The sequence below is a fragment of the Rhinolophus sinicus genome, chromosome 1 (genome assembly GCF_057876585.1).
Source record: "Rhinolophus sinicus isolate RSI-liver-muscle chromosome 1, RSI-T2T, whole genome shotgun sequence".
NCBI lineage: Eukaryota > Metazoa > Chordata > Mammalia > Chiroptera > Rhinolophidae > Rhinolophus > Rhinolophus sinicus.
In genome coordinates, this window is record NC_142501.1 from 128,940,406 (window position 1) to 129,012,435 (window position 72,030).

The window sequence follows — 72,030 nt, forward strand, 5'->3', positions numbered from 1 at the left end:
GCCTTGATTGCTATGTATACTAAATAAATAGTAAACGCCTCAGGAGAAGACTGTTTAATGATAACGACTGCTAACTCAATAGGGCATCAGAAAATCACAGAACAGTGGTTTTGACCACATAGCCCCGGTTTGTAGGGTCATCTGCTGGAATAAAAGGAAATGCTTACTTCTTTTATTTTTCCTGTCTCAAAACAACGTATGTGAAGCAGTGTTTTAGAAACAAGTAACTTAAAGAAACATGTATTTTTCTCTTCTCATTTATTTATTTCCTCATTTGCATCCATATATTTTGGTTGCTTGAAAATTGAGGCTAAGGGGATGGGTGAATTATCAACCAAAGTTCAGACCCTCAGGAAAATCTGTGTATTTTGTTAGAATTTTGGGTAGGAAACAATACAAGCTGACTCCAGCCAATTTATGCAAATAAGAAATTTGTTGGAAACCTACTGAATGGCTCATAGCATCAGAAATTAGGTAGCAGACAAAGAGGCCAGACAGCTGAGCACAACACAGGTTCATGCTAGTTAGAATGCTGCCACTGACCTTCACTACCAAGTACTGGTCACTTTCTACTTTTGGTCATCCTTCTGCCACTCAACCATATCCTGCCACCAGACTAATCTCTAACTGCCCTGACGCTCTGCTTTACCCCCTCAAGATGCAAAGTTTTAGGTGAGAACACCCAATCGGTCCAGTCTTGCTAATGAGCTCATACTCTGTACTACAGGAAGAGGGCAAACAGAATACTTTTTCCACTTTAGGTTCTGTAGAGGAAGACAGGACTCCACCCCCATCACGATTCACACATTTGTGTGTTCCCCAATACCAGAAAGGGAGTTCCAATGTTGGGCAACCAAAAAATAACATATGACCACCATAATAGGTTTCAAACTTTTTTGACTGTGACTCCTTATAAGAATTATATTTTACAGCATACATGAACACACATACATACACTCACGCATGTACATATGGATGAAAGTTTTACATAATACTATTTATGATTACTAATCAAATCCACCACCTATTGCCCTGTGGGTGGTGCATGAAAAACACCAGGGGTGTGTGCCATCCACATAGACTACAATGCAAATGACATTTCTAGAGTGTGCAGTGCACAACATGCACAAACATACTTAGCAGCCCTGTGTGCACTTTGTTCTATATTCTTCTATTTAATTTTTTGTAAATGTTCATTGCTAACAACTAAATTGACTTCATGATTCATGCTATGGATTGAATTGTGTCCCCCCCAACCAAAATTCAGATGTTGAAACCCTAACCCTCAGTGTGACTATATTTAGAGGTAGGTGTTTAAGAGGTAATGTAGGTTAAATGAGGTCATAAGGGTGGGGCTCTAATCCAGTAGAACTGGTGGACTTATAATAATAAGAAGAAAGCTCCTCCCCAGTACTTCACTCCACTTGCCCCACGCACACACACCTAGGAAAGCCATGTCACCACACAGCTAGAAGGTGAGAAGGCAGCTGTCTGCAAGCCAGAAAGAAAGCTCTCACCAGAGCCCAAACGTGTTGGCCCCCCTTATCTCAGACTTCCAGCCTCCTGAAATGTGAGAAAATAAATTTCTGCTGTTTGAGCCACCTAGTCTATGGTATTTTGTTACCGTATTTCCCCGAAAATAAGATCTACCCCGAAAATAAGCCCCAGTTAAGATCTCAGCCAGACGGATGCATTTAGTACATTGTGACGGTGTTCCAGAAGAAGATGACATGACTATAATTGAATAAATGTAGATTGTTGCACATGAAAAAATAAGACATCCCCTGAAAATAAGCCATAATGGAGCAAAAATTAAGATAAGACCTGGTCTTATTTTCAGGGAAACATGGTATGACTGCCCAGGCAGCCTAAGACAACCCACTAATTTGTTTTGACCCCAAAGTCTGAAAAACACTACGTAGAAATACAAATTAGAAATCTGTTTCTAGCACCAGAGGTTCCCTGATGATTCTAGGCTGCAACTGTTCCAGAGGAAAGCCTACCTATTCAGAACGTTCACCTTCCATTTCTTTCCCTGGGGCTTTGTCCCCCATTTGTTTCTCATTTGACTACTTCCTTAGCTTGACACGGGGAATTAAATAAATCACCTTAATTGCTTGCTTGCTTTTCCCTTCCTACCTTCTTTCCTTTCCTCCTTCTTCCTTCTTTATTCCTTTAATAAATGAACTATTTCAGACATCAACACTTTATTAAACTACAATATCTGTGGAAAGCATTTTCATTAACTCAAAATGGATTTCAAGTGCATAAGGTTCAACATTGAAAATTTGGCTTTGAGATCTAAGATGGCAGAGTAGACAAACACTGTGCCTGCTTCCTTCAGTGAACAAATTAAAATTACAACTGAATTATAAAACAATCAACCTGGAGAACCATCTGAAGTCTGGCTGAACAGAAGTTTTATAACTAAGGATATAAAGAAGGAGCCATGTCTCGTAGGAGGGCGGAGATGCAAAACTGGATAGCCCCAAACTTCCGTGTGCTGACTGAGAACTGAGAGGGATATCTCAGCCGCAGAGATTCCCCCAGAGGAGCGAGGGTCCCCAGCCCTACACCAACCTCCCCAGCCCAGAGTACTGGTGCTGGGAAGAGGAGCCCCTACATCTGGCTGTGAAAGACAGTAAGGATTCTGACCATCCAGTTGGGATTAAGTGCAGCGGGAAACCCAGACGTCTTCTTAAAGTGTTCGCACACAGACTCTCTCACTCCCAGGCACTCACCTCGGGCTCCAGCGGAGGGACAGTAACTCTGGTGTTGTCAGAGATGTGCGGGGGGCAGACTGAGTTGTGTTGCTTCGGGTTGAGGGCTGGAGAACAGTTGCCATTTCCCTGTGAGATGGTCTTTCTCCCATGCAGCCAGCAGGTAGACACCATCTTTCCTGTGTTGAGCCCCCGCCCCCCAGGCTAAATCTATATCTGATTGGTCTGGTGAGCGCCTCACCTCCATCCTGCTGACTCACTGGGACCCTACCACACCCCACTCCTCCAACACTGAAGGCACTTTCTCCTGAAGGTTCAACATTGAAAATTTGAATGTTGAAAAACTATCTTGGAAAAATTTTCTTGGAAAACTATCAGGGTCTGACAGACCGCAGGTGGGCAGTGACTTGTTTCTGTGTGCTCTGAGACTTTTGCTGAGTAATTTCAGTCTCAGCACTGGCACCAAACCAGAATTTACATTAACCTGGTGACCACAGCTCTTCCCACTCTAGTGACTCCCTGAGACCCTGCCTCATCCAACTTGTATACTGCACAAGGCTTTATCAGTGGCTGAACTTTAATGGTGCTGGCAGATGGCAGCAAGTTGCAGGGTGTCTCCTGGCCTTTTGTGGGGCTACTGTAGGCCCGGTATTGGTGGCAGACATCCTTGCTTCACAGTGTGGCCTATTCCACATGCTTCCAGGGTTAGCAGAAGCAGCAAACAACTGTGGATCACTTTGCAGCTCTTACCAACTAGTCTCCAGCCAGTCACAGACAGTGGCTGACCTGAGCCTGCACTGGGGCCCCTCACAAGAGGTCTTAGGACAACATACTTGGAGGTTGGCTTCAGACCATAGCAGAGCACTGCTCAATTAGCCCCACAAGTGGCATACACAAAGGACAGTCTCAATAGGCACCAGATCCTGCTGGGGTGAATCCCACTAAGTGGGGTTAAGCCCCCTGCACAGCAGCCTGTAAGCTGTGGACATGGCCAAACCCCACAGCCATCAGCCTCAGGGTCACTTCCACCAATTGATGTGCCAATAGCAATCAGGAGGGCACACAAAGCCCACACAAGGGACACTCCTAGAGCACCCGGTGCAGGTGACCAGGGAGACTGTGCCACTGGGCCCCACAGGGCACCTACTACATAAGGCCACCAGGCCAAAACTGGAAGACACAGCAGATCTACTTAATACATAGAAACAAATAGAGAGGCAGCCAAAATGAGGAAACAAAGAAATATGTCCTAAATGAAAGAACAGGAGGAAACTTCAGAAAAAGAACTAAACAAAATGGAGGCAAGCAACCTACCAGATACAGAGTTCAAAACAATGGTTATAATGGTGCTCAAGGAACTTAGTGAGAACTTCAACGAAGACATAGGAAGCATAAAAAGGACATAGAAACCATAAAAAGGAACCAGTCAGAAGTGAAAAATGCAATAACAGAAATGAAGAACGCACTAGAAGGAATCACCAGCAGACTAGATGAAGCAGAGGGTTGAATATGTGATTTAGAAGACAAGTTAGCAGAAAACATTCAATGGGAACAGAAAAAAGATTCCAAAAGAATGAGGATAGTATAAGAGAGAGACTTTTGGGACAACATCATGTGTAATAACATCATAGTGATACCAAAAGAAAACAGAAAGCAAGGGGCTGAGAACTTATTTGAAAAAAAAAAAAAAATGACCAAAAACTTTCCTAACCTGGCAAAGGAAACAGACATACAAGTCCAGGAAGTGCAGAGAGTCACAAGCAAGATGGACCCAAATAGTCCCACACCAAGACACATTATAATTAGAATGGCAAATATTAAAGACAAAGAGAGAATCCTATAAGCAGCAAGAGAAATGCAACTTGTAACTTATAAGGGAGCCCCCATAAGATTGTCAGCTGATTTTTGAACTGAAACTTTGCAGGCCAGAAGGCATTGATACAAAATATTCAGCATGATGAAATCAATGACCTACAACCAAGATTACTCTACCCAGCAAAGCTATTATATCATTTAGAATCAAAGGACATATAAAGAGCTTCCCAGACAAGAAAAAACTAAAGGAGTTCATTATCACCAAACCAGTATGATGAAAAAAAAAAAAACAAGATTGAAAATATACATAATAAAATGGCAATAGCTACAAATATGAGTATGTTAACAATTACTTTCCATGTAAATGGATTAAATGCTCCACTCAACAGACGTAGGAGAGCTGAATGGATAAGAAAACAAGACCCTTATATATGCTGCCTACAAGAGACTCACTTCAGATTGAAAGACACACACAGATGGAAAGTAACGGGATTGGAGAAAAAAAATTCATGAAAATGGAAATGAAAAAACAACAACAAAAAAAATCTGGGGTAGCAATACTTATGCTGGACAAAATAGATTTTTAAATAAGAGGTATAAGAAGAGACAAAGAAGGACCCAGTAATCCCATTTCTGGGTATTTATTTGAAGAAACCCAAATACTACTTTGAGGGGATGTGTGTATCCGTATGTTCACTGCAGCATTGTTTACAATGGCCAAGATGTGGAGGCAGCCTGGGTGTCTGCCCATGAGAGAATGGATAAAGAGGAGATGGTACACATATATATACAATGGAATATTGCTTGGCCAGGGAAGAGAATGTGTTCTTGCTATTTTCAGTGGCATGGATGGATGTGGTGGGTATTGTGCTGAGTGGAGTGTCAGACAAAGTCAGATGCAATGTGATTTTGCTTATACTGTTCAGACAATTAAGTTCACGAATTCATCCTAGAAAAAGTGCTACATACCTCATTGCTGAATATCACTATAGTCACCTTCAAAGTACTCCCCTTGGGAAACTGTGAACCAACACCAGCGCCTAGTCCACCCTTCAAAGCAATTTTGGAACTCTTTTTCTGGAATGACCTTCAGAGCTATCGTCGTATTACCCTTGATGTCCTGAATGTCATCAAAATGTCTTCCTTTCAATATTTCCTTTATCTTTGGGTAAAGACAGAAGTCATTGGAGGCCAGGAGAGTCGGGAGGGTGTTCCAATACAGTTATATGTGTACTGGCTAAAAACTCCCTCACAGAGAGTGCCGTGTAAGCTGGTGCATAGTCGTGATGTAAGAGCCATGAGTTGTTGGTGAAAAGTTCAGGTCGTCTAACTTTTTCACACAACCCTTTCAGAACTGCCAAATAATAAACTTGGTTAACTATTTGCCCAGTTGGTACAAATTCATAGTGAATAATCCCTCTGATATCAAAAAAAGGTTAGCAACATTGTTGCAACAAGTTTGTGAACTTAATTGTCAGACCTTCATATGTGGACTCTAAAGAATAAAATAAACAAACAAAACAGAAACAAACTCATAGATATAGAGAACATTTTGATGGTTGCTAGATGGGAGGGGCATGTGAGAATGAGTGAAAAAGGGGAAGAGATTAAGAAGTACAAATTGGTTGTTACACAGTAATCATGGGGATGTAAGGTACAGCATAAGGAATATAGTCAATAATATTGTAATAACTATGTATGGCGCAGATGGATACTAGATTTGTTGGGGTGATAGATGGAAGGGGTTTGGGCGGCAGGGTGAAAAAGGTGAAGGGATTAAGAAATACAAATTGGTAGTTAAAAACAGTCACGGGGATGTAGAGCATAGGGAATATAGTGAATAATATGATAATAACTCTGCATAGCACCAGGTGGGTACTAGGCTAGTCAGGGGGATCACTTCTTAAATTATACAAGTGTCTAACCACTATGCTCTACACCTGAAATTATTATAAAATAATATTGAATGGCAACTATAATTGAAAAATGTTAAAGGCGGGGGGATTTGTTAAATTTCCAAGTATAAAATGAGTAAGTCATGGGGATGTCATGTACAGCATGGGGATATAGTCAATAATATTGTGGTAGCGTGGTATGGTGTCAGATGGTTGCTGGACTTGTCATGGTGATCACTTCTTTAGGTCTATAAATGTTGAATAAATATGATATGTACCTGAAACTAATATAATATTTTATGTTAGCTATATTTTCGTAAAAATCTTTTTTAAAAATTTGGCTTTGAAACTCTGTCAAGCCTTATTCTCTTATCATTATGAACAAAAGTATAGCTTTTACAAGTAAAGAAATAAAAAGACTAATTTTTTAAAATGTGAAGACAAGCCCACCCCCAGACACTGTACAAAATTTCACCTAATGTGGTCTGGATTAGGACATAGCCAAGACTGGTCTCCATGAAAGGTAATAAATTAAGGAAAATTACCTTAAAAGTTGTGTTATCTCCCCTGTACCCTGTTCCTGCTTGTCTAACTTTACCTCCTCCTAGCACTTAGCATTGGCTTGTACAGCACAGCGAATACAGTCAATAATCTGGTAATAACTATGTATAGTGCCAGTTGGGTACTAAGCTAATCAGGGGGAATCACAGCATAAATTATATAAATGTCTAACCTCTATGCTGTCCACCTGAAAATAACATAAAATAATATTGAATGTCAACTGTAACTGAAAAAAAATGAATAACTTACAGCTTAAAAAAAAAGAAAGCTTCACAGTTTTCCTCTTACCAAATTAAATTATGTCTTGCTTTTGAAATTATCTATAATTTGAATCCATCCATCCTCATCCTCCCTTTCTAACTTATGATATGATAGGCTTTTGTGCAGTGTCTTTTGAACCTTGTTGTAGAAATAGGACGGGGCCTGTAATCAGAAAAACATAGGCTCTTGTTCTGGTTGGGACTGTTGACAGCACTGGGTCTTTGAGACCATCCACGTACCTTCTCGGAATATCATCTCTATAGCTCTGAATTAACAGAATTCTCCTAAATCTTCTTTAAAGTCTCCTTCTGCTTTGAAATTCAAGTGATCCTTATAATATATTCTCAATGCGTTGTTCAGGGTTTTGTAACCACAAGACTAAAAAAATGGGGCTCAGTTGTTGTATTTCGCTCTATACTGCTATTAGTTGTAAACAGCTAATTCTAAATGTAGCCCTTTAGAATTAACACTGCTTTTTAGATTAGAAAAAGTCATTTCTCCAACACTTGTGTGTTAATACTGTAAGGTTTTTAGATTGGCAAGGAAAGCGTGGGAAGGAAGTGGTGAAGGCAAGCCTCCTGGAGCACACTCAGAGAAGTAAACAGTGGTCAGTGTAGGTCTGGGGAAATTTCTCTCTGGCCCTGCAAACAGGACTGCACGCTAGAGTGACTCCCCCGACACCCCTCCCGGAAGTGCCCTGAAGTACCCTGTGCCGGGAAGGGATAGTGGACCCTAACTGACCAGCTGGTTTGCAACAGGCAGCCAGGGGGCTGCTCTCGCTCTCTCTCTTCCTCTCTCCTTTCGAAATAGAATGGCAGCTTTTCAAGCAATAAAACTTTGAACAAAATTTGGCACAAATCCTGAAACTCATCTACATATAAACTTTCAATATTTTAAAAACTAATTAAAATAAAATAAAAAAGCAAACAAATCCGATTTCCAGAGCAACCGTGCATGGATGTGCTTGCATTTCTTGGTACAGCAGGACCACTTGGAGTTGAACTGTTTCAGGGACCTTTTTTTGTCCTTTGGCTAATCAAGCAAAACTATTGTCAAAGTACACCCAAGTTCAATATTTTATTCTTTGGGGAAATTTGAGGACATAGGCCAGAGAAGAAGATGAAAAAAATGTTAATCCATGGAACTTTAGACAATGGTATCAAGGCAGCCAAGTACGAGATGCCAACAGGAGCCTACCAGTGCCTGGATGTCCTCTAGGCATCTGGAAGCTGCTTTTAACTGACATGTGTTATGCCTGGCAAAGGTCTGAGATGCAAAAAGACCACAGCAACACCTCCTTCACCCTGGACCAAACTTATTGATGAGCGGGGACCTCGTTGCTTGCACAGTGTGCTTTGAGGGACTTGAGAAGGATAACCATTCCTCCATTCTTCCTACACAACAACCTTTCCTGCAGTGCCTGAAAGTTAACCATCCATAATTTACTCCCTTTCGTTAAGCATTGCCCTCTCTAGAATTTTCATTCAAATTATAAATACTCCTGGGAAATATATCACACTCCCTGGCACTTTACTACGAATAACTCTGCTAAGTGGTGCCCATAAGCAGGACAAGCCAGTGATGACAGAGATCAGATAGGAGAGGGACATGTCTCAGTTAGGGAAAAACTTTCTCCTACAGCACAAATTTGCCTAGGACCAGCCCCATCCTTATGACACACGCTTTTCTCACACCACGTGGAAAAATCTGAGATCATTGTGTGTTTTCTTGAATCATTAAAACATCTTCCCAAGGTGGCCTAGATTTGAAAATACTATGGCAAAGGAAAGACACCCAAAGAGGAAAACAATGTAAGGTATCTCTCCTGGCACCTGTCACTTCATGTGTGTTTAATACATAAATGTTCCCTTTCCTAATGCTGCAGTGTCTTTATTAGATTAATTCTTCCGCATGGAGTTACATGCCCTAGAAGTGTAGATTTTGTGTCTAAAATGACCAGAAATTCCAAACAAACTTCATAAGAAATTGATATTTAAGAAGGAACTGTTACCATTGATATCAGCAGGGTCTCATACCTGTTGAACATAGCCTTGGCTGATTCCAGGGGACAGTTTAATTGGAGGTGGGAATTAAAGAAAGCCAGCAAACAAAAGAGGTTAAAAAATATAGTTGCACATAGAACAACACAGGAGGGTCGGGGCACCAACTCCCCTTCCACCTCTCTCCAGTCAAAAATCCTCCAGTAACTTTTGACTCCTGAAAACTTAATTATACCAGTTGTCTCTTGGTATCTGCAGAGGATTGGTTCCAGGAAATCCCCACCCCATACCCAAATGCACAAATGCTCAAGACTCCCATATATAGAAAAGCTTAGATCAAGGCATAGATTGGCCTCTGAATCTGTGGATTCCCAATCATGAATAGAAAACAATACAGGCATTTATTGAAAAAAACTCCGCATAGAAGTAGACCCCTGCAGTTCAAACCCACATTATTCAAGGTTCAACTTTACTCGCATACAAAGCACACACTAGAATAATGCTCACTTCCCTGTATATTATTTACTATTGCAAACATTTCTGTGCCGTTTCATGTACAAGTGCTCTAACTGCACAAAGCTGATTACCTAATACAGTGTGACAATAGCTCCTCGATTTTACATGGTACTTTGTACTTTTAAAGGAAATAGACTTCTCCTGTTTCTCTTTTATACATGCGGAATGAAGATGCTGTCTTCAGCATTCCCACCAAACAATAAAGTCCTCACCGCCTGATTCATTCAAATTCCTACTACTCAGTAAACTACAGTTTTCATTTTCCCCCCCATACTGTTTCTCAGGTTCTCTATCCCGCAGCCTATGCCTCCATGTTTTATAGTCCTGTTTTCAGTTTCCTTCTTCTTTCACCACATCTTTGGGGTCTCTATTTTTATTCCCCCCACCCCTTTTTGTTGTGTTTTGTTTTGTTTTTAGGTTTTTGCTTCATTTTTCTGCTTCAGTGCTACTGCCCATATTTCTACTTCTTACTGTTGCTTTTCTCCCATAATTTTGAGATATGTATTTCTTTATCAATTCACTGAACCCACACGACATAATTGGCATAGTAATGAACACAAGGGAGCCAGAAATGAGAGACAGAGGCTTTCCTTAAGCAACTGACAGGTAAGTAAACCAATCTTTGTCACACAGCAGGAGAATATATGCCACAGAGGACAGACTGAAGGTGGCTGGGACGCTTCCTAGAGAAGCTGATACTTGAGCTGATTCCTTAAGGACCAGAATTCACAGAGGTTAACCAGACACAGAAGGGGGCTAGAAGGTGGGAAGGACACATTCTAAGTGAGAAAATAGTCTTTGTCAAGGTGGGAGATGAGAAAGCATGCACTAGGATGTGTACACTAAATGTTGCTGGAATGAATAGGATATGAAGGGAGAATATTAGGAAACGGGCCTGGAAAAGTGCCGAGGTGAGGTCACTGTACACTGTATACAGGGCTCATTTCATGTTAAAAGGATGTAGAGCCATCACGCTTAAGTAGTGGAGTACTGAGAAAGACCACCCTGGCAAGGCATGCTAGAGCTCACCTGGCGGGAGAAGGGAAGCAGGAGGATACAGGGGACGCTGATGCAGTTTAGAAAGGCTGCACCATGGGAGTGAGGTGAAGCGTTTCAGACATAGAATACACAGGATTTGGTGAGCGAGTGGGAGGTGCAGAAGAGAGGAGAGTTGAGAATGGTTCTTGACATTTGGGCAGCAGAGTGCAAAACGATGAGGTTCCTTAAGGTGTGGGAGGAGGAGGAGGCTTGGGAGAAAAAAGAAAAGTTTCCTTTTCACCGGCCCCCGATTTGCACGTGGCGCATCCGGGTAGAGTGAATGGAGCTCAGGAGGGACAGATTCTGGGGGGTCTCCAGGATGCGTGGTGGTAGGTGGGTACAGATGTGCAAGCCAAGGGCTCTTCTGTCTGGAGCTGGCAGCCCTGTAGTCCTGGCCCCTACCCACCTCTAACTGCTCCTGGCATATCACCACAGTGGCTGCTGTCACTTCTCATCAGCAAGGGCACCCAGCAACACTGGGCCTTGATTGTGCCCAAGATCCCCCAGCAGATGTTCAATGCCAAGAGCATGATGGCAGCCTGTGACCTCCACCACAGCTACTCTCTGACCGTGGCTTCTGTGTTCAGGGGCTGCACGTCCACGAAGGAGGTGGACAAGCAAATGTTTAACATCCGCCACAAGAACAGCAGCTATTTTGTTGAGTGGATCACCAACAACATGAAGACAGCTATCTGTGACATCCCACCCCGGGGGCTAAAAGTGCCTCCTCCCCTTATTGGCAACACCATGGGTCCTCAGGAACTGTTACAGCACATCTCCAAGCAGTTGATGGCCATGTTTCGGCAAGGCCTTTCTGCGCCGGTGCCAGGGCCACAGCATAGAGGAGATAGATTTCCCTGAGGCTGAAAGCAACATGAACAATCTGGTATCTGAGGACCACCAGTCCCAGGACACCATGGCCTAGGAGAAGGTGGGTTTGAAGAGGGGCAGAGAAGGAGGCTGTGGCCTAGAGCTGTGTGGTACCCGGTAAAGTATGGCTGCGTGTGGACTCTTTCTTCACTCACAACCTGTTCTCTGACAGCCATGTGTCACCAGGTGCGCACTTGCCCTTCTTCCTGTCTTGAAATCACATCCTGTACAGACACCGTGACGAAAGCATTTCTACAGTGAAAACCATAAAACACAGCAAAACAACATGCCAACATGCCAAGCTCTATCCCGCCTAAAGATCAGGTGCTTGATATTTCCTCTGCCTGGAAAATTCTCTTTTGGTTTTCTACCTTCTCATCCTTTAGACCTCTTCAGAGAGGCTTCCCTGACCTCCCTGCCTAGGTAGGCATTATATATCTGTCGTTATCTCAGTAATAGCATGGGACTTATTTTCTTCCTAAAACTTAGGGCTGTCTGTGGTTTAGTCACTTACTTAGTTCTTCATTTTTTGTCTCCCTCACTAAGCTGCATGCAGGTGAGGGCCTGGTCCGTCTTATTCACCATTGTATCCCTGAGCCTAGTGCAATGCCTGACACAAAACATTGCTAAATAAATGAATAAATAATGCATCCAAAATCTTCTCCACAAATAGGACTGTATCAGGTAGGCCCCAGCAGGAAACCATGGCAAATCTCAACTGAGGAGAGCTTAATAAAGGGGCTGCTTACCAAGGTGCAGAAGAGTGTAGACAAACCACAAGGCACAGTGCAATACCTCAGGCTGGGAGCAGTTTGTGCTCCATTACCACCCCAAGGCCCAAGGGACCTGGAAGGAGTGATCACCAAAGCCTGAAGAGAGAACAAGCTAGGTGACAAGGGCCATGTGGCATTACCTGGGATCTGGAAACTAACTGACTGACAGTATGCTTCTCTCTCCTGTCCTACTAGCCCCCTTTGCCTAAATACAACTAGAAGCTTGATGGAGAGAAGGAGGTAGAGTGGTGAATGGAGACTACATATCACAAGGGTCAAAGGGCCCAATAACCCTACCCCACCCCCAAAACATGCAATTTTCTGCTTGAGACTCTCACCAACCCAAAGGGCATGCCTGTATGTTCGGACCATATTGCAAAGGCTCCTGGTAGACAAGGAAGCACCCTCAACCGCAGGAAAATTGTGTCTGATCTAAGCAGCCAAGGACCACATGGAACACGTTTCCAAAGTATGTTCTTAGATGTGTCTCTCGAAAAGAAATTCAGTGTTACATGAAAAAAAAAAAAAAAAGGGCACTAGAGTCAAATAAGTTTAGAAAATCCTGGGTTAAATTAATTGTTCACTCTAGGGTTTCTCAAGCCCTTTATTGTTCTAGTGTATGTAGTTAATTTCCAAAAGAAAGAGCTTCCTGGTAGCATCTCATGGACCAATGTGTTCCTTGCAATACACCTGAGTGCTGCCCTGATAACCACACTACTGCAGTTCTAGCTGTCGAATTCAGTTCCACCATGGCCTGATTGTGTGGACAATGCAAGTCACACAACTCCCTTGGACACCATTTTTCTTGTTTGGCCGAGTTAAGGAGTTGATTTTAAATGTTCATATGAGATAGGATTCTATCTCAGAGTCAGGGTTGACCAGGAACCTTGAATTTCTTGAAATTACAAGGTTACTTGAAAAAGCCTTCAGAGAAGCTCAGAGCACCAGCTTCTTCAGAGTGCTCCCTGGTGCCATCCTTCCCTCTTTACCCAGATCTTAGTCCTAAACTTGTTTGTCATCAGCTCTGCACAGCTCTGGTCCCTGGCAGTGACACATGCTGACCCAACTGCCTGCAGCAAATTACGCAAGCCCCGGATTCTGCCCAGTCTGGTTCTACCTCCGTAAATTAGTCATCTCCATCTGTGGCACTTCAGTATTCTCCAAGGTCATCCCGCTCTGCCTAGGATCACATGTCCTTGAGGTTCTGAGCTCACAGAATTCACCAGCAGCTCCACCCATTCTGTTTTCAGCAGTTTTCTTCTGGCTGCTGATTTTTTTTTTTCATACCATTTTGTTTATGTCTTACATCTTCATTTTTCCTGCCGACACTGGACAACAGTTTCATTGTCTCCCCCTTCTTTCCCAAACTGCCACATCCCTCCTTCCCTTCTTCTCACTGGCTCCCGTGGCTTCCCTGTATTCCTCTGGGCAGAAATTACCCTTCCCCTTCTATGCTGGAACCTGAAAACCCAACCCTCCTTTCAATGGAGACACAGTAGCAAGTTAGCTGTTCACGAGGGCCACCATAAAATTTATCCTTCAAACCGGTTACTCTTGAGTGTGAAACATGAGGTTAACAATTATGCCAAAACAATAGGTGTAAACCAGGACTGTCCCAAACAGGGTTTTATGATCACCTTTTGGTTTGCACACATATAGCAACCTTCAGTACCATTGAAATTTCGTATCATTTTCTTTTATGAGATGTGTTTATGTCCTCATCTTGCATCTTCAAAGCACTATTCCTGACTGTATGGTTTCTTGAGTCACATGCATGGCTGACAGTCCCCTGAATCAGCCAAAGTCCTTCTCTATATGACAAGATCCCTAAGTGGGTGATTAAACTTGCCATCGTGTTCATGGTCATAGTCCTGAAGTTGCAGTTCAGATAACAGCACCAGCTGCATCCTTGCCTTTTCTCCCCCCCCCCCCATTTCTTTCTTACCTCCCTTATCCACCCTGTCCCAACTTTCCAGCTTAATCTAATGGTCTTGCAGTGCTCCCATTGTCAACCACAGCAACATTCACAACAGTCCCAAAGTCGACAGCTACAAGTCTGTGTTGTAAATACCCAGACCCTTGCTAGCCTCCTTCTGCGGTGAGGTTTGTGCTCCTCTTCCTCCGCAGCGAGGTCCTTGTTGGCAATGGTTTCCCTAGCCTCTGCGTATTGTTTTGCTGGTAAGAGACGGAACCCCAACTCAAGCTGGTTTAGTGGAAAAGGGCAATTCACTGACTCGAGGATCTAAGAACATTTTTGACAGTGGCAGGGACAGGGATGCAGAGGAAAGACTGGAACCAGACATCTGAGTGCAACCCAGACTCTGTATCTCTTGTCAAGTTGGAAATGTCAGCTTGAGTCTCTCTCCTGGATGACATCACCATATGCTAGGAAATGTGGTTTCTGAGCTCCCAAGTTTTGTACCTCAGTTGTGTGTGTGTGTGTGTGTGTGTGTGTGTGTGTGTGTGTGTGTATCTGTTTAGCCACAGGTATATTTCCATCAATTCCTAGGTATGAACTTGGGGCATGACAACCAGGGGCCCCTGAGGTCACACTGAGTAGGGAGGGGACAGCAGGTCCAGGCATATTATTCTCTGCCTGGAGTATTGATGGATACAGGGGAGAGATATCCTAACTGCTTGTTATTGAGGCCTTGGCAGGATACAGGTTTCTTGGTGGTCTGCGTATAATGGTGGTTTCTGTTGCATTCTCAGCTCAGATTCTTCTGCCAGTTTTAGTTGATGACCGGGTAAGGAAGAACTTCTTATTTTGTTTAACAAACGTGCTTGGCGAAAGTCGGCACACCTTAGTGCTTTTGGCACAGACGTAAGTAACTTCATGACCCTGAGTCTCCAGCCCAAAAAAGTCCAGGCAGAAACCAGCTTGATTCTGACTCCCAAAACCTAAGTGAATCAGCCAGAACCGGAGCGAGAAGGGCAGGGATAGTTTCCAGAAGGATGGACTCGCTGGATTGGGAGATCCAGAGGTTCCTCAATACTCATCTCTCGGATCCCCAGGACTGCCCACCTAAGTTAAGGAAGCCCATCCGGTAGCACTCACCTTTCATCCTCCTGACTCCTGGGGATGCACTGTCTCCTGCTAAGCATGAAACACTCTATCAGCACAACTCACTCTAGCTTTCTTTCATGTTGTTTTATCTTATTTGTTATTATCAGCTTCTGGTGAGGCTATTTTATTTTAGGAAGCTCCTTGCAAGCTGTCATTACATAATTGCCCCAGCCTACGACCAAACAAGACAGAAATCGTCCATGACACTCACCTCCACCCAGTTTCTTCTAGCACAACAAACAATTTCTCATTTCCACCCCCTCTCGTGTCTCTCTGGTCCCTCCCTTGCTCAGGCTATGTCCCTCGATTAATGGGTTAGTCATATGCGTGTCAACTTTCAGTGGAGTTTCACCATGTGGGCCGATTTATGTGTCTTAGTTGAACTCTCCCAACTTGCCTTCACCTTTGGCACCTTTCTTTCTGGCACCTTGATGGTTTTTTGTTTGCTTGTTTGTTTGTTTTTCCCAAATAGCATCTGATGCTCCCTTTTGTCAAGCTGCATGGACCCTTCTTTGAATTTCCCTTGGGGTCTTTTTCAAGGACCACGTGGCCTATATGCCCTTTGACTTACGACTTCACACACACATCCTTCCGCACCCCACCACCATCATCACTACCACATGACGTCCGCAGAATCCCCTGTCCCTTTCCTTCTTTCACTTTATGGATCCAAACCAAGCAAGGCCAACCTTGTCGCAGTGGGAACTACCTGCTCCTGGCGGTCCTTTCCTGCTCCTCGAGTTGTCCCCAGGTCCTTCTTCAGCATTCCTTCCCGTGTCCTCAGTAACCACTGAGCCATCTTCTCTCTCCCCACCCCCATTCTTGCCTAAAACCTCTCTTGCTCTCTTTCATCCAGGAGATGGTCCCCTGTCCTCCCACTGTGCAGGTGCTACCAGCCCTGTGTTTCATTTCCTTCTCATTCTGGGCCCACCTCGGCTGTGGCCTGCATATGGGTCGCTTACAGAAATGTAACTTCCCTTCACCCAAAGACTACCTCAGCCTTTGTTTCTTTTGTTTTTTAATTCAAATTGCAGCTATAGGCACTATGCTTGAATACTATTCTCAACTGTACAGTTGAAGTCAGATAGTTTCCTCTTTTTTTATTGTTGCATTTTTAAGCAAGAAAGTCACTTTTTGTTATTGTAAAAATAAGTCATGGTTGCAATCGAAATTTGGCAATTAAAATATTAACATTTTGTTATATGGTATTTCCTTTCTGTTGCTTAAAAGGTACTTTAGAACATACCTAGATATACACATTTGTAATTATATCACACATATAGTTATCAAGCCTTCTACTTTCACTTACCGTTAAAACTCATTCATCAGATAATCATTAAGTGTTTTTGTGTGAAGGATTGTATCAGGCCCTGAAGATACAGTGCCCCCCACCCTCACTGAGTTTATGGTCTTTTGTCTGAAGTAATGGGGCATTTACAATACTGTACAGGAAACACAAAATCCCATGCCCCCTCCCCCCCATCTGGTCTTGGAGGAGGTGGTCAGGGAAGGTTTCTCCTACTGAGGTGAGGGCCAAGAAGACAAGATCTGAAGACTTAGTAAGAGTTACTTGGGCAAAATGGAAGGGCTTTGCTAAGCAAAGAGAACGGCATGTGTGCAGCATAGAGGGGAAGGGGACAGGAGAAGTTTTGAAGGTTTATTGTAGAGCTAAGAGATCGTGTAAGCTAGGTTACTGCGCTTGTATTTTATTGTAAGAGCAACAGAAACTTCCTTTTGACCGTAATCAGGTTCGCTGATCAGACACCTCTAGCTATAGTACTGGGGTATGTAGATCAATGTCTTTGTATAATTATTAACTCTTTATAATATACATTTTTATTGATAATATAAGATTTATAAGTGAATGTACCCTAACTCACTTATTTCCCTACTATTACTGGTATTTTATAATTAAATAATGTTGCAGTAAACATATTTCTCTGGAAAACACAGAACAAACTGGTCTAGTGGGAAACTGTAATTATTTTCACTTTAATTTATAATTCTATCTGCCTTCTGAAATAGCTCTCACATACACACGAAATGTGGCATATTTAAAATGAAACTATATGGCTCTTTGATGACTTCAGTTTTTATGATCCTTCTCAAGTTTTGTTTCATTTAGGAAACATGGCTTTAGGAAAACAGGACTTTAAATTACTCAAAGAAATACCAAAGAAGGCAAATCAAGATTTGTGAGACAGAAAAGTTTTCAGCAAATTGAAAAGTTGAAGGATAATAGGCATCAAACTTAGGAGTGTGATTATCTCCGCGGGAGAAGAAAGGGAGAGGGACTCCAACTACCGGTACACAGGGAACTTCTCACCCTGCGTGGAACTGCAAGGTTTTATGATCACCTTTTGGTTTGGTAACTTGAGTGTTCTGTTCACCTTTATACTTTTTTCTATGTCTAAAATATTTTATTTTCAAAATCCGAAGCAAATATTCTATATGTATTTTTAATAGCTGAGTGATAGGTGCACAGGTGCCCAACCTTTTTTAATCAGCTTAAACTATTTTATTGTAAATTATGTCTTTAAACATCAGGGGACATCCTGAAATGGGGGAAGGGGAATGGGGAGAAAACACAGATGGAAAAAATCTCTGCGGTATTTAACTTTTCTTCTCCCCAACCAAAGTTAGGTAAGTCCTCTATACAAACAAAAACCCTTTTTGGATGTTAATTGCATAGCCTCTTCTGTGTAATGAACCCTATCTTTTTCTTGTTCCATTTCTAGTTCATATTTCATGCCTCCAATCCAAGCTCCAAACTGGCCTACAAATTTGGCAGGGCCTGTTAGAGCAGCTAAATAGGAGGTCACACCTGGACGTGGCCATATTTACCTACCCACAGTCACGACCAAACTTCCACTGGAACACTCATATGGCAGCAGAGAGCGCATTTCACAAAAGAAAGCCCTATGGACGGAATGGCAAGTGTTGCTGAAAGAAGTTGGAAGTCCTAGTGGGAGGAAAACATACTGATAAATTGACTATGTGCACACTGACCAAAAATATACTGAAAACTCACATCAACCATTTTTGCACACTTCCTCTTTTTTTCAGAGCTTTTTTTAGTTATCCCAGCTTCGTTCGTAGTCACCATCAGTGACTATAGAAGAGGAAGGAAGCAAACAACACTCTTCTTGTGTAGTTGGATTATTTTAGGTCAGATGTGATGGATCCACAATTTAAGCTTTGAACTAAAAGTTCTATCAAGCTTTATATCAGTATCATAAATTACTGAACCTTATTTCTCTGGTTTGGGTGTCAAAAAGCCAAAATGTGTTGGCTGTAACTATTTAGGTAAGGTGGTATCCTTCCTTTCCCGCGTTATTTTCTATACATTGTAACTTCTCTTGTTATTTTGTCATCTTGACCGCTTAGCTTCCTCTCAAATTAAATTGTATTCATTAAGGAAACACCCTGTTTTCACGGTTCATAATTTCTCACTAACTAGGCTATGTACAACCAAGATATTAAAAGCCACACCAAAGTTTATAAATCTTCCAGAAACCTCAGACTAATAAACTATCACACATCTTCAGTACCTTTTTAGTGTATTTTTATTAATAAATCCCTTCTAAGTCCTATTAAGATTCCACATGCTCCTTTGTGCACAAGGGAGATTGCCAGATAGAAGAGTCCTCATTCATTTACTCATTCACTCATTTGTTCAAGAAATGTTTAATAAAGCACCCAGTATGCATGGGCTTTATGATACTCGAACAGGATCTCGCTAAAGTGAAGTAAGACCCGGGTTCCAGTCCTAGTCTCAAATTTTGATCAAGACGTAAGAAGTTATTCAATACTCTGAATATCTTAACAAAAAAGGACATCTTTGTACAACTGGCAAAGGTGTCTCTATCACAGTGGCACACCTAACATAACCCCCAGAACAGACCGTTTTTGACACTCTTTTTCTCTCTATGACAAAATTGTTTTCAATTATAATTATGAAATGAAATGAATTATAGTTATGACCAGCAAAGAAGCACAAGAAATGAAAATGTTCTTTTATTGAAATTCACCTATATAATCATGTCAGTAAGAAAATTAGAATTTTAATGTTATGGTGCGAAAACAAAAATGTAAAGGATTAATATTTTAATAGTATTAATGTATTTTTTGAAAGAGGAAAGATTATGTATTTTTCTGTTGCAGTAAAGAATAATAAATTATAGTTTCTGCCTAGTAGCTGTAACTCATGCAAATCTGTCAATGACAGATTGGTCTTTAATTGATCTTCTTTGCATATTCATGTGCAATACACTCTTTCTTCACTCATAGTTGACTGAAGAATAATGTTTATTAATTTTCATTTCAAAAAAATTATTATATATGAGCGAACAGACATACAAATAGTGAGGAAAAGAATATAGTTTAGCAGAGATTCACATGAATCCCATTTCACAATAAATTTCAGAAATTACAATACTGTCAATGGTTTTCTTTCTTAGGGATTGATCCCAGTGGTTTTCAAAAGCCATCATATTCCCAAAATCTGCATTATCTTCCAAATATCTTCTCCAGAAAATTCACCGTAAATTTCTTCTATATTTGCTAAAAATTCCAAAGTTTTTCTCCTACAAACATCAGAGAGTAAACAGTGACATTATTTGATCTATTCCTTTAGCACAAATAGGACAAGTGTCTAGTTCTTGGGGAAATTGACTGAGGCATTCAAATACTGCCCTTTGGGTTTCTTCTGGCAATGTAAGGCCAGTATCTTTTGTTATTCTTCTGCGTTCTTCTTCAACATTTAATTCCATTTTCTATATCAGCGTCACTGGTTCAAATTTCGTTGTTGCAGAGTTAAAGGCCTTCTTCATAAAATCCAAGTTGAGCCTCCCAACTTCAAAGTTCGTATTCATTTTTCAAAATTAGCCTTTGTGGTATGCAGGACTTCATACTGAGCCCTCCATCTTCTCTGGGAAAGGATTTTGCTTTGTTACCTACATACAGTCTGCAGCATTTTTCACTGATGAGGTGAGATTACTAAGAATGCATAAAATTTATCCATAATTCCAAAAATGTCACATGAAGAAAAACATCCGAAAGAATAAATTCTGCAAAGGTGCAGAGAACGATTTGCAGATTCTGCAAAGGGACAGAGAATGATTTGCAGAAATCACAATTAAGGACTAGATCAATTTCTTAGATCTTTGCTGTACACCACCGTGAACAGTCGTCAGAGTTGCAGTGTTGTCATTCCTTGGACTATGGCAGAGGTTTATGTTCAGTTCATTCCTATCTAATTGTTCCAAGATTTCTTTGTAGCATTCAGCAGCAATCTTCCCAGACACAAAAACAGAGGCCCAAACTGATTATTTTAACTTAACCATCTTCAATATAGATACATCTGATTACTTCAAATACTTAATAACTGTAAAAAAATACCAGGGGTACTATAAGAAGAAAGCCGATGTATTTAGCTTTTTAAGAGATCAACACCAATTTTCAGTTTGATGTCATTTCCCAGAAGATGAATGAATTAACTTTGAATTTTGGATAAGTGTGAAATAAAACTCTCTTCTAAAAGAATAATATGTTTAATTTTTACAAAATGTTCCTTCAAAACTAGATTGCAATGTGAGGCTCTATCTACCAGTGCCAACAAATTTTGATTCCTAATGATACTATCTGCTCTTTAACCACAGAAAGGTTTTGTTTGGCTACAAACATAATTAGGTCCAAATGATGACATAAAATTTCTCACATTTTTTCTTTCTTAATCTATTTTCACTTGATGGATTTTAGTAGTTTCCCATTTCATTGCCAGGATTTTCTGTTTATCTAAAGCAAGAGAGATGTGATTCAGTTAGGTCACATTCAGGGACTTCAAGATTAAATTTCTTCAGGTTTTAAAGCCGGTTATGAAGTTGGATGCTCCATTTTTAAAATCTCATCGGCAAGCAATCTCCAACAAAAACAAAACAAGCAAATTTTAAAATTTTGAATAAACTATTTGTGTTCTCTGCACTTTTGGTGCTTTAAACATTTATGAAACCATGATGCTGTCGTCAAGCGTCAACTTCCTGTTTCATTCTTTTTCTCTCTGATGAACAGCAGATAAAGAACCATCTTTACTGTGAGAGGCTCATTTTCCCTCTTAACCAGGTTACTCCTCAAGTCATATGCAACTCCCCCCACTCCAAAGTTTTATTTTCTTGATCCATTTTTCAGTTTTAAAACCAACAATTGGTAATTACATAGAAAAGTTAACTTTAATTTTAAAGAATGTAATTCCAACTTAAGTGGTGTTTTTTTTTATGTATTGCCAAATAAAAATATTTTACCTCACAGTTTACACTCTATTTTGCTGTCTTAAATTTTAAAAACAAATAGGAACTCCAAGTGGTCACATAGAATGACAGAATTGAAGTGACTCAAATTCTCTTTCTTATCTAAAACCACTGGGTTCAATCATGGTCTGTTTTGAATCTGTTCGAACATAGGAATGTGTAAGAACAGAGGGGCTATAGACACCAGGAATGCCTGAGAGAACTTCAGTAATTATGTGCCAGTAAAAACTTACTCTTAGCATAATACTCTCAAGACCCATCCATGTTGTTGCAAATAGCAATATTTCATCTTTTTTATGGCTGAGTAGTATTCCATTGTGTATATATATATATATATATATATATATATATATATATATATATAGCACATTATCCAATCACCTGCCAGTGGACACTTTGTTTGTTTCCATGACTTGGCTATTATAAATTATGGTAAGTGAAATAAGTCAGACGGAAAAGGACAAAAAAAATGTATAATTTTATCCATATGTGGAATATAAAACAAAAAGTTACAAGCAAAATAACAAAACAAACAAAAACAAACTGATAGATACCGACAATAGAATGGTGGTTACCAGAGGGAAGAAAGGGTGAAGGGAGGACAAAGCGAGTAAAGGTGGTCCAATATATGGTAATGGAAGGAGACTAGACCTTGGGTGGTGAACACACAACAGAGTATACAGATGTCAAATTATTATGTTGTACACTTGAAATTTATATAATGTTATTAATCAATGTGACCTCAATAAATCCAATTTTTAAAAAACTTACTCTTGAATCAAATATATGTATCGAAGCTCTCCAAGTGGATATCTTTATAGGATATCTTTATTGTAATTAGTTCTGCAAACTTGCTACCTATTAATAAACTAGCTGTTTATTAAAGGATAAGAAATGATTCCACTTTTATGAGATACTTAGAGTAATCAAATTCATAGACACAGAAAGTAGAATGACAGTCATCAGGGGCTGGGAGAGAGGAATAGAAAATTAATGTTTAATGTGTACAGAGTTTCAAGTTTGCAAGATGAAGACAGTTCTGTGGATGGATTGTGGTGATGGATGCTGTCAGGCAAGGTGTCATGCGGGGTCTCTTCTGGGGTCCCTAGTCCCGCTCCCCACATAAGAACGCAGAATATGGTGAGGTTAAAAAGGAACACCACAGAACTATATAGATAGTGGAGTCATATCATATTCTCGCTGGCAGCTGGGCTAGAGACACAGGAAGCAGGAGCCACATGATCTGCAACCTACTGTCCATTTCTCTGCCAACCAACCAACCCTACCCACTAGCCACAATCCGCTGTACTAACTGCAATCTGCCGCTTGCTAGCTCAGCCACCGTCTTCTTGCTAGCCCCCATTTTCTGCTAGTGTAGCCACAGCAGTTATATTAGTGGATTAGTAGCCAATGGCTCACTGGTTACAGCTGACGGCCAAGTAGCCACAGCTGATGGCCATCCAATCACAGCTGAGGGTCATTTATTACCTGAGCCAGCACCTTTCCACGTGAGACCGAGAGCCTGGAAACTGCACTCCTGGCTCTGTTCCCACAGTTGTACACTTAAAAATGGTTAAAACGATAAATTTTATATTTTATGTGGTATACTTTAGCACAAAAAAACAAAACTAAAAAAAAAAGATAAGTAATTAAAATGTGCTAACTTTAAGCTTATATGTTATAAAAATCAACAGTAACCACAGTAATTCTTTAGAATGTAGACCAGCAAAATATTTCTCTCAGTAAGGAGAAAATAAATTTATCACAGACCAGTGCACAACAATAACAAAAAAAATTGTTTGGTTGATTTCATTATTGTTTCTGAGTTCTCTATAAACAATACCACCCCTTACCCACTGCACTCTGGAGAGCATCTCGGTATGCCACCACTGCCCTTTCATCAGTAATAAACCTGGTCACCTGTGCCAAGATTACGGCCATGATTAAGCAGTGGGTTTGCCCAATCGCAGCTGGTCTCAGCTAAAGCTCATCAGCACCTCAGTCCCCATCTTGCCCTCGATGATCACCCATCTCACCTTCCTCTCTGTCAAACTCATTGCCATTCATTCCTAGTCACCCAGTCTTAAAAAATGATGCTTATCGTCAGCTTGTTCCTCCCTGTCACCTCAACATCCCCCAATACGCAACTCCTACCAGTTTTCCATTTGACGCACATCCTGACTATACCCTCTACCATATTCAAATCCAGACTTGCATCACTCCTTTTCTGTATTTATTTAACAGTTTCCCAGTTGAACTCCCTAAATCCAATTTCCCTTTTTTCTCAAGTGGATTTATTGTTCTGCCTAGGTTGAATTACTTAGTGCTGCTTTCATCTCAAAACCTTCAATAGCAACCTCTTTCCTGCCACACCAAGGGGAAATTGACCTGCCTGCTTTCAAGGCTCTTCAAAGTATGAGACTCCACCCATTTACCAGAATTCCTCACAATCCTTCAACTTCTTATGGGTCAGGACAATTCCCTCAATGTTTCACAAACTCTCCTTGCTCTTCCTGCCCCAGGACAATTGCTTACCCCCTTTCCTTTACCCAGCCACATTCTACTCACCCTGCAAAGTTTCTTCTGCGGCTAGAACCTTGAGCAAGCTACATATCTCTAATGAAATTTTAAAAAGCGGCAGTAGAAAGACCTAGACCAGGTGTTCCCTGTGCCAGAGGTCTTCTAATGCCCTCCCAGATCTGCTCTCCTCTCTTCTCCACCCGGCTCTTAGCCCAGGGAGGGGCTGACCAGTAGGGATTACCTCAGTAGACTCTTATTCTATGGCTTCTGATTGGAGCTCTTACCTTCTAACTCTTTCTCTGAGGTCATTGTTCCTTTTAAGGTGACCTCTTCATGAAGAAGTCCCTCTGAATTCAGTAATAGCCCTCCCCCTTAAATCCCTCCAGCCTGGAATTGGTTGTGATGCTACTAGCCCAGAGCTATCGAATTATGCCCCACAGTTCCCCTTCACTGCTATCTCTGGAAAGAGTGCCACCATGAATAAATTTTTCTCAGATTACCTTATCTCTTGAACAGGATACTCTAGAATATCCCAGCTCTTGAAAGCCCCATCTCTTTTCTCTTGAAACTCTGTATCAGATACAATTTGCACACCTCCTCAGATTCACTTGACCCCACTTGTCTCCTGTGACCTTGGTTGCTTACTCATAGAGACCACTCCGCCCCCACCCAAACACTGCACATTGCCACAACTGTCACAACCACATCTGCCAGCACTGACCATCTCCAAGCCTCCACCAAGGAGAGTGCAAGCTCCAACATGGTCTCCATTGCTCCTGCTCCAGTGGGCAACTCTGATGCCCAGGCCTGATGGGACCCCAGCAGGTCTGGTCCCTCCCCTCACTTACCGATTTGGATGAAGTGGAAAGCTATAACTCATGGGAACTGGCTTCCTCAGCAAAGGTGTCTCTTGCCCAAAGGTGTCTGGAGACACAACCCAGAAGGGCAGGGAAGCTAATACTCATGGGAAAACCTTGACCAATGAGGCAGGAGATAGGAGGGAGAAAGAAAATGGGACACTGTTCTATACAGCCTCTCTGAAGATATCCCATGGGACTAAGCAACCTGATGACTGTCTTTTCCTGAAGCTGTGGCCACTTCAGTAATACATCTCCTTTTCTTTGTTTTCTATCCTTTCCTGTTTCACGTCCTTCCTCCCTCTCTTCCCTCTTCCCTCACTGTCACTGCCCTGGGAGATACCTCCCATAAAACACTAGCACTTAAGCTTTGTCTCATACTCCATTTTCTAGGAAGTCCAGTCTCAGAAAGATCCGAAATGATGGAATCCCTTTCAGCTCTTATTCCAGCTCTATTCCTTCAACTTTATATTCTTTATGTCCTTATACAGCACTCTGTGACACACAATGATGTCCTTAGTTGCATTGAATGACCTGGTTTCTATGTTTATGTGCCCTGATCTTATTGTACAACCAGACTATAAACTCTTCATGAGCTAAGACCACATTCTATACAGTTCTGTTTGTATTGAAGAAGAGGATATGCCCCAGTAATTAACATTTTAGTAATTCAACTAACTTCATTTGTAGAGGTAGAAATAATGTAGGAGTCATAGGATTTGGATTTTAACAGCAACAAGCTTTGGAAGGAAATTTCTTTCTTCTCTCCTCTCCAGTGACATGGGGAAGCAGCAGAGATTAGTGAGAAGGGTGTGGACTTTGGAATCAGATGGACCTAGTTTCAATCTCAGCTCTGCCGTGAGCTAGTGGTGTGCCTTCACATTACTCATCCTACCTCTCAGAGTTTCAGTTCCCTAGTTAAATGTTAGTCTCCATTACCTCTGAGGTTCCCTTGCTTGACAATATGACACTTCATATGATAATGGTTCAGTGACACTTTGGCCACTTCTCAGTGAACAGACTTTGTAACTCCTGAGCACAGCCCTCCCCTGCCCACACTCTGGCTCTGGCTAACAGAAGACAGATCTGATCCACTCTGACCTTTGCTTTCTGGGCCTCAGCCACTAAAGCAAATGACGAAAGAGACTAACACTGCCCAACACACCTGCCAACTCTAAGGTAAAGGTTAGTTGGGAAGATATTTACTTTTAGAACATTTGGTATCACTTTGCTGAATTCAAAATTTACTGTGATTCTATTCATCCCAAACAGAAATAATAATGCCAAAACTACAATACAGTTTACATGAAAAGGAGTTTGATGCCTACAGAGTTAGCTCATTGGAATGTGACTACCTACCCACCACTGCACTCCACCATTCTTGAGCACATGGCTGGAACCTAGCAACATTCTTCGTCATTGTCAGCATTAATGAGCAGCTCATGACTTTATTTCCTTGTATGAAGCACCATTAATTCTCTTTGATTTCGCCTCCACGTGGAGAATCTCTTCGCCCTCCATTCTTTACCCCAGAGCCGATTCTCACCCACAAAGATCACGTCTCATGACATCAATGGGAGACAGGATCCAGCCTGTCAGTATCAATAGAAGAGAAACTTGATCAGCCTAGCCAGAGAGTTCCTATCGATTCCCCACACCCTGAAACTAATAGGAATATAAGAACCTGTCTTGTTCCTGCTCTGGAATTTCCTGGGCCCCGGATAGCTGAAAAGGAAACAGTAAGCAGCAAACAACAGTGTGGTCTGGTGGCAAGAATCTGACGTTAGAAGTCAAAGGCTTTGGTTTCCATCCCTGCTCTGCACACAATTAGATTTGGACCTTAGGCAGATTCATAAACTTGCCGTCATTCCATTTCCTTTCCTATGAAATGATTCTTAAAGATTTCAGTGGCTGGAAGGAAACTGAGAGGTTATCTGGTTCTACCCCTCAATTTCCAGAGGAGAAAAGAAAAATAGGAGTGCCCCCCCCCCCACACACTCCCACTGGCAGGAATGGTTAGGGAACAAGGCTTTGTCCAAGACCAAAGCAAAACTCAGTTTAAATAAGATTGCTGTTATTAAAACATGTCCTTCCGTAATCACTGGGAAATATTCTGTTAAAAAAACAAGATGTAAAACTATGTGTAAATTATGCTACCATGTGTGCACTTTGTTGTTGTTTTATAAAGAAGGGTGTTATATAATCACATATGCTTTCCTATGCATAGGATATCTTTGCTAGCAGCAGTTACTTCCGGAGAGCAGCAGAACTAGTGGGGGGTGGGGAGCAGTCAGGAATGGGAGTGAGAGGCTGAAGAGAATGAGGAAGCACTTGCCAAATCTTTCTGTTTGCTCTTGCCTGATGGTCAGACCGAAAAAGGAACTTTGGGTTTCAGTGAGAAAATCTGAATTAATTACCTTGTTCTTTCTCTTTCTGTCCTATGGAACTTAATTAAGATAGAAACAATTAGGTCTTTCTTACTCGGTGGCCTGGGCAAGGATTCACAAATAAGTCCACACAGGGAAGTTGTGAGAGGTTCGGGGAGTCTCCTAGGCCTGAGTCACCACTTAGCCCTCTGTCCTATCTGGGAGCAGATCTTTGGCAAGACCCAAATTTCTGAGCAGAAGAAATACCTAGGCAGAAAGAGGGAAGGTGTGTAAATGTGAGGGTATGCCATTTTCTTTTCATACAAGCTCAAGTTGACAGAAGACCTTGTTGGCATCAGGTGTTGCCATCCTGTATCCTCCACTACCATCAGTGCCTGGTGGCTCAGTCTCCACAGTCTGGACTAAACTGGAAGTCAACTCCACGCCTAACTCCAAGCCTTCAGTACTGCCCATTAACCCTCTTTTTCCTGAAAATATTATTCTTCTTTTTCATCTCCTTGATGTCTTGGAAGAATATGAATTAGGGTCAGGACAGTCAAGTCTATCAGAATTTATAAAAGGATTACTATAGTGGACCAAGGAAATACAAGACAATCTCCACTTTCTGAAATTCTACATTCATGTGGGATAGAGCTTCATAGAGAGAAAATTTAGTATGAATTAATTAAAGAAAATAATAATAGCCAACGTTTGTAGAGCAATTCCATATCTTTTCTCATCTTTAGTGTTATTCGTATAATGACACTATTACTAGGCCAGCTCAGGGCACTTCTGTAGACTTAGAGTTGAAACGTGAGACTGTCGTGCTCTCTAGCTGATTCCAGTGTTTGCATTTCCAGTTGGTTTCCCTTGTACAGTACCAGAATTAGCAGGATCTCATTAAATCAGCAGCCAGAAAGCCAGTTTTCACCACTTCTATCTCTGTAATTTCTGATTAAATAGGTGTCTCTGATTTGGTGAAGAATCAGAACTTAACCCAGCAGGGAAATGAATGAAGCACATGCTTTGTTTTCATGTGTGATAGCTCTAAGTGATGTAGCTCACTCTGATTTTGAAGCGAGACGAAAGAGATTTCCCATATCTAGATTAAATACAGATAACATGGGGAGAAATTGTCCTTCTTACAGAGGGATGAGTCGAGCTCCAAATGTGGAGGGGATAGCTGCTGCTCCCAGGACTGAGGGACTTTGTGCCCTGAGTCAGTAACATGATTGCTTGATGCCCTCTTCACACCCACTCCCTCCCCTGAGAGAGCTGAGCAGAAATCCCGGTGAGGGTGCATACAGATTATTACTAAACTGCTCTCTATACAGCTGCTTTGCATCTCTCCTCTCTTTGGGCCAAAGTGAACTTTTGAAACCTGATGTGGGTGCCCAAACCATGCTATTGTAATCATCATTTTCTCATGCATTTGAGATTAAATCGACATTTAAAAGTCTAGCTCAGCTCTTTCCCATCTTGCAAGATGGTGGACACTAAGAAGAAGAAACCTGAAGCCAAGCAGGCTGATGCTGATTCAAGAAGGGTAACCTCACGGCCAAAACGCATAAGAAGGGGAAGCCCCGCTGCAGCTGAAACTCTGTCCTGGTCAGAGGGATTGGCAGATGCTCCTGATCGGCTGTGTTCCCTAAAGGAAGTTTTCAGCAGCTAAATCCAGGATTGACAGAAAAAGGAGAAGATTCTTGTTACTGCCACAAAACCAGCTAGAGACAAGCATGGTGGCCCTTAAGTGGTTAAACTTTGTAAAATGCCTGGATACGATCCTATGGAAGATGTGCCTCGAAAGCTGCTGAGCCACGGCAAGAAACCCTTCAGGCAGCAGGTGAGAAAACCTGGGGCCCACATCACTCCAGGGACTATTCTGATCGCCCCCCTGGGCGTCACAGAGGCAAGAGGCTGCTTTTCTGAAAGCAGCTGAGCACTTCTGGAAGTGGCTTGGGACTTGTGACTGGACCTCTGTGCCTTAATCGAGTTCCTCTGCATAGAACACACCAGAAATTTGTCATCGCCACCTCCACCAAAATTGGTATCAGTGGTGTGAAAATCCCCAAACGTGTCACTGATGTTTACTTCCAAAAGAAGCCATGCAAGCTCAGACACCAGGAGGGGGAGATGTTCGACACAGAGAAAGAGAAATACGGGATAACAGAGCAGCACAAAGTTGGTCAGAAAGCCGTGGACTCTCAAATTTTGCCAAAAATCAAAGCTGTTCCTCAGGTCCAGGGCTACCTGCGCTCCGTGTTTGCTCTCACAAATGGGCTTTATCCTCAAAAACTGGTGTTGTAAATTTATTACGAAAGACCTAATTAAATGCCTGATCTGTTTAAAAAAAAAAAAAAAAGTCTAGCTCACAGGCAAAAGGTAATTTCTTGGCCAATAGGTCTTTTTGGAAACAGAGACATATATTAAAACAAAGAACCTTCAAATAATTCCGAAATGGAATGTGCTTTCCTTTTAGCAGGGGATGAGTAAGGAAGAGGGGCTAGGACCCTCTCCTACTTGTTTCCCCTGCAGGGACCAGCACAGTTCTTCGCCCAGAGTAGGTCCCCAAAAGGCTTCAACCTTTCACTAAATACCCTGCTCCCACTGGGTGCTTTCCCTCCTCATGGCCCACAGGGCTTGGCCCTGGACCCATGGCATCAAGCTACCTTTATTCCCAATCACGTTGCAAACCACGAAAAAGAATTCCCTGGGCCCTCTAGAAAACACTGGCTTTCCTATTGAGTTACACCACAGAAAAATTTGCTACCAACAAAAGATCAGTTGGCTTCAGTCAGTGACAATGGGCATGTACCAGAGGGGAACACAAGGGGCCGACAGAAATCGGTCCCTCTGATGTCACTGCAGTGCTCAGTGACATGGCAGACAGCTGGTGGAAACAATGTGAGGGACAAAGATGCAATGGCTGATGCCCAGATGGGAACCATCTCTCCAATGCTGTGCAAATACCCACTGGCTCCAGCAAATTGCTGGTATATGGTCTTCATCATGTTTCAGACTATTTTGCAGATCTCCAGGCAAACACAAGGGGAGTTGTGACAATAAGAAGACATTCTAGATTGGTGTTGAGACCTTCAATAAGCAAGCAGGTCTCCATACGTATTTAACAAGGTCTGAGACCAAATGTTCTCTGAGGTTCAGTTTGGAAAGGTCCCACCTGTCTTCCATATGCATCCCAACGCCACCACGTGATCAGAAACCTTGTTGCCCGAAGTAAAATAAGGTTCAGGATGTGATTATTGTGTCCTAGATACACTCAAGCCTGGCAGCCCTACTGCTCATCTTCTCAGCAGGAGGTGAATGATGGAGGTGAGAAGCAGGTGAGCTTTATCCACATTCAGAACCCACTCAGGGCCTCATTGCTTGTCTTAAGCTAGTTCTCTAGCAGGTGACCCCTTGCAAGCTGCAACTCTTGGCCTCTCAGGTCAGCAAGTGCTCAGGGCACAGGACCAGCCCTAAACATACCCTCAGAGCTCATGGCCACTTTCTCAGCCACTACCACTGTGAATAACCACTTGGAAAACAAACATCCCTAATTCTCTCCACAAGAGCTCCAATTTATTTCAAAGAAATTGTGGGGACAGAGCCTGAGAGAGCAGTTTCCAGGCTCGGCCTCAGGAGAAGGGTGCTGGCTCGGATAGTAGATGGCCGTCAGCTGTAACCCTTGAGCCATTGGCCACTAATATAACTGCCAAGGCTGCGCTGAGGAGTTGAGTCGAGAGTCGGTCAGTTGGCAAAAAAGCGGACCGCAGGTTGCATGTCATGTGAATCCAGCCTCCAGTGAGACCATAGTGGTATGACTCCCCTACCTATGGCTCCGTGGGTGTTCCTTTTGGGCCTCACCATATCCTGAGTTCTTATGTGGGGAGCGGGAGCAGAGACCCCACAGGCTGCCCCACGTGACAGAAATGTTTTTCTCTAAGTAGAATTTGTTAACTAGAACTCAGTTCATATTGACTGTTTACACTTTTTGTGAAAATCATCAAGTTTTATACCTTGACTCAGATCCAGGTTTTATTAGGCCTGACCAGAGAGAAATAATACAAAAGTGGGCACCGGGCCTCATGCAAGTGAGGAGCCCTGAGGAAGAAGCTTCATTAGCTTCACGATAAATCCACCTCTGCCCTTATCTAGTGACCTGAATCCCAGCGGGAGCACTATGCAGTGAGATGATCTATCATGTATGATGGTCTATCGCTTACGTCGGCATAGTACGAGAAAGAACACGAGCAATGGCGTCAGAAAGGCCTGGTTTCAAATACCAGCTCTGCTTCTTTACTTGCTTTGTGATCTTGAACATAAAGTTACCATGCTTCAGTTCGTCCCTCTGAAACAAACCGGAGGTAGCAATGCATCTTTCAAGTGTGTGTTGTGAAGATCACAGGGCTGTAGTGTTTTCCATAACACATGTGAAACTGTGGAATACTATTCACTCAGTCAATGACATCAGACTCCCATTCAACAGTTTTCATTAGAATTTGGTGGATGTAATTGAAATTCACCTTACACAAAGGTAACTTAGTTATTAATTTGCCAATACTAATAGGACCAGAGCATGCAAACATAGATTCCAAGGAAGTATAAATGTAGAAAAACAAGATAGCAAATAGAACCACACTTAGCCCAAACAAGTAGCTCACAATGATTTTTCTATCGCACTGTACAGAAGGGACACAACCCAACCCAGATTACAATTGTTTGATACAACAGCAATAGAACAGGAATACACATATTGCAAAGCTCTCAGGTTTTTCTGCCTCCTCATGATACGTGTTACCCTCTAACCTATATTCCAACCCGAGAGCCTACCCCTAATTGGGGCTGAGAATCATACTCTTCACAATAATTAAGGCAAAATATTGAATTTATTCTGTTGATTTGACCAGTCACACTGGATAAAAGTGTTGGTTTCATTTGCATGATGTAAAAACATACTTTAAGTAGGAATATTCACATACTTTACAATGTTAAAAATATAAATATATATGTGTGTGTAAGAAAGATTCATGAAGGCATTTGATATAAAACATACATAGTATGCTATTTTATTATACAAATGCTTAAAAGAAAATAGAGTCACAGGAATTACAAAAGTGGCATTATTAAGAATTGACAAAAGTTTCTATTTTTCATTAAGGTCACATTCTCATCCTTTGGGATGTACAGAAAATATGTGGTTTACACAGTTTTATCCACATTCAAAACATCATGTTTTAAATGTTTTAAGCATAGCATGTACAGTACAAAATGTTTCCATAGGAACATAACAGAACCTGTCACTAGTGGCCTACTGTCAGATGGCTCCTAACTAAGCAGTTAGCCATTTTTAAGACACTAGTTCAGCTTATTGCTACAATATTCAAGTTGTTCTATTCACCCAAACTATAATGACTTTAATTTATATTAGAATCTCCCTACAAAGGCTCAAAGAGTTATCATAAAATATACACCAATATACACAAAACAACTATTCTGAGTTAAATGCAGTTCCCATACGTAAAGTAGAACCAAGAATAGTAATTTTAGGCTAATATATTATCCTCGTGATTGGTATTTTTTTTAACATTTTGAGCAAAGTGCACAGTGAATGAAATCAGTCACCAGAAATGGTCCATCAAGGAAGACTTAACTTCCTTCGAGTCACACCACCTGAGAAATGAGAACCTTTAGACCTTGTGGGTACCAGGGCAGCTCCACAAATTAAACATACAGGAGCCATGTGTGCAGTCACATTCATGAGTCATGGGAGCCCACACTGCCAGCTAAAAAATGGCACAATTCACTAGACAGAGGCCCTGTGCAGAGTCAGCAAAAACAGCTTCCAGGAAATAAATGCTGAGTCTTCATGTAGAGCAAACAATGTCATCAATCAGCCATATTCTAGTGTTGGTGGACCCCGAACAAGGTTGAAGTAGCCGGCCAGGGCTCCAAGGTCTATGTAGAGAGAACGTTGTCTCTTTAGCATCTCAGATTCCTCAGTGCTTCCTGTGCATGAAGAATCTGAAAAGAGAAACATTGAAAAAAATAAAATAAGTGACTACAGAATGTGTTAAAAATAAATACCTGTTTCTTCTGAGGGAAAAAAAAAGTACATTGGGCCTAATGAAACAGCATTCAAGCTCCGGTTTTATTAAACAGATATAGAGTTAAATGCTATGGGCTAGTTTATGTAATATGCCATACACAAACGAGTTCAAAAAAGAGTCAATGATGGCAGGAAATAGCTAGAAATCCTGGCATATTTTCCAATATTCCAGATGGTTCTCTTTCAATACGGAACTGTCAGATAAGAAGCACAGAAATACAAACAAGCATTCCAGGCTTCAAATCTGGGTTTGGACCTAAATGGATAAGAATGTCACAGATTTTAATAATAAAAATAGAAACCCCTCTTTAAGCATCTTCAATGCTCCTGGAATGCATACTAATTCTCCTAAACAGAAAAGAGTCATAGCTGACCAAGAGATTTTAAGCAGAGGAAGACAGAAATGCAAATTGACTTCAAACTCAATATTTTATTTGGGTAGAGCAAGCAGTGCCATGATGTTTTTGACCAAGGACTGGTGTGGCTTACTGTAACTGAATTAAATAGAACCCCGGTCTTTACCAACAGCAAAACTGTCATGCTTGATTTGTTTTTAAAGGCAAATAATATTCTCTTGCAAAAAAGCAAGTCAGAGACAATTCTCAATGACTGTGTTACCTACATCTGCACTGAAAACCTGTTATGATTTGCTGGTATATATGCTAATTTATTTATTTTTTTTGTAATGCTTTTGCTAACATTCTTGCTGAAAATTCTCAAACAACTTATGGCACTGAAGAAGTCACTTCATTTTTTTCTTTCCCCCAAATGCATTCATGAACTCCATCAGAAGTTTGATGTAGGAAAAAAAAAAAAAAGAAAAAAGAAGGGAAGCGAGGGGAGGTGCACACAGTAGGGTGTCAGTACCTGTAATGTTCTCAGGAAGTTCCAATTCTTTTCTACTCAGCAGCCTCTTCCGCTCAAAGAGGGCAGAGTCCAGACTCTGACAGCGGGGCTGGTCCTCTCTGGGAGGGTTCAGGGCCTCATGTTTTAGTAGGTCTGCTGCCGTGGGGCGGTGATTAGGGTTCCTCTCCAAGGCCGCCTCTATCAGCTCTCTGATGCCGGGACTGCAGTCGTCCGCAATATCTTCTAATGGAGGCGCTTGCTTATGGATCTGTCAACAAACCAGCCCTCTTAGCATCAATGAGATAAAAACATACCCTCAACAACAAAAGTATTCTAGGAACGAGATCTGGAAAGTCATTTATTTCCCACCATGTCCTGCAGCAAATCCACTTCATACATTCACACCCTGAAACAAGCTTCCCTTTAATTTCCTAAGAACACGGAGTCAAACCCATCTTTTGGTTCAGTGCAGTCAAGGATACATACTAGGTTTCAATAAAGAGTGACAGCTTTATATCTGAACAGTGGCCCATGGGTTACTGTGCCATGACAGGGAAGCATCTGCTCCTAAATCTCTCAATGGTAAGATGAGAGTGGCATGTCTCACTATGTGCCAGGCTGGCGTGGGGACCTGTAATCTAATATCTTTTTCTCTAAAGTGTTCAAAGAAATATACAACTGCCTTGGCTCAAAAATGTATGCTACTCTGATGCTACTAAGTGGCATTTTATTATTATACATCTAACAGAATAGCATATAATATATGCCCAACACATATTTCAGTAAGTTCCCACTAAAATAGCAATGCCTTCTTTGTGAGAATGGGGCTCCTTCCATGTAGGAAGAACCTTCGGCTGCCTCTCATGGGTCACTAGTTCACCATCATCCCCCTCAGGTATGAGTGTTACAGGAAGGAGAATAGCTCTCCTGAGCAGCTGGAACTCCCCTCCCCCCCTCAGCCTTGGTGGACCCCCACTTACTATGTACAGGTAGGAGGGATAGGCTGAACGAGGGTAGCGCTTCACCCAGGGCGGGGTACCCGTCTGCATGTGGATGAGCGTGGCCCCCAGGCTGTAGATGTCTGCTTTGGTTGAATGGCCCCTGCACAGGATCACCTCTGGGCTCATGTAAATCTGAAAAAGAAGCAGGAAACATTTGTCTGCATTTCCATTTCCCTAATTCAGTTATGGAAGCTGACTCATCCACCAGTACCATATTTACTGCACACTTCATCCCTTCAGAAGAGCATGTCACCGCTGTGTTCCCTGAAGCTGAGGAGAGTAATAGCCTCAGGAGCCAGGCAGCTCTGGCCCAAGGTGTCCCTGCAGCCTGACAAAGAATGCTTTTTCCACAGACTGACCACATAGTAGGCCTGGCAGGAAAGGGCCTGCAGCCAAGACCCCACCTGGGAGCCCCACTCATCAAAGGTCTGCAAAGCTCTGATAGATGTTTATGTTTAATGTTTCTACTAAAACACCAGTTCCTTTCATAGTTAAATGGACAGTACAAATATTCTTCAACTGTTTGTCACTAAATTGCTAAACTTCTAATTATCTGCAGTGATAAAAGGTGGCAGAAGTCTACAGGGTATGAATACCCAAAACTTAGAAGAAGCTCAAAAAGTACAGTATTGTAAAAGTGATCCTAATTAGTCATTTCTACGAACTATTTCTTATTTCTACCTCCCATGTAGCTCACTGATTAAATATTCAAGGCCATATTAGCATTGTGTAAGTTCTATTTGGTTTCATGAGGCAATGCTGGAAAAGTAGGGCCAGTTTTAGAAACAGCTTCTCTAAAAAGTGTTTGTTTCTAAAAATAAAAAAGAAAGAGAAAAACAGAGTAAACACTGGTATTTATGGCTGGTTCTGACATATAGTAGTTAATGTCCCAATTAGCAATGTTTCATTTAAAAAAAATTTTATACTGTCTATTATTTGAATGTGGAGGAGAGGGTAAGTGTTCCCAGAATACATTTCAGAGTAAATAAGTAAGAACTGGCTTACAAAAACTGGGGAAATTGCCCAGTTTCCCCATCCAAACCCTGCTCAGCTTCTTCCTACCACATACTTCTGTTTCTGGGCCGGCGTTCTCTCTCTCTCTCTCTCTCTCTCTCTCTCTCTCTCTCTCTCTCTCTCAGCAAACAGGCTAAAGTGAGCTCCTTGAGCTCCTTGTTCTCAAACTTCCCCTGAAGAACACAGATCCTGAAGGACTTTCGTACTAAATCTCATCACAAAGTTACACAATAAAAGCAGTGGGTGGGATTTCCTGCCAGGAGAAGAGGCCCACCACTATAAGATTAGGCAAAGTATTTACTCTTGGTGGAACCAACAGCAGCCGTGCACACGGCTCTGCAGGCTCTATGCGACTGCACATTTGGGGACAGCAGAATCCTGTCCCCCTGTGACCTGGCTGCTGACCTCAGACAGATCGCCCAGAGCTGCCTGGCTCAGAGATCCTGCTTCCTCAAGCTCCCTAAGAGCCAGGGCAGCAGGGCGTGGTGTTCAAGGACTCTGCGGGCTGGCTAGCTCACTGCAGGCCTGAAACAGGCCTGGTGGGTCCGAGGTGAGGCTCTCTGCGTGCTGCATGACCTCAGGCATGGGTACTGGAGCATGGCAACCTCGGCGTCATGTCAGGGTCAAGGCCCTCTCCTCGCAACACATTTATTAGAAAGGGAAAGAGACTCGGTGTGTGTGTGTGTGTGTGTGTGTGTGTGTGTGTGTGTGTGTGTGTGTGCGCACGCGCGTGTGATGATTACATGTTCACTTACATAAAGTAAGACCAAACACAGCCTCAGAAGAAAATAAAAACTTTTTGAAAACACCCACACTATATAAGTGATTCTGATTAGCCATTTAAATTCATTATTTATTCCTTCTCTGCACCATGTAATTCCAAAACAATAGATTAAACATATGCCAGATTAACCCCGTATATGTGTTATATGGTTACAGTCTAATGCTCTGAGCGTGAATGCTGAGAGAGACCAAATACAGGTAACCATTGTCTGCAGTGGTGAGCTATACGGCAGAGATCAAAAAATCACCTATGGCTATGAAGTAGCCAAGTGAGCAAGTTCTAATGGAAAGCAAGTCTGCATGGTTGACTTTGACTCATTCTATCTTATTGGCTCTTTTAGTATTAGGAGTAAACACAGGCTTGCTGAAAGCTTTCGCTGGTCACCTCACACCCTGGCTCATTATCAAACTTCAGCTCCTGAGCACCACACAGACAGTAAATGCAGGTTGACTAGAAGAGTTTATAACTATAAACACCAAAGCCAGTTTAGCACTTCATAAAAAGCAATTTACATTTGGTAAAATAACTCCATCTAAATACTTTTCAGGAGTAAACACTATGCTATTATCTCTTACTCAAGCATACTTTTTTTTTTTTCTGCTAGAGAATCCCAGAAAAGGCATGTCTTTCTCCAACCATTGCAAAATGTTCAATTTGATCACACTGCCAGGAAGAAAAAGGTATTTTCCATCTTTGATACCATAAATAGTCTGTTTCTCAAACTGGCTCCAGGAAAAAGGGTAACGTGCCACATATCTGAACTTCTGACTAAGGCCAAAAGACGCTGAACGTTTTCCAAAGAAAACATGACATAAGCATTAAGTCTTACTAGATTTTGGGCTTTGGTGAAGTGTTCTTAAGATCTGGGGACTAAAGCATTCTTAAAAAAAAAAAGTCTACAGTTTTCTCTTCTGAATATTATTGTGCTGAAAGATGACTATCAAGAATTCTCTCTCAAGTATTTTCCAGAATAACTGCAATAATATCAGAAAAAAAACAAGGATTTATTCTGCTGCCCAGGAGAGTCTTTGCTTTGAGAGAGTTAAGAAAAGGCTCACAGAATCTTGGTTTGAAATGAAGATACTTGTTTTTAGCTGTGATTGAGTTCAGTACAATACATCGACCAGTGAGACTGTTTGGTTGAACACCAACACTGATCTGGTACGCTTGTGCCGAAGATGCAGCCATAAAGGCACTGATCTGCCTTTTCTCCATTTGCTAGGGGCACCTCCAGTGCTGGGGCTGGGAGGCTGAGGTTTAGAACCCACCATCGTGAACATGGGTCAGGGAGGCAGCGTCTACACCCATTTACCTTCCCAGTTGTATCCAACCACATTGCCCATGATAACCAACTGGGAACTAAACTATTGGCCTTTTAATAATTCAGGTACATTTGACCTAGGTCCTTTCACCAGAGAGTGGGGACTGCTGAAGTACCACTGAGGGCAGGATCCTTGGAGGTCTTATCCAGTTTCCATCCCTCATACCCACAACAGCCGGCCATATAGTAGATGCTCAACAGATACTCACAACATGAATCAACTATTCAGCCTAATAATGGGAATGTTAAATTAAATATATATTATTTGAAAGCCCATGAATGCATTTCTCTGAATCTCATTGAGAGTCAGGAAAGTTTTGTTTTGATTTGGCTTTTTTTGCTTCACAAATGAGTTAAATATTACAACAAGTTTCTATCTTCAAGTAACATTCATTTATGCTATCACAAACTTGAGGTTTATTATAAGATCCCTAGGATTAAAGATAGGCCTAAAATGTTGTCAGTTCTCAATAAATAGTATTAATGATCATGCAAATTATGTCTGTAATTGAACCAAAACAGTAATATTAGTTATACTAAGAAAATATATATACACATATATATCAGTTACGTTAAAAAGTTACCCAGTGGTTAGACCTTAGACTTTAGATTCAGAAAAAAACTGGTTCAAGTCCCAGAACTATAACTAGCTGAGTAGCTTTGGGCACTTTATTTTTACCTCTTCAACCTTATTTCCTTATGTAAAATAGGAATCATGATAGTATTTGCCTACAATAACAGTATTTACCAATAACAGGATTGTTGTGAGGATTAAATAATATAATTCATTTAAAGTGCTAAATGAGTACTTGGCCCAGAGCTCATTAAATGTTCCAGTGACAATAATGTAATGCAATGGTTTTTCTCCCCTTCTGCGTCCTTTCTGGAATAACGCTACCACATTTTTAAAAATTTTGCTCTTAAGATATTGACCATTCTTATGGGAATATGATTACCTCTGTTCCACGGAGGTCCTTAGGAAAATAGATATCTTCAGTCATTTGAACACTCAGGCCAAAATCCACCAAAACAGCTTTTGTGGACATGAAAACAATATTGCTAGCTATAAAGAGAGAAAAAATTTTTGGTATAAAAATTGTCCATACACCCATACATAAAACGAAAACGTTATCTAAAACAAGGAGCCCCAAATCGGAATAGATGGAAATGCTTCCCCTATTGAGACAGATCTAATATATTCAAAAGAGGAAGATGAATCTGGGTGAGAATTTAAGTGAAAATCACTTCAGGTCTGTTAAGAATTCAGCCAATGTGGATATAAATGATTGTAGCCATAGATAACAATGCTCAAGATACAACAGCCCAGACATGGAGACAACCTCAGCATCCATTGATAGATAGATAAATAGATGAAGAAAATGTGATATATGTGTATGTACATGTGTGTGCACAATGGAATATTATTCAGCCATAAAAAAGGAACGTGTTCCATTTGTGACAACCTCGCTAGACCTTGAGGGCATTATGCTAAGTGAAACAAGTCAACAGAGAAAGACAAATACTGTACGATCTCACTTATACCAGAAGTCAAAAAACACTGAACTCATAGAAACAGAGAACAGATTGGTGGTTGCCAGAGCCAGTGGGTGGGAGAAATGGGTAATGTGGTCAAAGCGTGAAAACTTCAGTTATAAAATGAATGCGTGCTGGGGATGTAACATATAGTATAGTGACTACAGTTAACAATACCATATTGTATATTGAAAAGTTACTGAAAGAGTAGATGTTAAAAGTTCTCCCCACCAAAAAAAATATATATACATAACTATGTGAGGTGACGAATGTGTTAACTAACCTTATTGTGTTAATCATTTTGCAATACATACACATATCAAATCATTACACTGTATACCTTAAAGTTACACAACACTATATGTCAATTATATCTCAATAAAGCTAGAAAAATATAATAATGCTCACAAGCTTGAGTTTCAGATTCTAAGATATAAGCATATTATTATCAAGCCACTTTCTAAAACAAAGTAAAATGCCCTTTTTTTTTCTCAGTAAAAGTTTTGCTAGTCCAATTTATCATTAGGTATTACGGGTTCATACTGGGGCTCTCCTGCGTATTTCCTCATCATCCCTTCCTCCCAAAAGCAGTCAGTGAAGGCTTGCTGAATGGACTATTGCCAAATTGATGTTCAAAATGTAAAAGCTATTTGTTTCTCCAAAATATGTGGTTGTATGTGTGTATTTTTCAGTGAATTAGCATTTTAAAAGCCTTATTAACAAGGGCATACGCAGTACTTAACAGACGTGTGGCACTAATCTACTCCACAATTGGATAATCACCCTTCCTTATGACTTTGAAAACTCTAATGACCCCACTTGATTTTAAAAGGTGTTTCAGGAGCATTATGGAGGAGGGTGCAAAGTGCCCTCCCTGCCACTGACCATTTTCAGAATGAAGGGAAGAGCCCATTGCCCCCTGTCTAACTAGTTTTCTTTAAGTCAAAAAGGCACATATTCAAAGATAACTCACGTTTAATATCATGATGAATCACTTTCTTTGAGTGTAGAAAATCAAGTCCCTTGAGAACATGCTTTGTCACCCAAATGATTTCAAATTCTCTCATTGGTCCACAGCTCTCCAGTTTCTCCAGAACAGACCCTCCCTCGCCTGCTTCCATAAAGAGATGGACAGTTTCATCCCATAGGACCGCGCCATATAATTCAGCGATGTTCTCATGCCGGAAGCAAGCCTGGATTTCCACATCGGATGGCTTAAATTGATCTACTGGGATCTAGAACACAAAAATGCCAATAGGATTCTAAATAACCCCAGGATAATGAAAAACATATAAACAGTTCGCCCTCCGTATCTGCAGGTTCTGCATCCCTTGATATGGAGGGCCAACTAAGGGACTGGAGCATCTGAAGAATTTGGTATCTTCGGGGGTCGTGGAACCAATTCCCCTGGGATATCCAGGGACAACTATAATTTAGGTCAACCCACAAACCAGAAGACAAATAAATGCCCTCAAGGATACTCTGATCTGTATGAAACTGCACTGCTGAGTTAAAATAATGTTGACTTCAGATTTGCCTTTACATGTCAGCTTTAGATAAACAACTCAAAATAAGGAAATAAAGAAACAAAATAACACAAATTATTATTTTCAGTTAGAAAGTAGAAATCTAATCAGAATTATTCATTAAATCAAGAGATAATTTCTTATCTATTATACCTGTAATTTCTATGGCACCTAGATTTTAGGTCATATATTCAATATATCTTGTCATGAAATAATATAATATCTTTGGACCCACAGCTCATGCTCTAACAATGCATTTAAAATAAGCACTGGGCTATCCATTCTATAGAAAAATCAAGTCGTTAATAAAGAAAGAAGCAAATCTCTCAGTGCAGATAATGTGGAATGTCCCCAAAATACAGTTAGATAAAAAAAAAAACCAAGATGCAGAAGTACATATGCTATGTTCCTACTTGCAAAAAATTTTAAACTATACATTCATATGTCCAGAGTTTTTATGGAAGGATTCATAAGAATCTATTAACAGTAGTTCCCTCAAGGAAAGGGATCTCATTCTTCAGCCTACACTCTTTTGAATCTGTTTGGGGTTGTTAACCATCTTGTATGTTTTTCCAAGAAAAAAATAAAGCTTAAAAATTATTTACAAATGCAACAAAAAAAAACAAGCCCACAAAACCATTCTCCCGTGCCTTTTTTGATGAAACTGAAACACAGGACACTTTGATGCTAAGATCTTCAGAAAACGTCACCAGAATTTTTTAAAAGAACTTGAACACCTCGCCTCTAAATGCAAGCTTCAAATAGCTTATCATGACACCTCCTTTTTTTTTTTTTTTAACACCAGACACTCTAGCAAATCTTTATGACAGAACAAATGAGGCCAATAAGTTATCGATCTTTTAATTATGATAACAGAGATTGAGACGATAGCCAGCAATTATTTTTTATTTTCTTAAATCAAAAGTGAGTTTATTTTATTGTCCTGCTCTTAAAACATCTTTTAAAGACAGACATAAAAGTGTAAAACTGGTTAAGTATCAAACTCAGTGAGTTATCAACTCGACACACCCACGTAACCACCATCTAGATCAAGAAACAGAACTCCACCAGCAGCCAGACACCCCCCGCAGACCCCCTCCAGGCACTGCTCCTAAGGGTACCCACGGACCTGACTTCCAACGGCATGGAGTGGGTTAGCCTGTTTTAGGCCTCTTTATCAGTGGAATCTCATACTGTAAATTTTATTTTGTGTCTGGCTGTTTTGGCTCAACCTAATGATTATGAGATTCACCTACACTATTATCATTGTAAATCACTCATTTTCTTGGCTGTTCTGTATTCCATTGTGTGAATCAATATCCCACATTTCAGCGTCTGGAAACTTTCCTCTTTGGGACCATTACAAATAATGCTGCTATGCACAGTCTAGCACATAGCTTTCAGTGACCAAGTGCACATGCCTATTGGGTGTGTACATACACGAGTGGAACTGCTGGGTCATTGGGCGTGTGCATGTTCAGCTTAGGTAGACACTGCTAAACAGTTTTCCAAAGTGGGGGCACCTCAACAATGATTGTTTAATAACAAGAGATGGGGTCTTTTCAGTAATTGTTGTATTTAAATTCAGCCCTTTAATCAGCAGTCCTGAGAAGCCTTGCAACTTTCCCAGCTCTGCTTCCCTGCCTGGACCCCTCCCCACTGGGTGGAATTAAAGGAGCAGTATCCTGCAAAAGCGTGCCCTTCCATCCCAGCCCATCCAAAGAGGGAAGACGCAGTCCCAAGCAGCACCTTCTTTTTTATCAGGGCAAACTAGGTTAAAATGAACTATGCACTTAGGAAGATTTGGAGCTGAACAGGTAGCAAGCAAATCCATAAAACACAGAAGCTTTTGGACAAGGAATGCTTACACAAGATCCAGTCAAAGACTAACATGCTTTGAGTAATGCAAATAAACAAACAAATGCCACAATGCCAAACATTCAGTGCACGGTTATCTGCTTATAAAGTACATACCAGTTTACATGCCATTCTTTTCTTCGTCTTTATATCTTGTGCTAAGTACACTTTTCCAAAGGCCCCCCGAGGAATGAAATCGGAGCCGATATTCCTGTATGTCAGCTTCCATGGGATGAGGAGAACATCAGAGTCTATTTGATAGCGTCCGTTTTGGGGAGTGATTACCTACAACAGTATAAAAATGAAGGAGGGTGAGAATTCCAGCAAAATCCTTTCCTACGACCCGCCCTATAAAACTGGTTACTTTAGATTGCATTCCTACATTGTTTGAAATTAGTGTCACTGTGTGTAATCATAACAGTGTACAGAGACTATATTTAGAGTTTCAGCAAGACAGAGAAAGCATGTAACAGAGACACGTTCATCCCTAGTCAGACCTGATCAGATTGCCATCTACTCAGGAGTCATTAATTGCCAAATAGAACTTTAAAAATGATTTATCTCAGGGACCATGACGACTGTGACCAAGAGGCTGAGAATAAAAATTGCCTAAGTATAAACTGTGCCTAAATGTTGACTTGTTTCCAGCTAAAATGTGCTAACCTGTTAGTCCACATAGCTGTTACTCACACATGAGGCATACAGAGAGAGTGTGGAAATAAACTAATGATCACGGAGGATTCTGAAAAACAACGTGTTATGCCAGACCTATGAGTTGACAATGCTACCTAAATAAAGTAAGGGCAGAATTATTTCTCATCTACTTACTCATTTAATATTTACGGAGTGGGTAGTGTGTGCAAAGCACTGTGTTTGGTGCTGAGGGGGCAGCTATGAACCAGAGGCAGATCACCCCTGATCTCCAAGAGTTCATGAGCAAGCACTCAGAATAGATTTCAAAACCAGTCAACTCAAAAATTAAGAGATGTACCCTGATAGCAGTTGTCGAAACTCATCAAACTGTATAGTTAAGATCTGTGTGTCTTACCGCATATAAATTCTATCTCAATTTTTAAAGAGTAAAACATTTAAAAGTGAAACCATTAAAATTAAAACAAATTAATAAGTAAGGCAGCCCACTTGAAAGAACGTTTCCAGTGTTCTTTCAAGGGATAAAGAGTCAAACAGACAAGTTTTTCCTAAATGTAATTAGTAATAATATGACCTCAGACTATGAATTTGGGAATTATGAAACGATCAACGTGACATCAAGTTATTTCAAGTACAGACGAAGGACTATGGGCCACGTGGGAAAAGGTTCATCTGCAGATGGAGGGGGCTCTTCACAGGCCTCAGCTACAGGAATGGTTCTCGTACCGGTAAGGGTTATTCATTCCGTATTCATTCTTGCTCATCTTAGCTACACACCCCACAAACAGATGTGCTCACTATTAGTCAGGAAATGAAATAGAGAACAATTCTAATACTCGGAACCGTGAGGTCACTAAATTTAAAAGTTAAATATTCACTGAGCGCTCCCTCTGTGCAGGATCCTATGCCAACAGAGCCCTAGAGAGAAAATGAACAAGTACAGACCACAGGCTTGCCTAGTTTGAAATATGACCTCCTTTCAAGAAGTGTGTCACCTCAAGTTACTGGAGGTCTCTTTTTACAGCATGCTAAGAACGCGATGAATTTATTGCCTTTGCACATGTACATAGAACTATGCCCACTGCATGCAACTGTACTTGACTATTGCCTCTTTCTTGTTATTAAATATTTATAGATCCGATTGCACTGTAGTCTCTCAGTTATCCACTTCCGTGTTTAACTCACGGTCAATGAAAGTTTTACTTTTGTTTAACCAAAACTTGTTATAATACAGTGTGAGCCAATGTCCTCTTATTTTATCCAAAAGGATGAAGAATAAAAATAGCAGCCATGTACGGAGTGCTAATTATGGGCCAGGCACTGTCCTCAGTACTTTAACACATTATCTCATCAAAGTCTCACAACAAACCTACGTGGTAAGTACTATTTATATCTCTATTTTACAGATGTGGAAACTGGCTTCAAGAAGCTAAGTAACTCCATAGTGAGTGACAGAGTCAGGATTCAAACTCAGGGCTGTCTGACCCCAAAGCCACCACCCTTATTCTTCGCATAAGAGCCTTTTATCTTCCAGAAGGCTATAATTAAAGCTGAGCCATGCTCAAAACCCAGTTATTAAAAGCCTACATTTACATGTCGCTGAGCACACCTTAGCCTTCTCCTCTTTTGATCAAACCCTGCAAATACTGTTACCCCCTTTTTCAATTTCCTGCATTCAGGGGACACCCCCTCTTAATGCCCCAGAAGTTCTCCATGGCTACCTGTGATGACAGGCCCTACGTGTCCAGTGTAATACGCAAGAGCTGACCAATCTGCAGTTCTGCGCAGTCCCTGGTTCTTCCCGTTGCCCTAGACCTTCCCTTATTTGGGTTTGAGATGTTTTTTCCCCCTTCTTCTTCTTCTTTGTAAGGGCCCTACCAAATAAACCCGTGCATCTCTGTGTTGCTTATCTCTGCCAATTCTTCCACTTATCAAAAGCCATTTTCAAGTACAGACACTAGAAGCATGTTTCGATTTCTTCATCCAGATCACTGTCACAGATACTGAACAACACCGGGCCCACGAACAGCAAACACTTCAGAAAACTCCTAAGGTGTTTCAGTAAAACTAAATTCCATAAGGGACCTGTGCGATGTGGCTGCTATGAAATGGATGTGACCTTGGGCTACGTTAAAAGAGTATTTTATCCAGAACAGAGTCAAAGCTGGCCCTGTGTTACTCTGCTGGCCACACAACAAATGGGCCGTATGAGGAAGTGCTGGGCTGTAAGACGGGCATGACACAGGCCAGAGTTCAGAGAGCGCTACCCAGGTGATGATGGGAGTTAGCATTACAATATAAGAGAAGTAGCAGGCACAATTAGAAGTATTTGTGAAAGAGGAGAGAAGATGTGGAGAGCATGCAATTTTTAAAATATTGGCAGGAACGTTGTAAAGAAGGAGAGTAACAAATATATAAAACAACTACTGCAACGGCTTGCATTCTTTCAACACTATGCGTAAATAGGTCACGTGCACATGCATTTGTTCCAAACAACAACCTGCCGAGTAAGTGCAATCATGTTACCCATTTTACAGATGAGTAAACTGAGACATAGAGGGGTGTGATAACTAGCCCAAGGTCACACGGCTAATCCATTTCAGAGCTGAGATAAATACCAAAGCACTTTAATTCATGGGCCCTTCAGTCCTTACCACGACTCATCGTATTTACCTTTTGATGGTCAAAGAGTAGAAATAGGACTAAGAAGAGTCAGAGATAGATTTTAGTTTTATATAAAGGACTCTCTTATAATCAGAATTGGCCAAATATGAAATTAAATGTCCCACTACGTGATGAACTCTTCATTAGAGGACATTTTCAAGCATAGACCAAAATGCTCTACCAATTAGTGGAGATGATGTAGGTGGTAATTCGAGCATTAGCCAGAGGGCTTGACTCAGTATCTTTAAGGTGTTTTCTACCCTGAGAAGCTGACTCAATGACGAACCTGAGGAACAGCATGCGGCATTTCACACCCACATCTGTGAGTCCTTTGGGCCCTTCAGCTCTCCGTATAATCACCAAAGATTTGAATGTTCAGAACCTGGTTTAGGGGTTCATCCCCAGCTCAGGTTATGAATTGGTCTAGATTATAAATAACTGGTAGCACTCTTACACAAAGCAATCCCTACATTAGTCTCCTAAAGTTTCTTCCCCGGGTCCTGCTGGAAGTTGGTGGAATCTTGACGTAACATTACTTTTAAGAAAAGAGCACACACTTGCACACACACAGAGAGAACACCATTTAACATGCCTATGCTTCAGGATATCTTTGTCATTCCTGGTCTTCCCCCCAATTAACTAATTAACTCCACAGGTGTTTGGGTAGTTGGTTGCCTGGGACACACCATGTCCCTAGGCCTCCAGGCATTCGCACATGCTATTCTCCTCACTTGGAACACGCTGTGCTCCCCACCCGCTTCATCTGGCTGACTCTCACTCAATAACTTGGCCATCAACTCGCTTTGGAAGCCTCTCTGACAATCTCCTGTCCCCCCTACCCACCGTCATGGCTATGGGAAGTACCCTGCCTGACTGGTCCCACAGCTATCACAGCTTAGTTGTCTTGGCACGTTCCACACTGTATTATAATTGCTTGTTTACTCGTCTCCTGCATTCACCAGGCAGTAAGATACCAGAGGGCACAAACTCTTCAATACTGTATCTCTAACACCTGCACAAGCACCTGATACACTGTGGATATTCAAGCTACGTCGAGCAAATGAACTACTCGAATGAAAGCATCTGGTCCACATGTAGATACATTTCAGCGATAGATTTCAGCATGGAATCAACGCGTTTGGTAGAAAATCAGCTGTCATTTTGTAAAACAGAGAGACAGAGAGCAGCAAATGAAGCCCAGAAGAGAAAGGTTTAGGTAAGGTTTTAGGAGGAGGATCATGGGAAGAGACAGGTCTGGACCCCAGGATGGTTCCAAGGAGACCACGATGTGAGGATGAAAGGGAGCTCAAAGCAAACCTTGCCTCCTGTATCATCTTGTCTCCGACTAGCTATGATCAGGGATGAAAAGATATAATTCCCATGCCATTATATATGAAACACAGCGCTGCATGAGGTTATCAGCAGTCGCAGAGATGTATCTGATCCTTAAAGTCAGTGACGGGAAGTCAGCTATGCCCCTCAGAGTCATCAGCCACTGGGCTGATTTGTCCTGGGGATTTTAAGGTTTTCTTGTTATTCTGTTCTGTTTTTAAGTCTTCTTTATATTTGATATTCTTGATCATTTTTAAAATAAAAAGCTTTTTGAAGTTTTCAAGATCTCTGCCTTATGATATGTGCTATTCTTAAATTTTCTCCTAAATTTGCCTTTGTTCATTTATAGAGCACAGGTTCCACGGCAGGAACTGACAACATTTCACTCTTACCCTTGGCTGATGTAAAATTTTCACTTCCTTTTAATGTCTTAGTTTTTTTTTGTTTGTTTGTTTTTTGTTTTACTAAAACCTTTAGGAAGCTATTTCTTTGCACTCCTTAAATTTCCCTGAATTCCCTTCTCTATATTCCCAATGAAGCTCTATGACCCATCAGTCATCAGTCTGATGGACCAGGGTAAAGATACGTAAGTCTCTACATATTTATAAACAAGAATAATGTGTCTATTCTGCATGTTTTCCTTTAAAATTTCCATTTTAACAAATAAATATGTTTAAGAAAAGAGAAATACATTAACAATTATGTTTGTCGTTATAGACATATATATTATTTTGAACCAGCGTCCTTCAGCTATAGTTTAGCTAAGAAAATCAGGTATTGTTTCTAGTGAAAATGTTTACTTCCCATGTATAAACAGAAGTAACATTCTCAAGGTAAAGTACTTTGTCAAGGATTAAATACAGTTTGGTAGATCCAGACCAAAGCAAGTCATACAACTATGCAAAACGTAACCTTGCTCCAAATTGAGCTCCAGCTGTACACAACTGGCTTCTAACAAAACAACTCACTACATAGCTGACCTAAATTACTGTGTTGTTTTGAATTGAGTGAATGTGGTATGCAAAAAAACCAAAATAATTAAGTACTTTGTCCAAACTTTTTACTGTTTAGCACTGACCTTCTCTCCACATTAGCCATTGTGCTATTTAGATGCACCAAAGGCAAGGGAGTCACTTTCATGGAGAAACATGTTTTGCAAGTTACCACCGACTCCTTCATAAATTGTTCTTTTTAAAAAATTAGATCACCTTTAGCCAGCACCTCACCTGTGCTCACCTTTGACATACTAAGAGATGGAGAGACTCTCAAACACATCCTAAACACATCACCTGATCTCCTACCGTGGCAACAAAATGTTGTCACGATATTTTGGATTATTTGCATACTTGGGATGACTAAGCACATATGTCATTTGTCATTCATACTTTGCCAATTAAAGAGAGTGAATCTGCAGATAGCTATTTACTGCTTACAGATTACATTTCTGCAAAAATTGAATTTAGCCAGTAGTGATATTGTGACATTTCCAAATGCGACAAGAGAGGAGCAAAGAAATCAGCTTTCAAAAATATTAATTAAAGGCAAAGTCTTTATTCCCCTCTCAGATGAAGGATTCTCATTAAGCCTTTCTCTTCTGCCTAATTGATGAGCGAGCTTTCTATGAATTATTAAATTAAAATACATTCTTCTTCATTCCCCATTTGGAGAATTACTACTAAAATTCTTTAAATGGAACTTTTAAAGAAAACTCTATTTACATGGTAAACATGAAGGTGATTCTTACAGACACTACATTTTAAAAAATCATACCTGGCAGCCAGTCTAAACCAAGTTCAAAGGCCACTCTGCATTAAATGAAGCTGCAGGGGTAAAGTTGAACACACAGCACTCAACTGATCAGGAAAAAACATACCATATTTAACAAAATCCCAGATTCTTGTCGTCGGTGTCCATAAAAATGTTTTGTGGCATTGGATATATGGTTTGCAAAAGCAAGCAAATCCTCGACGGTTCCATATCTGACGGACGACAACAAAGGTACTTCTTGGCCACTGAGCAGCAGGGACTCTGAACGCTCCTCGTTTTGATTACTGTCTTGACACATGGTCCTTAGATTGGGTTCATAAACCGCGGGCTCTTCACTGGCGTAAAGATTTTCCATAATGTCTATTACATCGGACACGTTCAAATGTTTAATTAATAAATCGATTTCTTCTTTATTGTCACTTCCAGTGCTCATGTACTCCATTACTGTGGTACTGTCTAGAGAGTCTGCAAAAGAAAACACAAATACTATGTTTACTATATTTGTATTTGTATTTGAAATCAATGGGAAACTGACATAAAACGACTGGGCTTCTAAATGCCTTTGTTTAAAAAATGAGGTCTCTGTGTCTACAGGGTGTGTGAATTCAAGTTGACAGACAGTGAAGAGACCTTAGATAACATTTAGTCCATCCTGCTCACTTTGCAGAGGGGAAACCTGAGATCCAGACGACTTACTCCTTACTCACTTACTGGCTGAGTTGGTGGCAGCAGCCATAGACACTGTAAACAAACTTTCACTAAACATAAACACGAATAAGAGCAGCTCAGGAATCTTGAGCTTCCAACCATGCTGCTCCCTCAAGGGGGCAACCCTCCCCATATGGGTCTCTGTGGCTTCTCTGCCTTGGGTGCCTTTGAAGCAAAAGAAATACTTTGCCAAATTTAGGAGCTAACTTGGCACATAAAATTCCGGTCCTGAAGACAGAAGCATGTAAAATGGATTTGAATTTAAGCAAACTGATGATGCTAGAGCAAGGTTCAGGAATAATTCTGATGCAAATGAGTTAAACGTTTAGACAGGGGACAGCCTCAAATCCTCCTTCCGCCAGCAATGAGTATGAGAAAGGGGAAGATTCATTTAACCTGTGAATCAGCTGTCCTCTCTTGAGACCAGAAGTTTTTATAGTACAAAACATACATCTCAAGGTTCCAAGAAGGTTAATTTAACATAAGATCAATGACTTTCTAAAAGTTGTGGCCTTAGAAAGAGGCCAGGAAAGCCAAATCTACCATCAGCAAGATCCAATTACTTACTATCATAAGGAAGGCCAACTAACTACATTAGCCACAATTGTATTTCAGTTCTTATATATAAATCAGGGGCTAAACCTCGGGACTTGTAAGTGAGAAAAAGAAGGGGAAACCAAGGATGAAAAATGATGCTCAGGATTTCAGAACTATAGTCCAAAGAATTAAAGATTAAAAAAATTTAAGAGACCTAAGAGAATTTGGAGGCATGTATGTCTACTTAAACTATTGTGCTCCTGAAAGCACATCCTGAAAGATGTTTTAGGTCCTTAAAAGCACACATCTTTAACACATTCAACAGTCAGTGCTAAAAGCCAAGGCTTTGATCAACCTGGAGCCCCAGTAGGAGGCTCCAGGAAATGTTCCACCTCAGAACATCCAGCAACTCACCGTCCAGCCACTGGCCTCTGAGTGAATTTCATTTGCGAGAAGAACCACGTCATTCAGTGTCCTTAATGTACTTGACATTCATTTTCTGATGTATGAATTGTGTCTCAAGCAAGCAATCTAGCATCCTGCAGTCTGACATCCCATCTAGACTCAACACTTCTTGGGATCAAATCTTGGACCGTTTTTTACTAGCTGCATGATCTTGGACAAGTACCTTAGCCTCTCTGCACCTCAACTTCTCCCGTCTGTTAAATGGAATCATAACAGCACCTACCTCATAGGGTGGTTGTAAGGATTAAAGGAGTTCATGTACATAAGATGCTCAGTGCAGTGTCTTGTGCACAGTAAATAAGCTGTGTCATTTGTAGTTGCTATTGTGTGCACAAAAGAGACAAAGACTGAGTCAGACACCTGCCTTTGCAGATACTGCATTAGGCCTCCTTTCTTATCTGCAAATGAAATGTGGCTACCTATTCCCCCGGCTTCTTGACACAGTAGGGTTTTAAAGATTGTATCTACAACAAGAGACAAAGAAAAAAGGCAGAAACCTATGAAATGCTTTGATGGCTGTTATCACTACAGTTACAACTAGAGAGCAAAGACAGCTCCCTCTCAGAGATCTTGTACACTTTTGAGAGAGATTGAGATTCAAGCTCTTGAAGTGTTCAGTTATGAAAGGAATGTCTCATGGTAAGGGAGGAACATTGACTTAGGTTTCATCGAGCCATTTAGTTGCAGTTTCTACTTGTAGAATTTACTGAAAAACAGAAGTTAAAACAAAAATAGCCTGATTTAGGACCCCACTGGCTGGAAAGTTCCAAGGCTGCTGGACTTAATTATCAAATGGCTGACTAGAGAGCAAACAACTTCCCAGTAGTAATATGACTCAAGAAGGAGAGGAAAAAGTCTATATAGTTTACTAGTCAGTCAGCTGACCCAGAGAGGAAAGACAGGTTATGGTTTTTAAATCCTGCAGCAAGTCTCAAGTATTAATATGTAAAATCTAAGTAAGAGGTTCAATACACATACCCCTAAACTGTGCTGTGGGGCAGGGCACGAGGGGGATGGGGGAGGAAGGGAGGCAGGGAAGGAAGGCAGGGGAGGTGGAGGACTGAGACAGTCTTCAGAGCCCTGCATAATTCCTTAGCAACGCAGGGCTCCTCTCAGGCAAAGCAGTGCTCCTGAAGCAACCTTGATGACCAACCAGTCTGCCCACTAAATGCCCCTGCAAAGAGCCTCAGCACTTTCAAGCCTAAGTAAACAATATGCTAATGATTTCTGAGTTATTCACTATCAGTACCCAGTAGAAAAAGTGTAGATTGCAAAAAGTGTGGATTATATTCTACTTTAGCAATAAAGACCCTTCCACATGCAGTTTACAATAAAAATCCTCATAAAATTCCTACTTCTTAACAAAACGACTATGCCAATTTTAGAAATGGAGAGATGGGCAAACACAGTCAAAACTATTTGCTTCAAATTATTTCAGAAATCAGCAATAAAACCAAGAGGAAATCCTATTCCTAAACATCAATGTCATATGCTTTGCTACTTCCATCTACACAAACAAAATTTGAGTTTCCGAGCAAGTCTGAATGAAAATGGCCAACATCACAGGCATCAGTTTCTGCCTAACAAAAGATGATCATGCCTGTGTTACTTCCCACCCAAAAGATTTTTCTCCCAAAACAGTACATTGCCCCTCGGGGCACATCTCTTATCATATTTTGTGTTTTCAAAAAGCCCCACAAGGATGTACTCTAGCTGTATAGCAGCACAGCCACTCTGCTTCAAAACCTCCAGATGCCACGACCATCACACTTTCCTTATGGGACAAAGTCCTTAAGGGTCATCTGCCAGAAGTAGTGCACACAGACTCAATCCATCAAAGTTGTGGGGGCGGTGGTATCTGCTGAAATCAGATTAATATTCTACTTGGCAAATACATAAGACTCAGGCCACAGATAGGTAAATCAGCTGTATTCGTGTTTCTTTCCCTGTTCTTATCAGGAGTACTTTATTCTGGATCAAAGTTTGTCTTTCCAAAAGTGAAATACAGGCATTGCAAAGTTTCTCTTAAAGACAGCTCGTGGCCTTCCCTGTAAACTTCTGGGACAAGCTCAGTGCACGGGGCGCTGCCTTCTAAGCCTGTTCTCCACCTAGAACTACCGGTGAAAGAATTCCGGAGTCTTGATATCGCATTACCACAGGGAAACGTCTGTGAAATAACTTTTTCTCCTCTAATATTCTCAGACCAAAAGCCCAGCATTTGTGTTCTGCTATAATCACCCTTTAGTCACAGAACAGCGTCTGGGTTATAAGCATGAAATTAAGTTTCAGCTATTCAAAAGGCTCTCTGCTCTGCCATCACCACCACCACCCCTTACCCCCACCACCACCACCCTCCTATACCCACTACCACCCTCTTCCTCCAATTCCTCACGGCTAAGAAGGTTTTTATAGGGTTCGTAAATTATAAAAGCGCCCACCATTTAGGAAAGCGGCAGCGGGACCCCCAGCCTCTGAGGTGCACTCACCCGGTGCTGGCAGGGAGAGTGCAGCCGCCCCGGCGGCGTACCCGGTGACACGGGTCCCTGCTTCCCCGCGCACTGCCCGGCCCAGCACTGCTGGTGCGCTGGGGATCCAGGAAGGAGGAGGAAGGGGGCGGAGTCGCGAGTCCACACCGCGTGAGACCCTTGCGCAAGGTGCTTTCCAGCTGTGCTGGCAGCAGCCGCGACCCGCACGAAGGACGGAAGCGCAGCCTAGCGGGCGGCCCGCACGCCCCCACCCTCTCGAACCCCGGAGTCTCCCCCCTGCCGGGGGCACCCTCCCTTTCAGCACCCAGGAGGGCTGAGACCTGAAAGACACCCCTGAGCCCCCGAACTCTGGGTTACCTGCGGCCTCCGCTCGCCCCGCAGGCCGTACAGCTGCGGTCCCGCAACAGCTCGGCGTGTAGCGGGCGGCTGGCCCTCCCGAGCCCGGCGCGCCCGGGCCCCAAGGTCCAGCAGTGGCAGAGGCTGGAGCCAGGGCGACAGGCCCCAGAGCGTGGCGCGTCGTCCCGACCAGAGCGGACGAGCGAGCCCGGGCCACCCTCGTCGGCCCCTGACTCACGGCGTCTGAGCCGGTCGAAGGGTGGCGCCGCGGACACTAGCCGCCGCCTCCCCGCCTTTTCCATTTCCCCTTTCTCTCCGTAAACAGAAAGAATTGCGGGGAAGCCGGAGCCCCCGCGCTGGGAAATTCCGTCCTCCCCCCCCCCCCCCGTCTGCCCTCGGGGCACCCGGGCGGAGCTGAAGGCGAGATGAGGGAGGAGCGAGCGCCGCCCCGGGAGGGGACTAGGCAGAGCGCTGGCGTCGGGATCGCCCCACTATCGGAGCCGGAAAAGTAGTCGAGGGCCTGGAACACCTTTGAATTTTCCTTTGGACCTAGGGACCGGAAAACCTGGTGGTAGAGGGCGCCCCAATGGCGGAGTTGGAAAGAACTACCGTGTCTCCGCACCCCTTCCCTGTCCCCGGAGAAAGATCGTATTTCCTAATGCGCTCGTGCCCTCGGCGCTACTCAGGTGTCCCAGGCCCGGCCCTTTCCCGCGCCACCACGCCACTAGGGGACAGAGACGCGGCGTGCTGTCTCTGCAGGGCTGCAGGAGGCGCAGTGAGCGTCTGGCCTTCTCAAACCGGTCCCAGATTCTGGTCTAGATCTACACACACAGAGTGCCACTATCCGTGGTCCTCACCACGCACTCGGGTTTAAAGATTCTGGAGAGGCTGCCGCAGGCTAGGCGGGAACCTGAGGGGCGAGCACCTGGAGGGGGGCTGGTGTACTCCGCCAGCGAAACCTGGTTTTGTTCTTTATTGGACCTTGTTATTTTGTGACACTGCCTCGTTACGAAGTGTGTCAACTGATCTCCTCCTAACCCCAGCCGCGGGGATTCTCTGTCCTGCTTGGAAAATAGTTTGAAGTTCATTTATAACGTTCTTCCTTCTTGAGTGGAAGCATTTAGTCCAGGTGAAGCCAGAAGAGAATTCTAGGGAAATAGCACCCCTCTCCAGGAAATCTACTTGGGGAGGCATTCCCAATACCTACTGAGATGCAGCCCATCCTCACCCCGAAACCTCTACGTCCCCCAATACTGCCTTAGTAGCAAGCACCTACTATGAGCCAGACATTTTGCAAGACTGCCCAGAGGAGGAGGAGAGATAATGTTAGGCAGACATTCCCTCCTTCTTACCCACCCAGACTCTGGGTGTGCCAGGCAGCGTCCAGATTCATATACCCCCACGACTCTGAGCCCACGCCCTGCCCTGTCCAGCAGCCAAGCTTGTTCAAAACTGCATTAGACTCGCCCTAGAGCTCTCCACGTTTCTCCTGTGGAAAGTGAACTATTACTCCCACCCGAGGAAGTAATAGGAGAATTGCTGGCAGACTTGGGCTAGCTGAGGTAAGAAGCAAGGCCCTCCTTGTAGGACCTTAACTCCCATCATTTCTTTCTGCTTCAGATCAGCACCGATGCTGATAATAGCAAAATGATTGACAGTCACCTGAGCCAATAGGTAAATGTAAGCCTAACTAGCAAATAAAAGGGTAAGGACTGAATGACTAACTAGGCACTAAATTATCCCCCAGTATTATTTTAAATATTAGAGTGCTGTGAAATGAAATGAATGACATGGGATGTGTACCATCCCCTGGAACTCTCCAGGGAGTCCCAGGTGGTGGATGGGTCCCAGGTGCCTGGAGGAGGAACACTTCTTGGGTACTGGGCCTTTCTGGTTTTGGAGGGAGGTAGTTCTCCTTGGACCAACCTGAGGCTCTGACTGGGCAAGGGAAGCATGCACCCAGGTTGGGAGGAGAAGGCCCCCCTGGCCTGGACACTGACTCCATGGGATTTGGTCCTAGTTCAAGAGCAGATTATCCCAGTCTTAGCTTTTTCTCTGGAAACCTGGTTGGCTAGGTTGTTACCTCTAACAGTAACTGAGAAACGTCTCTCCATGATCTGTTGTCTTACAGCAACAAAGATTGATCTTTATAAAAATGGAAACGTGGAACCACTCCCACTCCCACCCTCTTGAATGAGCTCATTAAAACCACACCTAATCTTTTGGGAACTATTACCCTAACTTCCTACATAGAGGTCTCCCAAACATAACTGCATGTTCCGGGGCTGGTTGCTCTAGAAGGGTTCTCTCTGAGGCTCTTTAAGGACTTATGCAATAGCAGATTTCATCTGGCAGGGCAAGTGAAGAGGAGGCGTTACTCCATAACATTTTAAAACTCTAACAAAGATTGGATCTGGTGACTGGAAGAAACTGAAGAGAGAGAACAACTAAAAGTTTGCAGACTCCTTGAACTTTTCTTGGTCAGGACTATGTTATTTGGGCCTACAGCACTCCTGGTCTTTTAGGAGTGCTAACAAAGTGAGGTTTAAACTGATCAATGAGAAGCCACCTGAGCTAGAGTGTGCACAAGCAGAGTGGAGTTATTCAATAAGTCATTATAAAGTACAAAACAGCTCTCCTGAAGCTGTTTGCAGCCAACAAAATGCTCTTTAAAAATTAGTTGCAACAGGTGGCAGTTTACTTAAAGAGGCTTTCCCCACTCCCAGGGTGGAGCAATAATGGATGGGTTTGTAATCTGTAGTTAGGAAATCAGACCTCATTTACTCATGGAAACAAAATGATTAACCACAGGTAGATTACCTAGTGCATTGGCCAATGGAACCGCAGATGGGGTTCTATACTAGCAAGGACAACATAGGACACACTTTCCAGTCTTTTTCATATAAGTCTTGTCATGTAAAATACATGTACATGAATACAGTCTTTTTCATGTAAAATACAATATTTTTAGAGAATACTGGGATAAACTGGAATAAATTGGGAGATACCTAAATGTGGCTTGGTGAAAAGGTATGCTTCATTTTCTTAAATTATAACAATAAAATGCAAAGTAGTCCAGGAAGATAATGAAATATTGAATTTGATAAAGCTTCAAATAAGATATTTTTAAAGTTAAGAGGAACTTGAGCCTAATTTCATGAGCATAACTTTTTTCCATGTGGTTTTGTTGTAACAGCTACCATACATATTAAGCAATAAAGATGTTTGTATAATGATCTCTTCAAACTTTTGATAATAACCTTCAGATGAGAAACTGTACAGACAGGGGGGTAATAAATTTAAAGCCACTATTATAATTAAAAATTTTTTTAAACAGTTGAAATTGTCTTAAAAAGCCAGTAGTTCTTCGTTTTCTTTCATTGACATACGTAACCTTTTTATGATATGTGAGTGAACTTTGATTATAATTGAACGTTTTCATATTAAGTCTTTCAAAATGACAAAGCTTTAATTTGCTTTGAGCAGTTAGGTTGGACACTACTAAAAAGACGGTAAATCAGCCCAAAGATGAAATACTCAGTGGAGGAGGAGATACAGGGCTCCCTTCCCCTCCCCCTGTCCCAACCACCAGCCCCACCTCATGCCCCGCCCACACTCCTGACTGTTCCCTTGGGCTTTGACTGTGCTCTTCTGGTACCTGAGACACAAAGCCCTTCCTCCAAAAGGGCCTGGGCCCCCTGCAGCTGCCGGATGATGGACCTGCTCACCCCACGCCACATCTAGAGGTGGATGTCTGTCAGACCTGTGGAAACCATATGGTGCATCATACATTCTGCTCTGCCTCAGCAGCACCCGAAGGCGTCCCAGATATGAGATTGCAGAGGCAACAGGTCCTGGAGCCTTTGGCCCCACCTGGCTGCCTTAAGGAAGAAAGGGGTGAGTATCTACAATGCATTCAGGGCACATCAGCGTGCAAGGCTATGCCCTCAGCTCCTGCAGCTCTCTCGCCTCGGATCATCCCGAGGACTCTGGGGGAGGAGAGCAGACAAGGATGCAAGGGACAGTTTCCTCTGGCCTCCTCCTCCCTTTTGCCTTCTCGCCTTTCAGGACATCACTGTACTCACCAACTTTTGCCATCACTATGCAAAGTGGAAACAGCAACTAAAGGAGGGAAATGGGGCCAGAGCAGAGATGGAGTCCTCATGTAGGGGAGGGGAGAGAAATCCCCCAGTAGCTGTGGCAGGCGAAGGGAAGTTCCCAAATACTCTCAGCTGTGGCCCAAATCGCTAAAGGCTGTGCGTAAACTGGGCCTGTCTGAGAATCAGCGACCTTCTGTTTCCAAGTGCAGAAAACTACAACATAGTTCTCTCAAAGTGCCTCAATCGCACTATTCGGTATGCTATGTAGTATGCTTTTATTCATTGTTTTGTGCTGTGACTTCCCCAAATCTGAGGTCCTTGAATCACACTTTGAAAACAGAAACTAGTACTGCTCTGTTCTTCTCTCTTCTACCTCCCAAAGGGAAACTCCTGGTACAGCATTTCTTAATCTTGGGCTTCCAAAATGACCACACAGTTCAGGAACTATGCAAAGCTCTGTGCTCAGGTCTATGCAAGAGCTTTCATTTTTCACATTTGAAAATATGAGGGGGAGAAAGGTTCAGCAGTGACACTCTCCCAAACTGCCGGGGCCCAATGTCCTGGAGCAGTCCCAGGTGGATCAGTGGATTCACATGCTAACTGAGGCACCCCCTGCCACTCTTTATGAATCTCAGTTCCCCCACCCCAACACTAAGCATCACCTGCAAATGCTCTATATGAAGGGCCCTGCCTGGGATGTGAGGGAACTGTTGGAAACATTGTTTGGATGAGAGGAGGTAGGGTTTTTAAAGTCTTAAGTACAATCTGATCGCCACTCTGTAACTGCAAATGTAAACGCATAAAAAAAAAAAAAATGCTAGAACAGCCCACCTTCCAAAAGCAATGATTTACTAACCTCCTTTGAAATGGTATTCTTCACATGCAACATGTAAGGAAACTGGTCAGATTTTTTTTCAACAGCCTAAAAAAGGTGCAGTGTGCTTATCTTCATGTGATTTATTTTAAGCCAAGTGAAGTAAACACGTTTTGTTTTCTGCCCTTACAGTTACCTCACAGAACTAAAAACTATTGCCAACAGATTCACTCTCTTTCCTGTGGATGGGGGAGACTTCTTTCCTTTCTTTATTAAAGCCATGGAGTCATCAGAACTTTTTTCCTTCGTATCAGGATGCTTTGGTTGATGGACTTCGTAGTAACGAAGAGTTATACACTCTGACCATATTAAAAATAACAATAAAAGCTATTGTACTTTGAGCACTTACTATGTCCAAGGTACTCTGCTAAATCCTTTAACTGGATCATCTCTCAACATTCCTGAGGTGAGCACTAGTCTCTACATTTGCATGTGGGATTTGCTTGACTTTAAAGAGGGTAAGTACAGTAGTACCCCCTTATCCCTGATTTTGCTCTTTAAGGTTTAATTTTCTCAAGGTTTCAGTTACCCATAGTCAAGTGTGGTCCAAAAATATTAAATGGAAAGTTCCAGAAATAAAAAATTCGTAAGTTTTAAATTGCACACCATTCTGAGTATGAAAGTAAAAATCTCTGCCCATCCCACTCTGTCCTTTCCGCCGGGACCTGAATTTGTTCTTTGTCCAGCTTCTCTACGCTGTATTTGTTCCCCAGGCTTTAATCACTTAGTATCCTTTCTGTTACCAGATTAACTATGTATCACAGGATCACAGTACTTGTGTTCAAGTAACCCTTATAATAGCCTAATACTACGTCACAATGCCTCCATCATCCATCTCACTCCATCTCATTCTGTAGCCGTTGGATCATCTCACATCCCCACAAGAAATAGGGTGAGAACTGTGCAATATGTTGAGACAGATTACTTTCACATAACTTTTATTACAATACATTGTTATAATTTTTCTATTTTATTGTTAGTTATTGTGAATCTCTTTCTGTGTCTAATTTATAAATTAAACTTTATCACAAGTATGTATGTATAAGACAAAAACATCATAGGAGGTGTGATCACAAAATACAGTGAATGTTTAAATTAAAAAATGTATTACAGTAAAAGACACATTGCCATTAATCTCCCCCAAACCCTCCCCCTCCCCTTTGCTTCGAACACATTTATCCCATCAATTTTGCCACTTTCTGAAGCTGTTCTGGAAGTCCTCTTTCATGAGTGTCTTTAGTTGTGCTGTCATAGCTGCCTCGATGTCTTGCATCATTTTGACTTTGGGGAAGAGCCAGAAGTCACGTAGTGCCAGATCTGGTGAATAAGGTGGATGAGGACACACCGTAATGTTTTTATTTGACAGAAATTGCTGTACCAGAAGTGATATGTGACACAGAGTGTTGTCATGATGGAGGATGAAGTAAAGACACTCACGGAAGAAGACTTCCATAACTGCTTCAGAAAGTGGCAAGAACAATGGGATAAGTGTGTTCGAAACGAGGGGGGTATTTTCAAGGGATTAATGGCAAATGCCTTTTAATGTAATAAATTTTTTTATTTAAACATTCACCGTATCTTTTGATCACACCTTGTCTATATAGGGTTTGGTACTGTCCATAATTTCAGGTATCCACTGGGGATCTTGGAATGTATACCCTATGGATAAGGTGGTAACTATTGTGATGTGTCTGAGGAAACTGGATTCTAATCCATGTCTGTCTGACCCCAAATCCAAATTAGCAACTTGCTGCATCTATCTCCCCCAGCAAAGTCACCTTCATGCACTGTTGGAGGAAAACAGGACTGACTATACGCCAGTTGTGAGAGGCTTTGGATAGTTTTGTCATCCTTGCCTCTCCTTTTGAGGAGGTTGGCTTTCCTTTTCAGGCTCTAGCCTGTGGCCCTCTTCCTAAAAACATGAATGAATTTCGGACATACCTCGATCTGGTCTACATATTTTTAATCTTTTATCTCTACCTGGGAGAGGAGAGGCTCTGAAGGAATCTCCCAGGGGCAGAGATGTGGGTGAGGGCTGAGCCCAGGAAGCCTCAGAAATGGGCCACTAGTTTCACTTATCCTTAAGGTAAACCAGCTTTAATTTCTCTTGGGTTCTGCACACACCCAGAGACACCCCCTGCTTCCTCTTATCTTGATTCTGGGCGGGATGATGGGTGTATGGAGGCGCTGCTGGGGCTTGAGGCCTGGTCTTAAGATGTTCTGAAGAATGCTGAGGGTAGGAGGGCATTTTTTCCAACGTGCCCACCCAGCTCTGGCTCACATGTGCAGTCTAGGCCGATGCTCTCCCCACAACAGGAGTCCTCTCCCCAGACACCTACAGCCTGTGGCACACGCTAGGTGGAGCCCATTTTTACTTGCTCACAGAGCTAGTGTTCAACTTTCAGGATCTATGAGAGCTGGTTGTTAAACATAGTCATTATTAAAAATGAAATGATATGAAATTACACATAAAATACATATTAAAGATAAAGGTAATAAATACTATCTCCTTACCACTTTCTGATTATTTTATTACATTTTATTGCTTTCTAGGCTCTTGAGAATACTCTTGTCTTTTATATTTGCGTGGTGGAAATACTACAATATGATATACCCCTGTGCATCACGTTCCAACTCTGCATTTGGGGGCCTACCACTGGTAGCTTAACATAGGCCATGGTGGGAATATTTACACCACAGGAATCAGCAAATGCTACAAGTCAGGGCAGAGTTCTCAGAGAGCTGCTTGTTAAATATTTATCAGCATACCATTGCATACAGGGACATTTTATGTTTTCAGGTAGGTACTTTTAACATATTTTAGGTTATTAATTTTGTGTTTGTACTCTGCTCCCCTTTTTATAATATCCAAGAATACATCTATATGTCTTTTATTTCTACCCAAGTAGGAAAATCTCCAACAATGAGGGTGACTGTGGGCCTCCAACTCTCTGTTAGTCGAGGCCCTCCTATAGCTTCAGCTCTGTTCTGACAGCAGAGCCATGAAAGGGGGAGAAGGTCCTCAGTGGCCCCTGCTGAGAGCCAAGCTGGGGCACAGTGAGCCTGGCCCCTGGCCGTGGGAGGGGACACAGTCACTTAGAATCTGAACTCCCATGCTGATGCTGGCTGGGTGTGGGATCAGTTTCCATTTTGCCTCATAGCAATCACCTGGGGAATTCTCATTCCACAGATGGAGGCTGGGGACCCTGAGATCTGAATTTCAGAGAGTTCAAGGGGAATGTTCCTGGGAAATACTGGGCAAGTAAAGAGCACTTTTTGGATTCAAACCTTTGCTTTGACACTTTCTGTCTAGGTACCTAGGGCAAATCACTTAAATTCACAGAGCCTTGGGTTTTTTATTCATAGAAGGGGAATAATTAAAGCTACTTCCTCTTCATTTTACTTTTTATAACAGCAAAAGCTGTTAACAACCTTTGACCTGAGGAGAAAAGGAAAATCAATTATTGCATGCGTTTTTACTATACTAAAGTACTTTTGAAAAACATAATAATACTTCTGTTTACTTGTTAGTTTTTTTCACTAACACAGTAACCCTAAAAGTTGCTGAAATTAGACCTGTTTTACATTTAAGGACTCTGAAATTTAGAGATCAGTAACTTGTCTTAGATCACTCAGATAACATACAGACAAAATTCTAACTCATATTTGTTGTTTTCAAAATGATGTAACATTGGATTATTATATTCTTGGACTTAGCAGGTGTTAAGTCACTCACTTATGTAAGAGACAATTTTGGGGATCAGTGGGGTCCAGGGATACAACCCACACCACTGTCCATCTGCTGCTATTTACCAGCTGTGAAGCCACTGGCCAGCCTTCCCCATTTCTACCTGTAGCCCTGCTCTCAGAGTCTATACCAGGCTGCCCTCCCGCCTCCCACACACACCTCCTTGCTTGCTCAAAACCTGCTTCTCTGGATGGTTCTACCTAAGCGAACTGCAGCCTAGTCAGCACCACCAGCTGTACTTACCAGATCCAAGATCCATGAGCATAGTTTGGGGCACAGACCTCCCAGGGGGGCTGGAATAAAGAGATGTATCTTCTTACCTCCCATTAATTAAAGATGGTGAGGCTCCAGGTGTACCACAAGGTTCCCATAAGTACCCCATCCTGAATGCACTGGTTAGAGTTTAAACTGTCCCCAGAAGAACACCACATTAGAGAGCACATGAGAGTGTGTACTTTTTAGAAACTTAAATCTGATTGCAAAACAATTCATGTTCAATAAAGACATTCTGGAAAATAGAGATAATAGAGAAATTTATCCCCAGTCTGAACACCCGGATCAGAGAAAACTACTATCAACAATTTAGTGAACAACATTCCGATTTTCTTTGTAACACATGGAAATTAATATTTTGTTGCCTTTGTCTCTGGTAACTGCTTCTAAAATTAACCTTACAATTGAGATGTAAAGAATAACTACCACGCAGTTTTAAAGGCAATTTGCTCTTTCATTCGTTCATTTTATTACAGATATTTGAGTGTGCATTATATGCCAGTCACAATTTCACATACTGGAAAACAGCAGAGAATAAGCTCAGTGCCTTCCAGGGAACCTATAGCACAGGAAGAGAGAGACACTGGACAAGTAAATACATACAAGAATACGACTTAGGACAAGTGCCATGAAGGAAACAAACAAGGTGGAGAATAGAAATGGGTGTGTGAGATGCTGTAGACTGGACCTTGCTTAGGTCAAAAGAGACTTTTCTGAGAATGTGCCCACCACACAGAGATAATGATGTAGGTTGTAACAAACTGGTCTAGGTCAGAAGTTACTGTGTAGGAGTAGCTGTTTGTCATTCAAATCCATGCTTCAATTTTATTATTAATTGACATGGATGGATTCTCAAAGTAAGCAAAGATGTTAGAAGTGATTTAATCCAACACCTTCACTTTCTAAATGAGGAAAGTGTAGTCAAGGGGAACACTTAGCCAGAGTCACATTACTAGCAAGTAACAGAACCATGGCTAGAGGCTGGCTAGCCTTTTCACCCACAAATCCCATCTATCATTCCTGTAACGTGCAGCTCCTTTTAGAGAACGATAATATAAAGAAATATTGCTCTGTACAGCTCCCATAAATACACTGTAATCAAATAGAATCAGTTACATAGTATTTGTATCCCCTCTTTCCTGATGCAAAGTCTGGGGTGAAAAAAAAAGAACATAGTATTTAGTGCTACATAATATCCAGATGCCTTTTTAATTTTTTATTTTTTGCCTTTTACTACTGTGTTTCCCCAAAAATAAGACCTAGCTGGACCATCAGCTCTAATGTGTCTTTTTGGAGCAAAAATTAATATAAGACCTGGTCTTATTTTAATATAAGACCCGGTCATATATAATATAAGACCAGGCCTTATATAATATAAGACCGGGTCTAATGTAATGTAATGTAATGTAATATAATATAATATAATATAATATAATATAATATAATACCGGGTCTTATATTAACTTTTGCTCCAAAAGATGCATTAGAGCTAATTGTCTGGCTAGGTCTTATTTTCAGGGAAACACGGTAGCTGCATGATTTGGAAAAGGTACTCAATCCCTCTGACCTTTAGTTTTCTTATTTATGAAACAAAGATGCTTAGGAAAGATAGTTATTATTCTAATGTTTAAATGGAGAAAATAATAACAGTTTATAGAAAAAAAATGTCATACACAGAATGATAAAATTTAATGTCTTCAATGCAGGAGAACTAGAGTAGAACTTGGTGATTGGTTGGTTTTTCTTTCGACTCACCAGGGCTCTAGTTAGTAACAGAAACCTCAGGTCTCTGCGTGGAGAAACCCGGGTAACCAATTCAGCAGGTCGAAGCTGTATCACTGTGGTTTTTCTTTTTAAGATACCAAACTTTTGGGTTTTCTTTGGTAGCTCCTTCACTACACTTACTTTATTTGTTGCATCATAAGCTGTGTGGTAGTGGTTTCATTTTTACCATGTGAACTGGATTATTCCGCTGCAAATCTCCCTGGGGTTCTTGGAAAAATATCTGAAATTGATAAGAAACAGGGCATTTTAAAGGAAATACCCAACCAAGGAATTGTTGAATGTTTTGCATAGTTTATAAAGATTTTCGGGAGATCTTAACAGTTTCTCTAGAAAGGTCAGTTTAAAGGCCTGCTTTTGTGTCTCAGAGACCAGCATGGAGTGTTCACTTTTTAAAAACAACACAACAGACAATAATAAACCCAATTTTTAACGTCTTTGGGCCTTTAGCTATGAGGCTTCTCAGGCAGGCTTCTCTTTTTTTAACCCAGCTGGGTTGCCACAGACCAAGCAGAAGTGGCTTGAACTAGTGAGAAAAGGCAGGCTCCAGCCCAAGAGAATGAGATCACACTCTTCCCAGAGCTCTCTGGTCGCCATCCAACTAGAGGCTGGTTTCCTCTGTCTTGCAGCCCTTGCAGGCATTTCTGCCCACAAGAAAGTCTTGCTGAAGCTTGGCTGCAGCAGCATTTCCAGAGGGGTGGGAAAGGGAGCCAGTGACACATGGCTCTGAAAGGGACGACAGCCTGCACAGGAAGGAAACATGGAAAAGCAATCTCGCTTCCCTCTTGCCTCTTCAAAGATCTTTTCTTCCTTCTTCTTCTTCTTGTTTTTTTTTTTCCTTTTTAAGGAAAAGATGATATGAGTTAGTATTGAGTATGGCAAGAATATCAATGAGTATTTCTGTATTGGTAACTACGTGTCGAAGTTCATGGGCTTGTTGGGGTCTCAGTTTATAAAACTCATTATTAAAGATGAGATCACAATTAAAAATCACATTTAAGTGAACCAATAAAATTCTTTGTAATCTAAGTAAAAATTAGTATAAAGAAATTTAGCGAACAGCAAATATTATTATAACAAATATAGGGAAAAAAAGCATTAACTTGTTCTCTGGAAAAAAATGCTTACCTCTTGCAATAACCAAATTAGGTGAAGTGTTTTTCATGTCCTAAGACAAACTCTTCAGAAAAGTGTGGAATTTCATGGGATTACACACACAGTGATGGTCTCCAGCAGTGGTTCTCAAGGGTTGGCATATGTCACACCTTGTAAAAAATGCAGATTCCTGAATTCTATCCCTCAATAGTCTCATTAAATAAGTCTGGGGGTCCAACCCAGAACTCTGTATATTTTGGTCAGTTCACAAATACTTCTGATGCAAGAATCAGAGTCCTGGACCAACTTTGGAAACCCTCCCCTCTCCTCCAAAGACAAAGAGAATTTAGTGTGACATATACACAAACTACAAGAACATTGTGTCATAATTCCCCAGCCAATGTTCATGTTTTAAAACATTTGCTTAGAAGCACATGTACACATGTACGTGACATTAAATCAGTCACTTCAGGTACGCCAAACAGTAACTTTTGCTAAAAAAAAAAAAAAAAATCACAAGGGAAGAAAAAAGTTGTCTGTGCTAATTGTTTACATAAAGCATCTTAGAGGGTAGCAAAGAAGGTACAAAATTCTTTCAATTTAAGGCAACTCTGTAGTTCAAGTCTCTGTTTAATTCACTGAAAAGAAGATTCTTGTCCTAATAGAAATGATTCCCATGATTCAAGGCCTGTCCAAAAGCCCTCTGTGTTCTGACGTGCCTGAATTACTCATTCTTTAAGGGTCTTTTGTAGTTTTGTTTAACAAAAATATTGTTAAAATATTATATTTTTATTGAGAGAGAGAGAGAGAGAGAGAGGGCTGGGACTGTTGGTGACCCTAATTACTATTCTACACTTATTTACAGTCTTTTTTTGTGTGTCTTGGGCAAACTATTTAATTGCTCTGTGCCTCAGTTTCTTCACCCATAAAATAAATGATGATAATTGCTTATTTTATCAATTCTAAGAAAAACATTTCCCCCATATTTTAATATCTCTGAAATCAGAGTACACCTCTCCATTGACAATCAAAAAGCATGTGTCGTAGATTAATTGGCAGTATTTTTCTTAGTGGTGCATAAAATAATGGGGTGTCTTATACTGATGATGTCTTAAACCCGGTGAAATATGATAATAATACCTATATCCTAGAGTTTTGTGGGTGTTAACTGAATCAAGAAACAAAACGCTTAGAACCATGACTATTTAATATTAATCACTTAATAAACATAATCTATTAGTATTCTAATCTGTGGATGGATGATAAATTAACTAGTCCCTCTTTGCTGGACCTTTAGATTGTCTCCAATATTCTTACCATTATATACTGCATTGAATATCTTTGTATGTAAATCTTTATATGCATCTCTATAGGTAGATTCCTAAAAGTGGAATTACTAGGACAAAAAGCATGAACATATTGAAGAGATACACTTATAACCATGGTGACTAGAAAGTCAGTCAAACCTGGGTTAGAATCACCACTTACCCTGTGATCTCGTTCATTTACTTAACCTTTCTACATCTCAGTTTTTGCACCTATAAAATGGGAACAATAATTACATTCACAGGCACATCGTGAGGTTCAAATAAAATGATGCAATTAGACACAATACAGTACTGGGCAAGTTCAAAATCAATGTAAGCTATTTTTATTAGGACATTGAGACACCAGCCGCACAGCATAGCTTCATACCGGCTTTGGAGGAGTATTGTTGCATTGTGTAAAACCACTAGTTTTCAACAGTGACCCCGTGTGGCCATAATAGAAACAGCAGAAGCAGAAAACGTGTGTGCTGTCAGAAACGGTCAGGTTTATCAGTTCTTTATCCCGGTTGACAGGACTGTCCATCTGGATGGCAGAAGCCTGTGCTTGAGATAGACAGACTCGGGAAAGGGATAATGAATATGAAAGCCTCAGTGATTTAAATATTGAAAGATGATCTATTTAGATAGCGTAGATAAATATGAACTGGTGAAAGAGTTCACCATCATTCCTATAGAAACAGCATAGGAAAATTTGATCTCTCTACATAATATAACCATGAGAAGTCACTTTGGCAATTTTATTTGTACCTTAGAAATCCCGGGAAACTCTAAGATTGAATGTTAGTCAACGGTTGGGATTGGCATGCTGTCACCCAAGCTCTAATTCATGAAAGGCCTTCTGGCTTCAACTTCAGGAGAAGTGAGATGGCCTAGTATTTATAAATACAACCAAAAGTGTTTATATAATGAGCACATTGAATATATTAAATAACTGGTTTGTCAGCTGATGAATTTACATATTTCATAAATTTTATTTCAGAGAACATTATGTCAATCTTAATTCCATGGTTTCTACAATCTACTCATAATGATTAAATAAAATAAATATGATTTTAAAATAAGCTTTTACTTTCTTAAGCCTATAAATATCTAGAACCTATAGAGCTGCAAGTAACAATTGAAAATTACTTTTGGTAGCAAAACCATATAAACGCAAAGATATAGATGTGATTGATCAGTCAATTATAATAAATTTAGAATATATAATTATAAAGCTTTATATGATTTTTAAAGGCAATTGACCATATTTAAGAATTTATATACTAACTTCATTAACCAAGTTATACGGAAGACCTATAGAACTTAAAGTTACCTCATTTTTTCCCCTGCATATATATATATATATATATATATATATATATATATATATATATATGGTACAAAATTAAAAGGGTGCATAAAAAGGTAGACAGTGAAAAGTCTCCCTACCTCCCCTAATCATTAGATACTCAATTCATCTCTGAAGCAAACTGTAGATCTGAAGGCATTTTACATTTTTAATGAAGTATTTTAAATCTTAAAAATAAAATTTAGAATTATAATATGACTAAAATCTTAAAAAATTCAAAGATATAAAAAGCATAAACAGTCCTCTTTCCACACTTGTCTTCCATCCTTTCAGTTTTTTTCTCCAAAGTCAACCAAGGCTACTAGTTTTTTGTGTATTCTTCCAGAGATAGTCAGTACACATATAGGCAAGTGTGTGTGTGTGTGTGTGTGTGTGTGTGTGTACAGTGCTCTCGCCCTTGTTTTACTTAGCAATTTTAACAATATATCTTAAAGATAGTTCCAGATCAGTAAATAAACACTCCTCATTCACTTATGTTATTTCTTATCTCTTGCTATAAGAAATCAGCTGCAAGTTTGAGCAAGTAGATCTATACAATACATTCATAGGAGTAGAATTGCTGGAACAAAGCTTATACGCATTTGTAATTCTGACATTTATTGCCCAACTATCTGAAGGACATTTTTAAAAGGTGTTCTTCAAGTAGTTAAAAAAAAACAACTCAGACATAGTTCACACTTTAATTTTATTACAAATCCTGGTTTCATAAATAATGGAGTGGGAAATACACCCCTGGAGGGTTTTGATAAAGGAATGGCATTATTACAACATTCTAGCCAGTGGGCTGAGAACAGACTGAGCATGGTAGAGACAAACCAGTCAAGAGGTTATAGCAAAAATATAGGTGAACTGAATGGAGCAATATATAAAAGGGATTATATACCATGACCCAGTGTGATTATTGCAGGAATGCAAGGTTGGTTTAATGCCTAAAGATCAATTAATATAATATACCATATTAAAGGAATAAAACCCAAAACCATTTTGATAGATACAAGGGGAAAAACCCACAACATTTGACAAAATCCAATATGCTTTCATGATAAAAATGCTTAACAAAAATAAAAAAAAAAACAGAGGAGAACTTCTTCAGTCTGGTAAAGGGCATCTGCATAACACCCACAACTAGCATCATACATTAGGGTGAAAAACTGAATGCTTTTCCACTAAGGACATGAGCTACATAAGGGTGTGCATTCTCACTACTTCAACATTGTATTGGAGGTACTAGCCATAATAATTAGGCAAGAAAATAAAGTAAAGCTTCCAGATTGTAAAGGAAGAAGTAAAACTGTCTCTCTTTGCAGATGACATGATTTTGTATATACAAAAATCTAAGGAAGCTAAAAACAAACAAAACCCCAACAAACTATTAGAACTAATAAATGAGTCAGCAAGGTTATATGATACAATGTCAATATACAAAAATCAATTGTATTTCTATACACTTGCAATGAACAATCCAAAAACAAAATTGAGAAAACAATTCTGTTTATAATAGCATCACAAAGAATAAAGTACTTATAAATAAATTTAATAAAAGTATAAGGCTTATACACCAAAAACTGGAAAACATTTGAAAGAAATTAATGAAGACCGAAATAAATGGAAGGGCTTCCCATGTTCATGTTTTAAAAATTTAATATTGTTAGGACGACAATACTCCTGAAATTGATCTACAGATTCAACACAATCCTTATCAAAATACTTTTTTTGGCAGCAATGACAAGCTGATCCTAAAATTGATGTGGAAATGCAGGGAACCTTAATAGTGAAAACAATCTTGAAAAAGAAGAACAAAATTGGAGGACTCACACGTCTCAACTTTAAAACTTACTATAAAGCTACAGCAATCAGGATAGTGTGGTGCTGGCATAAGGATAAACATATATGTCAATGAAATAGAATTGAGAATCCAGAAATAAACCCAGTTGTCTATGATCAACTGACCTCAGTATATATACCAGTACTATTTAATGGGGGAAAGAAGAATCTTTTCAATGAACAGTACTGGGACAATTGGATATCCACATCCAAAAAATGAAGTTGGACCCCTACCTCATACCATACACAAAAAGTAACACAAAGTGGATCAAAGATCTAAATGTAAGAGTTGAAAATATAAAAGACTTAGAAGAAAACAGAGGTAAATCTGCACAATCTTGAGTTAGGCTATGTTTCTTAAATATGACACTAACAGCACAAGCAATAAAAGAAAACATAGAGAAATTGGATTCCATCAAAATTAACTTTTATATTTCAAAGGACACCATCATGAAAGTGAAATTCAACACACAGAATGGGGTAAAATATTTGCAAATCGCATATCTGATAAGGGACTTATATCTGGAATATATAAAGAATCTTAAAACTAATAAAAAGACAAATAATCCAACTTAAAAATATCCAATCTGAATAAACATGTTTCCAAAGAAAACATACAAATAACCAATAATCACATGAAGAAAGCTCACCATTCAGTGGGGAAATGCAAATCAAAAGTGAGAAACCACTTCATATCCATTAGAATGACTATCATTAAAACAAAACAAAACAAAAAACAGAAAACAGAAAATAAAAGTGTTGGCAAGAATGTGCAGAAATTGGAACCTGTGTACGCTACTAGTGGGAATGAAAATGGTGCAACTGCTTAGGAAAATAGCCTGGCAGTTCCTCAAAACATTAAACATAGAATCAGCACTTCCACTACTAAGTACACATTCAAGAGAAGTGAAAACATACGTTCACACAAAAACTTATACATGAAGGTTCATAGCAGCATTATTTATAATAACTAAAAGATGTAAACAACCCAAATGTCCATTAACTAATAAATGGATAGCCTTGTGTGGCATAGCCATTGTTAAAAACAAGGCAACAGGCCCAAAATGGACTTTATGCTGGCCACGTGTCACTAAATGTAGACTTAACTACAGTTTCAGCTCTCCCAGAAATGGAATCAAACTAGTTAGATAATCTGATAG

General features: G+C 41.1%; 1 protein-coding gene and 1 pseudogene across 3 annotated transcripts; one reads left to right on the forward strand and one right to left on the reverse strand.

The window, feature by feature from the left end:
* The first annotated feature begins 29,332 nt into the window (after positions 1-29,332).
* LOC109447286 (large ribosomal subunit protein eL6 pseudogene) lies at positions 29,333-29,871 on the forward strand (annotated as a pseudogene).
* A 2,560-nt stretch (positions 29,872-32,431) lies between these two features.
* MAP3K8 (mitogen-activated protein kinase kinase kinase 8) lies at positions 32,432-54,895 on the reverse strand. 3 transcript variants are annotated; one of them, XM_019731551.3, is made up of 8 exons: positions 54,520-54,895; positions 50,073-50,431; positions 43,670-43,837; positions 41,143-41,404; positions 39,593-39,699; positions 35,497-35,649; positions 34,538-34,784; positions 32,432-33,585 (listed from the first exon to the last, which is right to left on the reverse strand). In XM_019731551.3, exons 2-8 carry the CDS (start codon positions 50,406-50,408, stop codon positions 33,455-33,457), a joined length of 1,404 nt encoding a protein of 467 aa, XP_019587110.1. In that variant the 5' UTR covers positions 50,409-50,431; positions 54,520-54,895; the 3' UTR covers positions 32,432-33,454. The 3 variants fall into 3 exon arrangements, with proteins under 3 accessions (XP_019587110.1, XP_019587111.1, XP_019587112.1); XM_019731552.3 differs by lacking the exon at positions 54,520-54,895 and adding an exon at positions 54,163-54,266; XM_019731553.3 differs by lacking the exon at positions 54,520-54,895 and adding an exon at positions 54,115-54,244 and having other exon boundaries at positions 32,601-33,585.
* Between the last annotated feature and the right edge of the window lie 17,135 nt (positions 54,896-72,030).

Coding starts and splice junctions, on each gene's coding strand:
- MAP3K8 (XM_019731551.3), bottom strand. CDS start 50,408: ATGGAGTACATGAGCACTGGAAGTGACAATAAAGAAGAAATCGATTTA. Junction 43,838..50,072: donor CTGGGATTTTGTTAAATATG/GTATGTTTTTTC, acceptor ATACTGTTGTAG/GTAATCACTCCCCAAAACGG. Junction 35,650..39,592: donor AGGACCTCCGTGGAACAGAG/GTAATCATATTC, acceptor CTTCTTTTTCAG/ATTTACATGAGCCCAGAGGT.